Genomic DNA, 60,689 nt, shown 5'->3' on the forward strand with positions numbered 1-60,689 from the left:
GGACCAGCGCCCAGCCCCAGGGTCCACGATCCTCCACCGACAAAGGACAAGAAAACAAAATCGATGGAAAGCTAAGGGTAGTGGTACATGCCTGGAATCCCAGCAACTTGGGAGACAATTGTAGGAAGACCCAGCGTTCAAGACCAGCCTGGGCTACATACATGCATCTGGCTGGAAAGAGCGCCCGGCTGGGCCGTGGGCATTAGATTCACGTTCATGGTGGTAGAGACTTAGAGGCAAAGCAGCCGGAGTGTCTCTTGATACCCCAGCTCACACACACAGCTGAGCTGGCGAGCAGCTGTTAATATAAGAGCAGGGAGCCTCAAGAGAGTCTGGACACACCTGGCCTCAGAGTCCACCCCCAGCTGCCATGACAGAGACTGTGCGCGTGTGTGCGTGTGTGCACGTGTGTGTGCGTGCATGTGCGTGTGTGCATGTGCGTGTGTGCTGGCCCTGGAACTTGAATTCAGGACCAGAGCCCTGCCCTTGAGCTTCCTGTCTCCCTCACACTGTGCTCTACCACCTGAACCACAGCTCTATGACTGGCTTTCTGGTGGCTCACTGGAGCTAAGCGTCTCATGGACGTTTCTGCCTGGGCTGGCTTCCAACCGCGATCCTCACATCTCAGCCTCCTGAGTGGCTGGGATGACAGGTGTGAGCCACGAGTGGGGGGCCTAGACTTGGGCTTTTTGAGCCCGCCTCCTCCTCCTGCTCACCGTGGGTGTTTTGCGGCCCGGGTGCCGTGGAGGCAGCGTGGTGGGGCTCAGGTGGCGGGGGGGCGCTGGGGGGGACAGACCCACCTCCTCGGGGGCTGCCTGCGTGTCACACGGCTGGGGCAGCTGGGCGTGGCGGGGACGGCCCTGCTGGCCACCAGGGCAGGCGCTGTCCACCCTGGGGTGCTGACCCTGGGCTGCCGGGCCAGGCTGGACAACACGCTCTTCCTCTTCCGCAGCCTCACGCCACCCTCCACCTGCTGCCCGCAGCCCAAGGACAGAGGCGTGTGCGGCCAGAGCTCCAGGGCGTGATCGGCCGACATGATGCAGGAGGATCGCTGTTCCAGGCCGGCCGGGCACGGCTCCGGATTTCATCTCCGTGGAACGGGGGGGGGGGGGGGGGGGGGGGGGGGAGGGGAGGAGTGGAGGGGGGAGTGGGGGGGGAGTGGAGTGCTGTCAGCCAGCTGAGCCTAAAACCAGGCAGATCACAGCCCAGGCCAAGGCCCGGACAGAAGCGAAGCAAGACTTCACTACCCAATGGCTGAGATCTGAGGATCACAGTTCAAAGCCAGCCCGGGCAGGAAAGGCTGTGAGACTCCTATCTCCAATAAACCACCAGAAAACCGGAAGTGGCGCTGTAGCTCAAGTGGTAGAGTGCTCGCCTTGAGCTGAAGAGCTGAGGGACAGCGCCCAGGCCCAGAGTTCAAGACCCACGACCAACAGAAGAAGAAAAAAAGGAGGAGGAGGAGGAGGAGGGGGAAGAGGATGAGAGGGGGAGGGGGAGGAGGAGAGGGGGGAGGGGGAGGGGAGGGGAGGGGGAGGAGGAGGGAAGCGGCCGCTGCTGGCTGAAGCAGGGGGAACCGGGAGGGGAGGCCCAGGCCCAGGCACTGGTTCTACACCCCGCGTCTCCCTCTGGTGGCTGCACTTGCCACGCTGGCCTGCAGGTGGCGCCCGGGCCCCCACACACCGGGGCCCTGGGGTGGGGGGGGCTCTTGGCTCCCAGAGCCGCATCTTGTGTTGATTCATTTATGTTCAGGTGGTCCTGGGGCTTGAACTCAGGGCCTGGGCGCTGTCCCCGAGCTGGTGCGATCAGGGCTGCACACAGCCTCACTGTCCATCCGGCTGCTGGTGGCTCCCTGGGGATCAGTCCCACAGACGATCCTGGCCTCCAGCCTCCGTCCTCAGACCACAGCTTCCTGGGTAGCCGGCGTGACAGGAGGATGGGATCTGCTTTGCTTTTGTCAGGACTTCTCGCATCTTCTGGGAGATGATGGCGTAGGGCCATGTGCGAAAGATTGGAGGGGGGGAGGGGGCAGGCAGGCAGAGAGCACTGGGCGTGCAAAGGCCCTGGGCCAGTTCCGTGTGTGCGCACGTGCGTGTGTGTGTGCGCGTGTGTGTGTGCTTGTGTGTGTGTGTGCGCGCGCTCTTGTCTTTGGGTCTTGAATAACTGGAATCCCTTCCCAGCAGCACACACAGCATGTGTTTCCAAAGAACTTACCTGTCATGTGTAAAGAGTCCGTCCAGGCCCCAGGGCCACCAAACCAGTTGGGTGACAATTGGGGGGGAGGGAGCAGCCAGCCCTGGTGGACATTTGGGTGCGGCTGGGCACAGGCTCTGCCCAGGGTTTGAAGGTGGAGGCCGGGGCTCACGCCTGTAATCCCGGTTAGGGTTGGAAGCCAGTCTTGGGCAGGAAGGTCCTGGAGAGTCTCATCCCCAACGAGCCAGCACGAAGCTGGGAGTGGAACCTGGCCCAAGTGGTTGAGTGCCAGCCTAGAGTGAAAAGCTCAGGGCCGGCGCCCAGGGCCCCAGTCAGGCCCGGGACGGGTGGCGCCCGCAAGCCAGACTGGATCTGGAAGGCGGACTCTGGCCAACAGACCTGGCGCGGGAACGTCGCAGGGCAGGAGACTCGGCTCAGGGACAAAGGCTGCGTTAGTGGGGAGCCGGGGTCCACGTGGGCCTCTGCGTGCGTGCGTGCGCCCCTTGTCCTGCTGTGGGATCAAACCCTGGCTCTGTGTGTGCCAGGCAGGGCCTCTGCCGCCCTAGCTGAGCTTGCTCGCTTCCTTCCGTCCGTCTGTCTGTCCTTCCTTCCCTTTGCCCAGGCTAGCTCTGGAGTGGCTGGGATTACGGGCGTGCCCCACCGTGCCCGTCAGACATGCCAACATTTTAGTGACGTGTGCAAACCAACCGCGCCTTCCCCTCCTGCCCCTCCCGGGGAGCCAGCCTCCTCCTGCCCCCTCCCCCCCCAGCCAGCCTCCTCCTGCCCCCCTCCCCGGGAGCCAGCCTCCTCCTGCCCCCTCCCCCCCCAGCCAGCCTCCTCCTGCCCCCTCCCCCCCCCAGCCAGCCTCCTCCTGCCCCCTCCTCCCCCCAGGGAGCCAGCCTCCTCCTGCCCCCTCCCCCCCCAGCCAGCCTCCTCCTGCCCCCCTCCCCCCCCCTCCCGGGGAGCCAGCCTCCTCCTGCCCCCTCCTCCTGCCCCCCTCCCCCCCCCGGGGAGCCAGCCTCCTCCTGCCCCCCTCCCCCCCCTCCCCGGGAGCCAGCCTCCTCCTGCCCCCTCCCCCCCCAGCCAGCCTCCTCCTGCCCCCTCCCCCCCCCAGCCAGCCTCCTCCTGCCCCCCTCCCCCCCCAGCCAGCCCTCCTCCTGCCCCCTCCCCCCCCAGCCAGCCTCCTCCTGCCCCCCTCCTCCTGCCCCCCTCCCGGGGAGCCAGCCTCCTCCTGCCCCCTCCCCCCCCAGCCCAGCCTCCTCCTGCCCCCCTCCCGGGGAGCCAGCCTCCTCCTGCCCCCTCCTCCTGCCCCCCTCCTCCTGCCCCCTCCTCCCCCGGGGAGCCAGCCTCCTCCTGCCCCCTCCCCCCCCTCCCCGGGAGCCAGCCTCCTCCTGCCCCCTCCTCCTGCCCCCCTCCCGGGGAGCCAGCCTCCTCCTGCCCCGCGCGCCCGCCGCGGCCGCCCTGCTGGGGACGGGACTCCCGCACCTGGCATGGCTGAGCGAGTCCCGACACGGGCCCGGGGTTCAAATCCTAGCTCTGCTGGAGCACTCGGCTGTGCCTTCCCGTGCCTCAGTTCCGCCTGCAAAAAGATGGGAACAGCAGCAGCCCCTGTCTGGGGAGGAATCCAAGTGCGGCGAGGCCCAGGGGGCAGCGCTCCGCCGTCCAGGCTCCGTCCACGGCTGTCACCCCCTCGGGCACGGCAGTTCCAGAGTCCTGCGACTCACAGGGACCCGGGTTCAAATCCTGCCTCCGCCTCAGGCTGGCTCTGCGGCCTTCCGACAACAGCGGTGCCACGCCCACCCGCCGCCAGCCACGCCCACCCGCCGCCAGCCACGCCCACTCCGGATATTTGCATGTGCTCCATCTTTGCTCCTGATTCGTCCACACAGAAGTGCCGTCCAATCAGCATCCTCCGGCGGCAGCCCTCGACCAATCGGGAAGCGCGTGCGCTCTGCTGCCGCCACAGGTCGGCGGTGGGACTGCACCCAGGTGACCCTCTCCCTCGGGGTCTCACCGTTCGGGCCAGGCCCGGGGCTCGAACTCGGGGCCTGGGCGCCGCCCCGCGGGCGCTCTGCCGCTGGGCCGCAGCGCCGCCTCCAGCTTTTCGCTGGGCCACCGGCGCTCAGAGGCCGCGGACCTCCCTGCCCGGGCTGGGCGTGAGCCGCGATGCGCAGACCTCGGCCAGGCGCGCGGTGGGGCCGGGCCCGGAGGCGGGCGAGGCGCGGCGCTGCCCCCCTGGCCTTCCAGTCGCCCTGACTCAGCTGCTTCGGGGCTCAGTGTCCTCCGCGGTCCAAGGGGGGGGCCGAGCCCCGGCCGGGGGGAGCAGGAGGCTTCCTACCCTCTGATCTCTCCCAGAGATCTGCGGGCGGCCTCGAACCCAGGGCCCGTGTGGGGAGGTGGGAGGTGAAGGGGCAGTCTGCGGTGGGCTTTGAAGGATGCATAGGAGTTGTATAGGCGGAGAATTGTAGGAGGTGGGGAGGAGTACAGGGAAACTGAGGCCAGCCGCCCCCCCCACGCCCCCGGAGGCCGCGCGTGCGCACGGAGGCCGCACCGCAGGTTAAACCTGGACACGGCTTTGGCCTGGTGATGTTCTTCTTCTTCCTTCTGGAAACGCCTAGGCCCAAATAAGGCTGCGGCTGCGGGGCGCAGGCCCGGGCTCGCCGGCGGCCGGGGGGGGGGGGGGGCGGGCGCGGCCTATAAAGGCCCGCGCGGCCCGCGCCCCGCGCTCGCCCGCCCAGCCCCGCCGCCCGCGCCCCCATGGAGGCCATCAAGAAGAAGATGCAGATGCTGAAGCTGGACCGGGAGGGCGCCCTGGAGCGCGCGGAGCGGGCCGAGGCCGACAGCCAGGCGGCGGAGGACCGGCGCCGGCAGGTGAGGCCGTGCTGCGCTGCGCTGCGCTCCGCCGCGCCCTCTCTGTGCCCGGCGCGGGCCGCGGGGTCCGGCAGGCGCAGGTCCCGGGCTGCACCCCGGGGGCGGCGGGGACCAGGCGCCACCCGGGGCCCCCAGACACCACGGCCCCGACCCCGCTCAGAGACGGCTGCGGGCGCGGGAAGAGCGAGTGGCGGCCTCGCGCTCTGACTGGAGTGTGAGTGACTGCCCCCCGGGCGGTCGCGGGTCTCGTTAAGGCGGCCACACCGGCTCTGGCTGGACCCCGGGCCGGGCGGGTGCCAGGCCGTGCCAGGCCCCGTCGGCAAACGCCCTGGACAGCCGGGGAGGCCGGGGGGGGAGGCCGGGGGCGGAGGCCGGGCGCGGAGGACCGGGGGCGGAGGCCGGGCGCGGAGGACCGGGGGCGGAGGACCGGGGGCGGAGGCCGGGCGCGGAGGACCGGGCGCGGAGGCCGGGGGCGGAGGCCGGGCGCGGAGGACCGGGGGCGGAGGCCGGGGGCGGAGGCCGGGCGCGGAGGACCGGGGGCGGAGGCCGCGGCGGGGACCCGGGCAGTGCGGCTGCCCAGGGCGCCCCCTGACCCCGCTGACCCCGCTGACCCCAGGCGGAGGAGGAGCTGGCGCAGCTCCGGAGGAGGCTGCAGGGGACGGAGGACGAGCTGGACCGGCGCTCGGAGGAGCTGAAGGAGGCGCAGGAGAGGCGGGAGCTGGCGGAGAGGAGCGCGGCCGACGTGAGTGCGGGCCGAGGAGGCCGAGGTGGAGGCCGGGGACGGGGTGGAGGCCGGGGACGGGGTGGAGGCCAGGACCAGGCCCGGGCGGAGGCGGATGGAAGGTGGAGGCCCGCGCCAGGGTCCAGGGAGAGGCCGGGCGGGCCGGGGCCGGGCGGTGACCTCAGCGGGGCGGGGGCGGGGCCGGGGGCGGGGCCAGGCCAGCGATGGGGGGAGAACGGGGCGGGGTCTTGGCCGGGGGCGGGGCCAGGCCCGCGATGGGGGGAGAACGGGGCGGGGCCGGGGGCGGGGCCAGGCCCGCGATGGGGGGAGAACGGGGCGGGGTCTGGGCCGGGGCCAGGCCCGCGATGGGGGGGAGAACGGGGCGGGGCCAGGCCCGCGATGGGGAGAACGGGGCGGGGCCAGGCCCGCGATGGGGAGAACGGGGCGGGGCCAGGTCGGGAGTGGGCGGGGCCTGTCTGGGGGGGCGGGAGGCCGGGCGGTGACCTCAGCGGGGCGGGGCCAGGCCGGGCGCGGGGCCGGCGCCGAGCAGAGACCTCCGCGGACCGGGGTGCGGGGCGGGGCCAGGCCGGGGTGCGGGGCGGGGCCAGGCCGGGGTGGGACGGGGCCAGGCCGGGGGCGGGGCCAGGCCGGGGGCGGGGCGGGGCCAGGCCGGGGGCGGGGCGGGGCCCCGGGCGCGGGGCGGGGCGGGGCGGGCGCGGGGCCCAGCGGTCCCGGGCGCGGCCGCGCAGTCGTCCCCGCCGCGCCATGGCCGCGCTCAGCTCGCTGGACACCGTGAAGCGCAAGATCCAGGCGCTGCAGCAGACGGCGGACGGCGCGGAGGAGCGCGCGCAGGGCCTGCAACGCGAGCTGGACGCGGAGCGCGAGCGCCGCGAGAAAGTGAGCCGTGCGGGCGTGAGCCCCGACCCCGGCCCCCACCCCGGCCCCCATCCCGGATCCCCGGCCCCGGACCCCACCCCGGCCACCATCCCGGCCCCCATCCCGGATCCCCGGCCCCGGACCCCACACCGACCCACATCCCGGATCCCCGGCCCCGGACCCCACCCCGGCCCCCATCCCGGATCCCCGGCCCCGCACCCCACACCGACCCCCATCCCGGATCCCCGGCCCCGGCCCCCATCCCGGATCCCCGGCCCCGGACCCCACCCCGGCCCCCATCCCGGATCCCCGGCCCGGCCTTTATCCCGGCTCCTGACTCCGGACCCCCGGTCCCGGCCCCCATCCCCGGCCCCGGACTCCATCCCGGCCTCAGATCCCCTCCTCCGGACCCAGATCCCTTCAGATCCCCGACCCCGGCGCCCCAGAGGCCCTGTATTCCCGGTTCCGGTTCTCCGACCGCGGGACCCACGGGATCCGCGGGCCCCGCGCCGTCTCCGCTTCCCGCGCTCCGCCCGCCGCCGCCGCCTTTGTACCGCCCGGGGAGGGGACGCGGGAACCAGGGAGAGGGCGGGGGAACCGGGGAGGGGACGCGGGAACCGGGGAGAGGGCGCGGGAACCGGGGGGGGGGGCGCGGGAACCGGGGAGGGGACGCGGGAACCGGGGAGGGGGCGGGGGAACCGGGGAGGGGACGCGGGAACCGGGGGGGGACGCGGGAACCGGGGAGAGGGCGCGGGAACTGGGGAGGGGGCGCGGGAACCGGGGAGGGGGCGCGGGAACCGGGGAGGGGGCGCGGGAACTGGGGAGGGGGCGCGGGAACCGGGGAGGGGGCGCGGGAACTGGGGAGAGGGCGCGGGAACTGGGGAGGGGGCGCGGGAACTGGGGAGGGGGCGCGGGAACCGGGGAGGGGGCGCGGGAACCGGGGAGGGGGCGCGGGAACCGGGCTCCGTTGTCCGCGGGGACCCCGGCACCGGCCCCACTTTCTCGGGGTTCCCGGACTCGGGGCGCGCAGCGGGGCCCCTCCCGCCCTGGGGGGCCCTGGACCCCGGATTCTCCCCTCTCCGGGGGGACCGGGTCTCGGGGCGCGGGGGGAGGCGGAGACGCCCGCGGGAGGTCGGGGTTCGCCCCGCGCCCCGGCGGCCGCACAGCTGGTTCCGTTTAGATTGAGGGGCGCCGGCCCCCCACCTTCCGGCGCCGGCCTTTCCCTTATAAGGGAAAGCCTTTGTGGCCCTGATTGCGGAAGGGGCGAGAGGGGACCCCGGCCCGCGCCCCGCCCGCCCGCCTCCGCCCCGCGCGCCCCGCCCGCCACGTCGCGGCCCGGCCCGGGTCTTCCCGAGTTTGTTCCGGAGGCCGAGGCCGAGGCCGGGGCGCGGGGCGGAGCCGCCGGGCCCGGCGCCTCGGCGCGGGGAGTGCGCGTCCGCCCGCCCGCGCGCCGCCCCGCCGGGCCCCAGCCCCGGCCGGCCCGGCTTCGAACCGCCTCGCCGGACAGACCGAGCCGCCGGCCCGGGCTTTTCTGGTCATTTCTCGAAACTTCCCTGTCCGCCCGCAGCTCCTTTTTCCCGGTGGGGCCTGGAGTGCGGTGCCGGGCCTGCGGGCCTGCGGCCGCCCAGCCCTGGGCGATGGGGGAGTCGGGCCCCGGGCCCCGCGCCCCGCCGGTGTCCGCCCGCGCGCCGCAGCTCCACCCCACGTCTTGGAAGCCCGCGGGAGATGAGTCAGACCGGCTTCCCTGCCCGGCTGGCTTCGAACCGCGATCCTCAGATCTCGGCCTCTTGTGAAGCTGGAATGAGGGGCGGGCGCCTCGGGCTCGGTGCTCCGAGCGCCCTGCGGCCCAGCGGGCTCTGACCGCGGCCCAGCTCCGGCCTCCCCGGCCCTGGTATGTGGCCAAGCCGGTCCGGGCAGGACCGGGCTGGAGAATCCCAGATTCCACCGGGCAGCCATGTTCCTTCTCGTTTTTGTTGCGGGGCAGGGGGCTGGGGAGGAAGCAGAGGTCAGTACTGGGACTTGAACTCAGGACCCTGTGCTCGCTGCTTTGGCCTTTCGGTGGGTCACCGGAGATGAGAGTCTCAGGGACTTTCCTGCCCAGCCGGCTTCGCACCGGGATCCTCACTCCCCAGCCGGGGTGCCAGGCGTGAGCCGCACTGCCGGCCCTGCTTTGTGCCAGCTCTTAGCCTACTGTTGGGGGCTCGCGAGTTCAGGGGACCCCGGCCCCGTGCCTCAGTGGCGTGCACCCCCACCAACTGGTCCCCAGCTCGGGCTCCTTCTGCCTCAACTTCTCCAGTGCTGGGGCTCAGCCTGCCCCACGCTGGTTATGTTGTTTTCCGTGGCTCCGCACGCCAGGCCCGGAGTGCTGGAATGCTCCTTGGTGTTGATAATGAAGCAGTCCAGCTCACAGGCCAGCATGGCCGCGCTGGGGCGCAGGGGAGAGCCACATTGAGACTCCGGGGGAGGCTGAGATCCCCGGGCCGGGGCCTGTCGTCACGCGCCCGTCCGTCCGTCCGTCCGTCCCCGCAGGCAGAGGGCGATGTGGCGGCGCTGAACCGGCGCGTGCAGCTGGTGGAGGAGGAGCTGGACCGCGCGCAGGAGCGGCTGGCCTCGGCCCTGCAGAAGCTGGAGGAGGCCGAGAAGGCAGCCGACGAGAGCGAGAGGTGAGCGGCGGGCGGGGCGGTGAGGGGCCGGGCGGCTGCGGCCTGCGACCCGGTACCGGTACCGGGGCGCCCTGCGGGGAGGGAACCTCCGGGGAGGCGGAGGGAGCGGGAGCGGCCGCCTGTGGGGGAGGGGGTCTGCTGGCCCGGCCGGGGCTCGGGCCTGGGCGCCCACCCTCCGCTCCTCAGCTCCGGGCCGCTGCTCCGCCGCTCGAGCCGCTTCCGGTTTTCTGGTGGTGCCTTGGAGATCAGAGTCTCGGGGGCGACAGGTGTGAGCCGCGGCGCCCGGCTGGTTTTGTGTTTGCGATGGGGTCTTGCTGTGGTGCCCGGGTTGCCTGGGGCTTCTCCGTCCCCTCCCAGCCCTGGTGCTCTGCCCCGCCTGGCTCCTGAGCCCGTCCCTCCCCCTCCCTCCTGAGCCCATCCCCCCCTCCTGAGCCCGTCCCTCCCCCCCTCCTGAGCCCGTCCCTCCCCCCCTCCTGAGCCCTCCCCTCCTCCTCCCTCCAGAGCCCGACCCTCCCCTCCCTCCTTTCCTCTTGGTGGCTTCTCTTCTCCACCTGGGCCGGGCCGCGCCGTGTCCGTGGGGACGCCGTGGCCCCGTGGGCAGGCGCTGGCCCCCGGCCCTGCTGGTCACAGGCCGCACGCTGAGGGCGGGTGGTGGGGCGCACAGGCGCCGTGTCTGTGTGGCTGTCAATGGGCCCCTTGTCATGGGCCCGGCCTGCGACCTTCGGCTCTGCCGCGGGGCGGTGTCACCGGAGCCCAGCCCCACGGGGCACCGAGGGCACGGGGAGGGGAGACCCCGCGGGTGCAGGGCCGAGGCCCTGGGTCCCCTCCCACACAACACAGCCGAGGAGCCGGCGGCCATCCGCAGCAGACGGCCCTCAGCGGCTGCCAGGCAGGATGCCAGTGAGGGAGACCCCATCTCTAAAGCAGGCCGGGCGTGGCATGCACATGCATCATCCTGGGACCGCCTGGCGGCCGCATCCTGGGCTCTTGTCGCCCTTGGCCTGGAGATCAGAGTCTCACGGACGATCCTGCCGGGCTGGCTTTGAACCACGATCCTCAGATCTGAGGAGCTGGGAGGACAGGCGGCCACGGCGCCCGGCCCTGCGCCTGCGCTGACGCCCCCCGGCCCGGCTCGCCCCTCACGCGGCGGGGAGTCAGGGGCCAGGGCGCCCAGGCTGGGGTCGCGCCCCCCCCCGGGCACTGAGGGCACCGTCCGGCCTTGCAGAGGCATGAAGGTCATCGAGAACCGCGCCATGAAGGATGAGGAGAAGATGGAGATCCAGGAGATGCAGCTGAAGGAGGCCAAGCACATCGCCGAGGAGGCCGACCGCAAGTACGAGGAGGTGAGCGCGCCCCGGCCCTGCCCGCCCGGGCGGCCTCAGCCGCCAGCCTCCGGCCTCAGCCTCCAGCGCGGCTGGGACGCACGAGTGCGCCGGCCCGGCAGCCCTGGGGTCCCCGCAGCCCTGGGGTCCCCACAGCCCTGGGGTCCCCGCAGCCCTGGGCTCCCCACAGCCCTGGGGTCCCGGCAGCCCTGGGGTCCCCGCAGCCCTGGGGTCCCCACAGCCCTGGGGTCCCCGCAGCCCTGGGGTCCCGGCAGTTTGGTGAACGCCGGGACTCGCGCTGCCCCCACGTTTCCTGCGTCCCCTGGGGACGGGGTGGGGGGGGGCCGGCGGTGTGGCACGCCACGGGCGCGCGCGTCACAGGCCCTGCGCCCCGCAGGTGGCGCGCAAGCTGGTCATCCTGGAGGGCGAGCTGGAGCGAGCAGAGGAGCGCGCAGACGTGTCGGAGCTGTGAGTGGCGCTGGGGGGGGACGGGTGCGGCCCGCCCCCCAGCCGCGGCGCTCTGAACCGTGATCCCCAGATCTCAGCCTCCTGAGGGCGGGGTGGTGGGCGCGGGCACCAGCGCCCGGCCCTGCCCTCTGTTTTGAGACCCTGAGTGGCATCCCAGGAGTTCCAGCGACCGGGAGGAGGCATCCTCAGGCCCGGGGAGGGGGGGGTCCCCCAGCGCCGTGTGCCGTGATGGGGGCTGACCCCTGCCCCTCAGGCCCCCCCCCCCCCGTACCCGGGCGGCCTTAGTGAGGGGCCCCCTCCTCCCGTGTGCGCAGGAAATGCGGGGACCTGGAGGAGGAGCTCAAGAACGTCACCAACAACCTCAAGTCCCTGGAGGCCGCGTCCGAGAAGGTGGGTGCTGCACCCCCCTCCCCGAGGCGGGGTGCGGGAAAAGGGGCACGCTCACGCGCCCGCCGCCTCCTGCCTGTGGCGGAGCCCACCCCTGAGCCCTGCTTCCTCAGCCTGGGGGGGCCTGGCTGACTCTTCACGCAGGCTCACTGACCTCCACCTCGGGGGTAGCTGGGATTACAGGCAGGAGTCACGGCACCCTCTTTTTTTGTTTTTTTTGGTTGGTCCTGGGTCTTGAACTCAGGGCCTGGGCGCTGTCCCTCAGCTCTTCAGCTCAAGGCTAGCGCTCTACTACTTGAGCCACAGCACCACTTCCGGTTTTCTGGTGGTTCATTGGAGATCAGAGTCTCACGGTCTCTCCTGCCCGGGCTGGCTTTGAACCTCGATCCTCAGATCTCTGCCTCCTAGGTAGCTAGGATGACAGGCGGGAGCCACTGGCGCCCGGCTTCTCTTTTGATTTTTAAGTGTTTGTTTCTCTCTCAGTATTCTGAAAAGGAGGATAAATATGAGGAAGAAATCAAACTCCTGTCTGACAAACTGAAGGAGGTGAGCACCCCCCGCCCCCCCCCACAGCCCCCCCACGGGCACCCGGCCCGGGGTGCTGCACTGACTCTGCTCCCCTGCAGGCTGAGACCCGGGCAGAGTTTGCAGAACGAACGGTGGCCAAACTGGAGAAGACCATTGACGACCTGGAAGGTGAGTGCGTCTGGGGGGGCGAGGGGGACGGGGAGGGGGGGTCTGTCTAGGTCTTGGCCGCATCTGCTGTCTGTCTGCTGTCTTGGTTTGGTGTCTGTGCTGGTCCCAGGGCATGAACGGAGCACCTGGGTGCTGGCCCTGAGTTTTTTTCAAAGTCCAGGCTGGTGCTCAACCTTTTGAGCCACAGCTCCACCTCCAGTCTTTGGCTGATGCATTGGAGATGAGTCTCCCAGACATTGCTGCCTGGGCTGGTTTTGAACCGCCATCCTCAGATCTCAGCCTCCTGAGTCTCGAGAGCCGCCAGCGCCCGGCTTCCCTGGCTTGAGGTCTCCAGTGGGCCGGCCAATTCTCAAATTCTGCCCCTGGGTCTCTGGGTGTAGTGGAAAATTCCAGCAGCTTTGGTGGAGGCAAGGTTTCCTTATAAGGACATCTACACCGTGGCATTTGACCTGGTCTGTGGCCTTTGACCTGGTGACATCATCGGACATGACTGTGGGCCACCCCATGACCCTCGCCCTGCCTCTGTTGCTTCTGCCTTTTCTCTTTCCCTCACACACGTGGGCTGCCCGTCCTGACACTCTCTGTGCTGTTCCTGTCTCTCCCCCCCCCCCCCCCCCCGCCTGCCCAGCCCAGCCCCGCTCTGTGCCATCAGTGAGGAGCCAGAACACATGGTCATTGACATGACCTCTGTAGAGAGACCTTGGCATCCACACCAGCCCGAGCCTCACGCTCTCCGCAGGCTGCCAGAGCTCCAGCCCTCGCATCCCAGTTCACATTCAAGCCCTCTGATAACTGCATTCCTCTCTTCCCTTTCCCACTGCTCTCTTCCCTCCTCGCTGCCTTTGGAGTCATAGGTGGGGGCCTCCCTGCCTGGGGAGTCTGGGCTGCAGGTTGGGGCTACAGGACATACAAGCCGGCTGGTCTCAGAGGCTGGAATGGGCGTCCAAACAGCAGTAACAGTGTGGTTTCCTCAGGCCCCCTGTTCTTTCTTGTCTGTTTCTCGCAGGGCTGGGGTCAGGACCCCTGTCCTCACTGCCACAGCCAACCCCGATCCTGTTCACCCCCATCCCACTCTTACAACACAGCTAAGAAACGGGGGGCTGGGCCTGGTGCACACACCTGTCACCCCCGCAGGACAGCCGCACTCCAGCCATGACCAAGGCCCTGTCGTTTGATGTTGTCAGTCTGGGCCTCGCGCTGTCCCTCAGCTCTTCAGCTCAAGGCTAGCACTCTACCACTTGAGCCACAGCGCCACTTCTGGTTTTCTGGTGGTTCATTGGAGATAAGAGTCTCACAGGCTTTCCTGCCGGGGCTGGCTTTGAACCGCAATCCTCAGATCTCAGCCTCCTGCATCGCTGGGATGACAGGCAGGAGCTAATGAGCTCAGTCAAATTTCCTGGCTTTGTGCAATGAAGAGGTCCATAGTTCTAGGAGACGCAGCCACCCGGCCTCATTTTGTGTATTTGCCCCGCCTCGCCGCCCTGGCTTCAATTTCAGTTCGGTTTGAATCCGTTGCCATGGATACACAGACACCTAACTGAACCGGGCTGGGCCAGTGGGTGTGGCGGGGAAATGCATCTCCACGACAACTAAACACTGCGCTGGCACTCGGCCGGGGGCTGCCCCCCAGCTTTGTCTCTGAGGCTGCCGCTCCACCCCTTGAGCTCCAGCGCCACCCCCAGCTGTTGGGTGATAACTGGAGATGACAGACTCAGACTTTCCCTAGCTGGCTTTGAACCGCCACCCTCAGATCTCAGCCTCCTGAGTGAAGCCAGGATTACAGGCGTGCACTGTCTCTGGGCCTAGAAATCTTCATTATGACTCACTCCATAGCTTCTGCTGTGGTCGTTGTTATGGTGTCCGTCCTGTCCCTCGTCTGTGTCCGCTGATGCCCACCCCCCCCTACACGCAGATCAGCCAGGAATGTGACGCCACTCATGTCTGTTGCTCGCAGGCTGGGGGAGGGGGGGCAGCGGATTCAGTTTACATTTCAGACAGGCAAAGAGTCTTCACCCTAGTTTGTGACCCAGGCACCAGTGGCTCATCACGCCTGTCATCCCAGCTACTCAGGAGCCTGAGATCCAGGGTCGCAGTTCAAAGCCAGCCTGGGCAGGAAAGTCCATGAGTCTCTTATCTCCAATGAACCACCAGAAAATGAAGTGGAGCTGTGGCTCAAGTGCCACCAGCCTTGAAGGAAAAAGCTTAGGGACAGCACCCAGGTCCTGAGTTCAAGTCCCAGGACTGACACACACACACAGAGAAAAGCATTTTGACTTTTAGTCTGGACGTTGGAGGTTCCCTCGACATTGTTTTAAGGATGTCGATGCTCATTCATTCGTTCCTCTCTCTTCCCCCTCCCCCAGAGAAACTAGCCCAGGCCAAAGAAGAGAACGTGGGTTTGCACCAGACACTGGACCAGACGCTCAATGAACTCAACTGTATTTAAGGAGTCCTGGAGTCCACCGGCTTGGCTCAGCATGAGACTGGCCAGCGGATGCTGAGTTCATGACCACGTATTTTGTATCAGACAAGCTTTGCGCACACAGGTTCAGCGCCCCCCCCTCGCTTCCCAGAGCACCGCTTTTTTCTAGCTCTTTTTATATCCACTACCTTTCTTCCTTAGGCAGGGTTGATTGATTATTCTCTTCAGGCTGGATTGGGAAATGGTGGCATATTAACGCGCAGCCAGGAACACACAAGGCTCTGGACCATGCTAGAACCTTCCTCACCGCTGGCGGTGTGAACTCGCAGGGCCGGGGCAAATTAAAGAACACACCTGAGCCTGGGAAGTCCTAGGCCCCAGAGAGCAGTCGGGCCTTCCCGGGGTTCCCGGTCCCCGCGGGCCTCGAACCGCGATCCTCCCATCTCAGCCTCCCGAGGAGCGGGGTTCGTGGGAGCCTCCGCGCCCCGTGCAGGAAACCTAAGACCAAAGAGCGGACGGTCCAGCCCCCCACACCCCAACAAAGCCCAGGTCAAAGGCCAGGGGGGACCCCGAGGTCGAGCTGGACTTGGGGCTCCATCAAGGCATAGAAGCTTCTGGATGGCCGGGGAGACGCGCAGTCCGCCCTCGGTCTCTGTCACCTCTCTGCCGACATCACACCGTCCGGCCGTGGGGGGCTCAGCGCCGGTTCACAGCCTCGCCGCCGCTTCTAGAAGCTTCGCCGGCCCCGCCCCGCTCCTATTTATTATGGCCGGGCCAGGCTGAGCCGCCCCGCTGCCCCGTCCCGTGTCCTACTCACCACTTTTTCTACATTTTTGGGCAAAATAAACTTTTACACAAACCCCGCGGTCGCTGCGTCCGTCCTCGCCTCGCCTCGGCCGCCCGCGTGGCCCGCCCGTGCCCGCGCTCGCCTCGGTGCGCGCACTGCGGCTGCGCGCCGCGGGGGAGGACGGGGCTTCCGTGTCGCCACGCGCGTGCGCCGCCTGCTGGAGCTGACCGTTCGCCCGTGCGCATGCGCATCGCTCCCCCAAGCTCCGAGCCGAAGGCGCGCTGAGCTGTTGGCACCCCTCCCGACGAGGGGGCGGGGCGGAGCTCTCCGAAGAGCCGAGGCCCCGAAGGCGGGGACGCGAGCGCCACGCCCCCCACCTGGTTCTCATTTGAAGTCCCCCCGACTCTTCCCGCGGGCCAATCAGAACGCAGCTAGTCCCACATGCCGGCCAATGGGCGGCGCGGCCGAGCTGCTTCCGGCTCCGCGCGGCGCTCGCCCCTTCCTCAGTTCTCCCCGCGCAGGGCGGGGTCGGGGGCGGGCGCAGCCTCGGTGACGTCGGCGGGCCGGCAGCCAATAGGGGGCGGGTTCGCGTCTGACGGACGGGTCCGTCGGCCAGTGGCGAGGCGCCGGCCGCACTTCCCGTCCGGGAGAGAGTGTAATATGGCGAAGACCTACGATTACCTGTTCAAGCTGCTGCTGATCGGGGACTCGGGGGTGGGGAAGACCTGTGTCCTGTTCCGCTTCTCCGAGGACGCCTTCAACTCCACCTTCATCTCCACCATAGGTAGGCGCCCGGGGACGGCCGGGGCTCCGGGGGGCTGGGCGGGGCGCGCCCGAGGGGCCGGGGCTGCGGAGGGCGGGAGGCGGCGCCCGGACCAGGCCGGGGCTCGGGGGGCCGCGGGGGCCGGAGGGGGCGCGGGGGCCGGAGGGGGCGCGGGGGCCGGAGGGGGCGCGGGGGCCGGAGGGGGCGCGGGGGCCGGAGGGGCCGCGGGGGCCGGAGGGGGCGCGGGGGCCGGAGGGGGCGCGGGGGGCCGCGGGGGCGCGGGGGCCGGAGGGGGCGCGGGGGCCGGAGGGGGCGCGGGGGCCGGAGGGGGCGCGGGGGGCCGGAGGGGGCGCGGGGGGCCGGAGGAGGCGGGGGGCGCGGGGGCCGGAGGGGGCGCGGGGGGCCGGAGGGGGCGCGGGGGCCGGAGGGGGCGCGGGGGCCGGAGGGGGCGCGGGGGGCCGGGCCGGGCGCGGGGGCCGGAGAGGGCACGGGGGCCGGGCCGGGCGCGGGGGGCCGGAGGGGACGCGGGGGCCGGGCCGGGCGCGGGGGGCCGGAGAGGGCGCGGGGGGCCGCGGGGGCCGGGCCGGGCGCGGGGGGCCGGAGGGGGCGCGGGGGCCGGAGGGGGCGCGGGGGGCCGGAGGGGGCGCGGGGGCCGGGCCGGGCGCGGGGGGCCGGAGGGGGCGCGGGGGCCGGAGGGGGCGCGGGGGCCGGAGGGGGCGCGGGGGGCCGGAGGGGGCGCGGGGGCCGGGCCGGGCGCGGGGGCCGCAGGACGGCTGGGGGCTGCGCGGAGGAGCCGCCGGTCGCAGATCGGCCCGGAGCTGGTCTGCCCGGTCTAACTTCAGGGTTTCCAGCCTTAGCAGAAGTGGAAACTGAGGCCTGGAGGCTGGCACAGGGAAGGAGGGCCGGGCCTGAGGCCGGGCTGTGGGGGGCTCTTGCTGAAGGCCACGGCCTGCAGGTGGCAGGGTGGGATTTGACCCCGTGTGATCTGAGGCCCCTAAACCCGAGGCCCAGGTGACCCACCACCCCGAGGTGCCATCTCTCTCCCTCCTCCCGTCCCGGAGCCTCACCCCCCTCCCCTGCAATCCCCACGCCACGCCGGCGTGGAGCCCCTTCCTGGCCCTGCTCCCCGAAGTGATAGCCCTGCAAGTGAGTGACAGCCTGAGCGGGCACAGGCCGCCCGGCCCTGCTTCCCATCACAGGCCCCAGGTAACCACAGTCCCTTTGCACACAGGCATGCTCCAGGGTGGCTGGCCTTCACAGCCTACCTCTGCCAGCCCCAGGAGCGGCGCTGGCCGCTGACCTCTGGTCCGGCCACAAAAACAGCCAAAGAGGCTGGGCCGGGAGGGGCAGTGAGCGGTGTCCTGCTTTCCCACTGCAGACTTCTGCTGTCTTCTCGGCTGTTCAAGGGAGATGAGAATCCCACAGAAGCCCCACGGCTCACACCCGTCATCCCAGCTACTCAGGAGGCTGAGATCTGAGGATCGTGGTTCAAAGCCAGCCCAGGCAGGAAAGTCTTTGAGACTCATCTCCACAATTAATTACCAGAAAATGGGAAGTAGAACTGTGGCTCAACGAGATAGAGCACCAGCCTTGAGCACAGAAGCTCAGGCACAGCTCTCAGGCCCTGAGTACCAGCCCCATGACCGACAAAAAAAACAAAAGCATGGATTTTCCTGTCTGGGCTCAGCCTCGCTCCTCAGACCTCTGCCTCCCAAGTGGCTGGGATGACAGGCGTGAGCCACGGCGCCCCGCTGCTGTTTGCTCCTAAGCAGGCACTAACCCTTTCTGAGCCTCTCTTTTCTTCAAACAAGTGCACCCTGCCTTGGCCCGTGCCCTGGGCACAGAGCGGCAGCTGCCCAGGGCCCCGTGACCCGCACAGGGCCCGCAGCCCTCCCCTCCCCACTCCAAGGTCCAGCTTGGGAGTCAGTCCCTGAGTCCCACGAACCAGGAAGTGAGAACTCCCTGGGCTGCGGCTCCCTCTCAGCCAGGCTGTGCCTCTGTTTCCCAGCCTGAGACTCCTGCCCCACTCAGCACAGCCAACAGGAAGTCAGGAGGGCTTCCTGTCTTGCTTCTGAATTCTGAGCCAGAACTACCATCCCCCCCCCCACGGACATGCACGCACACACACGCACAACACACACACGCACGCAGGCAGTTGGCACTGCAGGGTCTCACGGAGGCCCTCCTCACTTGCAGGTGGCATGGGGCTTGCTCAGGGGGGCCTGGCAAGGTGGAGGCAGCATTTGAACCCAGGACCGCGCCGATCGCTCCTCTGTCTTTAGTCTGTGGGCTGCCCAGGACCGCTGTCTTCTATGAAAGCGTTCTTCACTTTGATTTTGAAGTTATGGCCTCATAAAGTTGATCCATTTTAATAAAGCGCCATGTGTTAATAAAGCCCAGTGGAAGACAGGCCCCAGTGTGGGGAGCATTCTAGAAAGAGCCCCTCCTGGCCCTGTGCGCCTGAGCACCGGCAGGCGAGTGCCATGTGCCGCTCCCGCCACTGCCTGCAGCCTGGCGTGGCCTCCGGCTCTGTGACCGCTTAGGGCTTCAAGGGGATGCACGGCTCAGAACCATCGCCCGTGGCTGTGGCCCGCCGGCTCACCAGGCCTCGCTGTGCTGTGCTGTGCGGGTGTGCGGGTGTGAGCATGCGTGGCTGGGAAGACACCATGGCATGACTTGGAGGCGGATGGGGCGCGGCCTGGGGTCTGGGGTCCCCGCTCCTGGCCAACTCCGAGGCAGCCCCTCCCTCCTGTGGCTGTCCCTGTCCCCAGAGATCCCCAAAAGCCATGGTGACCGAATCCCTGCCCACACTGGGGCCAGGCCAGGCTTTCTAGACAGAGCCTCAGTACGATGACAGGGACCCCCTGGCTGGGTATGCGCATGCGTGCGTGCATGTGTGTGTCTCTGGGCTTGAACTAGGGGCTTAGGCACAGTCCCTGAGCTTTTACTCAAGGCCAGTGTTCTACCACTTGGGCCACAGGTCCACTTCCAGCTTTTTGGTGGTTCGTTTGAGGTGAGAGTCTCATGCACTTAAATCTGGGCGTGGTGGGGCTCGCCTACCGGCTCAGCTCCAACGGGAAATGAAAACTAGGCTTGTGGTCCCTGCCCTGCCCTGGGCAGGAAGGAGGCCGCGTCTCAAGAGTAACCAGTGCCAAAAAGTGCCGAGGGTGTGCCGTGCCGCACCTGCCTGGCAGGGCTGCGACCCAGCTCCGTCCCCAGCAGCTCCCCAAGAACAGAATCCCGAAGCTGGGGGGGGGGGCCTGTGGCCAGGAGCCGTGAGTGTCAGGGAGGGGGGGCCAGGTGCACACGCACAGGTGTTCACAGGCCTTCCTGCATTCTGGGGGAACCTGCAGGGGACATGGGGGAAGGGGTTCGTTTTTTGTTTTTGAGATTTTTGAAGTAAGATCTCACCACACCGCCCCACACTGGCCTCCAATTCATGATTCTCTGGCCTCTGTCTCCTCCATCTAGGATTATGGGCCTGCGCTGCCCCATCCAGCTTGCTGTGTGTGTGTGTGTGTGTGTGTGTGTGTGTGTGTCGGTCATGGGGCTTGAACTCTGGGCCTGAGCGCTGGCCCTCAGCTCTTCAGCTCAAGGTGAGTGCTCTACCCTTTGAGCCACAGCACCACTTCGGTTTTCTGGTGATTTACTGGAGATCAGACTCTCACGGACTTTGCTGTCTGGGCTGGCTTTGAACCGTGATCCTCTGATCGCAGCCTCCTGAGTAGCTGTGATGACAGGCGGGAGCCACCAGCGCCCAGCTTAAGTTTTTTGAGATCTGCCTCGTAGACCATGTGACTTACCCCTGTGAGACCCAGGAACCTCTGGGCCAGTGTGAGCACAGCCATCACGTGGGAAAAACACATGGATGAGGGGGGCTACTGGGGGCCTGTGCACATCGCAGAGCACTGTGGGAGCTCAGGTCTGCAGGGCACTGTGGGTCTGTGGGGTCTGCAGGGCACTGTGGGTCTGTGGGGTCTGCAGGGCACTGTGGGTCTGTGGGGTCTGCAGGGCACTGTGGGTCTGTGGGGGCTGGGCCTGTGCAGGTGTGGAGGCTCTGGCTGCCCTGGCCCCGCCCCCACCCGTAGGCCCTCCTTCTGGGAGAGGAGGAAGCGCGTCCTGACACCGAGACCCTACAGGCAGGGACTGACGAGACCATTTTCTTCTTTCAGGAATCGACTTTAAAATTAGGACGATAGAGCTGGATGGCAAGAGAATCAAGCTTCAGATCTGGTGAGCCTCCCGCCACCTCTGGTGCGTGGCTTTTCCCGCCAGTCCTTGGACGAGAACTTGGGGCCTGGACGCTGCCCCTGAGCTTTTTCACTCCAGGCTGGCGCTTTACCTCCTGAGTCTCAGGGCCACTCCCAGCTTTTTGCTGGCTCATTAGAGATGAGTGTCATGGGCTTTCCTGCCTGGTCTGGCTTCAAACTGGGATCCTGGGATCTCAGCCTCCTGAGTGGCTGGGATGACAGGCTTGAGCTCCTGCTCCTGCAGGGTCTCGCAGCCCGGGGAGCTGCACCGCATGGCCTCTGGTCGGGCCTGGCCCAGCCCTGCGCAGGGCCCCAGCCAGGAGCCCCAGCATGGGGTGGGGGGGGTGCTGTCTGTGTGTCTGTGGAGATCGGGTCTCTGTAGTCCAGGCTGGCCTTGAACTCCAGATCCCCCTGCCTGGTGGTGGATGGCGGGAGAGTCCCCACGCACAGCCACTCACCCTAAACCACAAAGGTCCACTGTCACCTCCTCTTTCCCTGGGGAGCCCAGGCCAGCCCTTGCTCTGCACCCCCAGCCCCTCCCGACTCCACCCATGTTTCTTACTTTGATGATGGTGTCCTCTTTTTTTTTTTTTTTTTGCCTAAGCTGGCCGGGACCATGCTTTTCCTGTGTATGCATCTTGCATGCGTTATGGTCACACTCACCATGGCCCAGCCTTTCATCAGTTGAGATGGGGTCTCAGCAGTGCTCCCAGTCTCTGCCTCCGAGGTTGCTAGTATTACAGGTGTGAGCCGCCACACCCATAACACATCTCTTCACCGCCAGTAGTGTGACCAGAAAACGGGAGATAATATTCCAGAAGCCCGGCAGGGAGCAGGGTCGTGACTGGGTGTAACTGGGGTCTTCGTCTGTGGTCGGGCAGAGCATACTCTGCTGGCTGAGTGTGAGGGTGAACCCCAGGAAGAGCTGGGGGCCAGGTCTGGCGGCCGCACCGTGGGCTGAGCGGTCGGAGGCAGAGGACAGTGGTTCCCAGCCAGCCTGGGGCCGCAGCCAGACCCTGCCCGAGCCCCTGGCTCCGAGACCCCATCTCCCCCAGAAGCTGGCGCGGAGGCCTGTGCCGGCCGTCTGGGCACGCTCGGGAGGGAGGGGATGGAGGGGACCCGTACAATGAGGCCCTAAGGAAAGAGCTGGGGGGGGCGTGGCTCAAGGGGCAGAGCGGGGCCTGGCAACCTTGAGGCCCTGAGTTCAAATCCCGGTGCTGAGGAGCAGAGGAAAGCCCCGCTCGGGCCTCTGTCACCGACCTCCCGCTTTCCCCGGCCTCTAGGGACACAGCGGGCCAGGAGCGCTTCCGGACCATCACCACTGCCTACTACCGGGGCGCCATGGTAGGGCTTCCCAAAGGTCTCCCCACTGGCCCGGCCCCCGCCCAGCCCGCTCCACTCACTGCAGTTCCTGGCCCCGGCGGCCTCGGTGTGGGCGTCCCCAGGGGTGTCTTCCCGACATCGCCCGGGCCTCCCGCTACCTGGCCACCATTTCAGTTTAAATCGGTAAAATCGAAATTGAACTCTGCTGCTCTGGAGGCGGAGGCCGGGAGGATTGTGGTTCAAGGCCATCCCCGGCAGCAAGCTAGCCGGCTCCATCCCCACCAGTGCGAGCTGGGCGTGGTGGGGCACGACTCTCACCCTGAAAGAGAGCAAGTGAGGCACAAGGCCCGGGTCCCAGCTTCGCAGGACGGCGCCCGCCCGGCGAGAGCACGGCCCCCAGTTCAAACCCTGCACCCCGAAAAGAGCAAACCTGTTCCTGGTCCGGCCACCGGACCGCGCTGGGGACCGGGGCCTGGGGCAGGCGGGAAGGCCCCGTGGGCGGGGCGCGCACAACCCGACGCCGTGGCTTCCCCTGTCTCTCTTCTTCTTTGTGCTGGTCCTGGGGCTCCATCAGGGCCGGGCGCTCGCTGCTGCTGCTGAGCTCAGGCTGCTGCCCGGGGAGGGGAGAGGCCCGGGCGCCCCGGCTGGCTGGGAGCCCGGCCCTCAGACCCGGCCTCCAGGGTGGGGTGACAGGCGCCAGGCAGCGGTCCTTGAGCCTCACTTTCCCGAGGAATGGCAGGATCTGGGCGTTTGCGGTGCGGGTGGCCGAGGGCCCTGGTGCCCGGCCTCGCGTGGGCCCGTGGCCGGCGGGGGGGCTGGGGCTGGGGTGCCCTCCCGCCCTGAGCCCCGCGTCCCCCAGGGCATCATGCTGGTCTACGACATCACCAACGAGCGCTCCTTCGACAACATCCGCAACTGGATCCGCAACATCGAGGAGGTGGGGGCGCGGGGCTGGGGAGAGGCGGGGCCGGGGAGGGGCGGGGCGAGGAGGGCAGGGGCGGGGCCGGGGAGGGCAGGGGCCAGGGAGAGGCGGGGCGAGGAGGGCAGGGGCGGGGCCAGGCGGGGGAGGGGCGGGGCGAGGGCAGGGGCCAGGGAGAGGTGGGGCGAGGAGGGCAGGGGCGGGGCCGGGGAGGGCAGGGGCCAGGGAGAGGCGGGGGCGGGGCGAAGAGGGCAGGGGCGGGGCCAGGGAGAGGTGGGGCGAGGGGAGAGGCGGGGCCAGGCAGGGGCGGGGCGAGGAGGGCGGGGGCGGGGCGAAGAGGGGAGGGGAGGGGGCGGGGCGGGGCCGAGGAGGGCAGGGCCAGGGAGAGGCGGGGCGAGGAGGGCAGGGGCGGGGCCGGGGAGGGCAGGGGCCAAGGAGAGGCAGGGGTGGGGCCAGGGAGAGGCTGGAGGTGAGGCCGGGGGCGGAGGGGAAGGGGGCAGGACGCCAGGGAGGGAGGAGGCGGGGCCGAGGAAGGCAGGGGCCAGGGAGAGGAGGGGCGGGGCGAGGGCAGGGGCCAGGGAGAGGCGGGGGTGGGGCCGGGGAGAGGCAGGGAGGGGAGGGGCAAGGGGGCGGAGGAGAAGGGGGCAGGACGCCAGGGAGGGGGCGGGGGAGGGGAGGGGATGGGGGCGGGGCCGGGGCGCCCGGAGGGGATGAGCCGGGGGCGGGGCCGGGCGCCGGGGAGGAGCTGGGGGCGGGGGCGGGGGCGGGGCGCCCGGAGGGAATGAGCCGGGGGCGGGGCCGGGCGCCGGGGAGGAGCTGGGGGCGGGGGCGGGGCGCCCGGAGGGGATGGGGGCGGGGGCGGGGCGCCCGGAGGGGATGGGGCGGGGGCGGGGCCGGGCGCCGGGGAGGAGCTGGGGGCGGGGCTGGAGGGGCGCTGTGGCAGCCTTGCGTCCCGGTCTGCAGCACGCGTCCGCGGACGTGGAGAAGATGATCCTGGGGAACAAGTGCGACGTGAACGACAAGAGGCAGGTGTCCAAGGAGCGGGGCGAGAAGGTGGGTGCGCCGTCCGCGGGCCGCCGGGGTCTCGGTTGGAAGCGGGGGCGCGGGGGGGTTCCCGAGACGCGATCCCGGCGGAGCCCCGCGCCGCCCGGTAACCGGGATGCGGTTGCCCCGCAGCTGGCGCTGGACTACGGCATCAAGTTCATGGAGACAAGCGCCAAGGCCAACATCAACGTGGAGAACGTGAGCCACGGAGGGGGGGGTGTGACGGGGGTCCCGGCAGGGGTCGCGGGGTCAGGGGCGGGGCCGCGCCCCTCCCCGCGCTGACCCCCCCCCCCGCTTCCCCCGCAGGCGTTTTTCACGCTCGCCAGGGACATCAAAGCCAAAATGGACAAGAAGCTGGTGAGTGGGGGGGCAGGGCGGAGCCTGGCGGCGGCGCGTGCGCACTGCGCGGCCCTGACCCCGCCCCGTGACCGCAGGAGGGCAACAGCCCGCAGGGCAGCAGCCAGGGCGTGAAGATCTCGGCGGAGCAGAAGCGCAGCGGCTTCTTCCGCTGCTCGCTGCTGTGAGGCCCGGGGACCCGGACCCCGCACCCGGGGACCCCGCACCCGCCCGGCCGCCGGACGCAGCCGAGACGTCGTCACGCGCCACCGGGACCTGGAGCCAGGACGCGGCGCGGCCTCCCGCGGGCGAGGACTCGAGGCCGGCCGCGGACGTCGGCAGCGGGGCCGGCCGCGGCACGAACTGAGCCCGGGGCCGCGCGGCCGCCCGGCCCGGCCCGGACCCAGGTTTCTAGCGGAGATTTATTTTTCCAGACCCGCCGGGCCGCCGCCCGCCCGGCTCCTTTTTTTGAATTAAAAGCATCGACCGGCACCGCCTCCCGCGGCCTCCCGCGCGCTCTGCGCACACGGCGGCTCCGCGCCGCGGTCCCGGCCGGGGCCTCGTCCACGGGGCCTCGTCCACGCCGCGCCACCCGGGCCGGGCCGGGCAGCTCACCGGCGGCCCCGACCACGCCGGCCTGGGCGCCTTAGGAAGCCCAGGCCTCGAAGAAACAAAGGGCCCGACGGAGCCCCAGCCTGCGGCCCCCGGCACCGCCCCCGCCAGACACTCGGCTCGGGGACCCCGAGGCCCCTCCTAAAGCTGCAGAGCCCCCAGCCTCCGCCAGCACCCCTGCCCTGGCCAGCACCCCTGCCCTGGCCTGGCCACGGCGCCGGGCCTGGTGGGAGGCTGAGGCTGCCGGGCCTGACGGTGCAGTGAGCGCTGTGCCTGGGCTTGAACCCAGCGCCTCAGGTGTCACTCCTGAGCTGTGTGTGTGTGTCTGTGTCTGTGTACAAAGTTGTCACTCTACCACTTGAACAACAACACCACTTGGTAGCTTTTTGTTAGTTCACTGGAGAATCACATGACTCTCCTGCCCAGGCTGGCTTTGAACCACAACCCTCAGATCTTAGCCTCCTGAGTAGCTGGAATTACAGGCGTGAGCCACCGCCGCCGCATTTTCATTTCATCTCATTTGACGTGGGTCTAGGTACTGGACCCAGACTGACCTGGAGCTTTTAACTTTCCAGTCTCCCCTGTGCTGGGATTCCAGGAATGCACACCCTCCTTGGTCATGAGTTGTAGGCAGGAGGCCCAGCCTTGGGCCCAAACCCTCCCTGGCTGAGACCTTCTCCCTGTGCGGAATGACCTGAGGCTGAACAGCCAGTGAGGAGAGATCTCGGTCTGGAGCTCAGGCACCCAACAGGCTGTCTGTGTCCTTCAAACAGCTTCCTCTTTCACATGTTGTCTAAGAACAGCTTGGGGTGGGGGGGCGGGGCTCAGGGGCTGAGACTGATGGCCCAGGCAAGGCTCAGGGTTACAGCCCTGCAAAGAGTAAGTTACAGCTTGTGGCTTTCAGCCATCCTTAGATAGCCATGTCGTTGTGTCCTGATAAACCATCATAAACGCTAGAAATACCCTAAGTAAAAATAATTCACTGGCACCAGTGCCTCACACCCGTCATCCTAACTACTCAGGAAGCTGAGTTCCGAGGATCAGGTTTCAAGGCCAGACCAGACAGGATGAACCACCAGAAAACCAGAAGTGGTGCTGTGGCTCAAGTGGTAGAGCACTCGCCTTGAGCTGAAGAGCTGAGGGACAGAGCCCAGGCCCAGAGTTCAAACCTCACAACCGACAAAACAATGTATTGGGAGGCAGAGATTCGAAGATTGAGGCCAAACCGACCCCTCCCAGAAAAAAAGACCTCAGTGTTAGAAATAACTTGGCAGTGGCTGGGAAGGTGGCTTAGTGGTAGAGTGATCACCTAGCATGCATGAAGCCCTCGGTTCGATTCTTCAGTACACATACACAGAAAAGCCAGAAGTGGGGCTGTGGCTTGAGCAAAAGAAGCTCAGAGACAGTGCCCAGGCCCTGAGTTCAAGACCCAGGACTCACACAGAAATAGCTCAGGATGTTGGGGTGTCATGGGGGACGCTAACTCCACGAGGCCCTTTGCAGGAGGGGCGCCATCAGCCAAAACCCTGTTGTGCAGCACACAACAGGAAGACCGCTCCCTTTTTATCCCTAACCAGGCCTCGCCCACACCTCTTCCCCCATTGGCTGACCTCAGGCCCTTCTATCCCCATTGGCTGAGCTCAGGCCCCTCTACCCTCCATTGGCTGAGCTCAGATCCACAATCTGCAAAAGGATGTGGCTTAACTTAAGGAGCTTTCTTTACCTTTTGGTCGCTGCTGGAACTCGGCCTCGGTGCCATCTCTGAGCTTTTTCCCACAGGGCGAGCGCTCTGCTACTCAGCCACAGCTCCACTTCTTGTTTTCCCTTGGGTAATTGGAGATAAGAGTCACAGAATTTCCTACCTGGGCTTGCTTCCAACCTGGATCCCCAGGTCTCCGCTTCCTGAGTGGCTAGGATCACAGGCGTGAGCCACCACGCCTGGCTTGGGCTTCCAGAAGTGTCCAAGGGGATGCCTTCATGAAAAGCACTCAGGAAAAGTTGGTAACTAAAGTGTAATTCATGAGGGCCAAGTCACCTGGCCAAAGCCAGAACCTTCAGAAAAGCAGTTCCCTGAGGGTTAAAAAGGAAGCAAAGTGCTTGGGTGCACAGCACCCAGCAAGCCTGGGGGCCCGGCTGCACAGGAGGCAGAGGTTGTCGGGGGCAGGGCATGGAACACTGTCTACACAGTAACTAAAGCTGGAAGGGCCGGGGCCTGGCTGGGGGGTAGAGCGCCTCCCTTTGAAGGCTGAGTCCCTCAGTTCCAGTCCCAGCACCACCTAGAAGAATATTGAATTCACCGGGTGCCAGTGGCGCATCCCTGATCCCAGCTATTCAACAGGCTGAGGTTTGAGGATCACAGTTCAAAGCCAGCCCGGGCAGGAAAGTCCACGAGACGCTTATCTGCAACTAACCAGGAAAACAGGGAAATGGAACTGTGGCTCAAGTGGTAGAGGGCTAACCTTGAATAGAAAGCTCAGGAATAGCACCCAGGTCTACAGTTCAGGTCCCAAGACTGGCAAAAAGAAAACGCTGAATTCATGTTGTATATCGAGTGCCTCAAACGCTTGGGAGTTGAGCAAATTGGGAGACATAATGCCTTGCTTACACTAAAGAGAAGTGATTTTTTTCTTTTTCTTTTTTTTTAGTTGGTCGTGGGGTTTGAACTCTGGGCTAAGGCAGGCGCTGTCCCTTTACCACTTGAGCCCCAGCGCCACGTCCAGTTTTCTGGTGGTTTATTGGAGATCAGAGTCTCAGACTTTCCTGCCTGGGCTGGCTTTGAACCTCGATCCTCAGATCTCAGCTTCCTGAATAGCTAGGATGACAGGCGGGAGCCACCAGCGCCCGGCTTGATTTCTTGACTGCTGTACTAAGGGTGAAAAATGTGTGTGTGTGTGTGTGTGTGTGTGTGACGAGTTTGCATATCAACAGCCCCACACTTACATGTAATAGTTTCAGTTTATTAAGCACTTCAAATACCATCAGTACCAATCACTGACTCCTTCGCCTAGTCCTACTGAGCGAGCCCACGTCCGCCGTGGGCATCCTCGGGCTGCTCCGGGTCGCTGGCCGGCCGGGGCGGGTCAGCGGAGGGAGGGTCGGGCCAATGTGGAGACACCGCGCTCGCTCGGGGAGGCTGACTCACTGGCCCCCGCTGCCCGGGTGTCTGTATGTTCATTTCTGCCAGTCTGAGTACCGGGGTTGCCTTGGTGACGGCTTGGCTGCTGGTCAGGTCTGGTGATGGATGAGGGCTGGTTGGGCTCCCCCGGTGTGTTTTTACCACCCCTCCCATAGTTCTATCTTCTAACTCCTACTTTAACTTTTCATGTTCTTTCCAGCACACATGCACTCAATATATCTATTGAATAGCCTACCAGAGCACCACACATCATGTCAGTATTTAATAGCACACTATGTCATGTTCAGCAGCATGCTATGTCAGTATTCTCATATTCACTACCGGGACATTGTGTATTTTCAGACAGGGCCTTTGTACCCCAGGCTGGCTTTGAACTCACAACCCTGTTACAACCCAAGGTGACCAGCAGCTGAAACCGGACAATGAAACTGGGTTTGGGGCACAGAGGGAGGCCTGAGCCTCTCACCAGCAACAGACGCCCCAAGGTCCAGTTCACAGGGCCTTTATTGATTTAGGTTCGCAGAGTCTTTAGGGATTTAGGGATGGGAGCAATCTCTGAAGTTAGAGAAACCACCGTGAAGCAGTGACCTCCAGATCTTAAGAAGCCCTGGCCAGGCTGGAAAAACCGCAATTTGCATAACAAGCCTTTATCTAACGCCAAGATCTGGGAAGCTTTGGATTCTGATTAACTCCCTTTTAGGGGAGAGCGGAGGATGTCAAGAATGTCAGGATCAGTTGGTCTTTCTTGGGCCACTCCTGGCTTTCTGAGAGTCAAACAACTGGCATTCCAGGTCTTTGGAACCCACAGATCCCCTCACAACCCTCAGCCTCTGCGGGCCTGCTATTACAGGTGTGACCCCCAGGCCCGGCTTGTTTCCCTCCTCTGGCTTCTAACAGTGTCTTCTCCAGCGGGTTTGCCCTGCCCTGCAGGTGAATGAATCATTTGAGTCAGTGGATGAGAGTTGGTGAATGAACTCAGGAGATTGAATGAGTGACCGGATGATAGACTGGATGGATGAGTGAGCCAAGAGCGGATAAACGAGACACTGAGTTAGTGAATGAATGGATGAGTGGGATGCTCACAGAACAGCAGAGCAGATCCGGTTGCTGTGGCCACTGGCCCTTTGGGAGGTGAGTGTCCCCTCCCCTTCCAGCCCCTCCCCAGGCACCCAAGGCGAGCCCAAACCTACTGGGTGAGCCCACAGCCCAGAGGCTTCTGACAGAGCTGGGGATCTAAGCTCACAGCTGTCACCCCAGCTGCTCGGACGGCTGATGTGAGCACTGCAGTTCAAGGCCAGCCTTGGTAACCTTTACAGGACCCCCATCTGGACAAAGACACGGGCACGGTAGCGCAGGTCTGTCATCCTGGGACACAATTTAGAGACAAGGCTGGAAGGGGGAGCGGCCGCCGGAGGTGCGGCAAGGCCCTGAGTTCAAACCCCGCATGGAAGAGGAGCATGAAGAAAATGCCAGCCTGCTAGATTCAGGGGTGCCGAACCAGAGCCCCGAGAGGCTGAGACTCAACCTCATGCTCGCGGGGGGGGGGGGGGGGGGGGGGGGGGGGGCAGGGCTGAGTCCCCCGGGGTTACCCTGCCCCACTGGGCGGAGGAGGAAGTGGCTTGCTTGTGGGTGCCTGGGCCCCGCCCGCGGGCGCAAGATCCTGCAGTTGGGCTGGGGGGGTGGTTGCGATGCCCTGGGTGTTGGGGTCACCCGCGGGCTCCCGTCTGCTGGCATCCAGGACACGTGGGCACGCCATCAAGGTCTGGGCTCTGGCCCTGCCCCGGCCTCACCTGCACCCCAGGAAGTGGCTGTGCTGCTGACGTTCACCCCCAGAATCGAAACCCAGCGCCCAGCACCTCCAGGTACACAGGCTCGGCCTGGGGGGCCCGGGGAGCAGGGGTGGCTGGGGCGGAGAGGACATTACTATAATCGCAGGCCAGAGGCTGGAGAGTTGAGGCCAGCTTGGGGTCACAGTGCACCCCACCTCAAATAGTTCCCCAAAGGAAGCCCAGCGAGGAAGGCAGCAGGAGGGAGCTGTGCGGGCCTGGCCCCCCCTGTGGGTTTTTGTCCTGGGGCTTGAACTCAGGGCCGGGGCACTGTCCCTGAGCTGCTTTTGCTCAAGGCTCGCGCTCTACCACTTGAGCCACAGCGCCACTCACGTCCAGCTTTTTCTGCTTATGGGGGGCTGAGGAATGGACCCCAGGGCCTCATGCGTGCGAGGCGAGCGCTCTACCGCTGAGCCACCTTCCCAGCCCCGACCCTGGGTTTGTTTTCCTCCCTCTGGGGCTTTGTGGCCCCCGACCAGACCCAGGCCTCGTTGCCTCGCCACCGCCTCTCCCAGGGAGGAGGCGGCTGGAGGCCATGGATTCAATCAAACCGTGGCCTCCTTCGTGCCCGTGGCCTCCGCCACCTTCAGAAACCTTGTTCTTGTTTTTTCCTTTGAGACAAGGCCTCGCTGCAAAGCCCCTGGCGAGGCCTGGGACTCCGGGATTGCAGGCGGCCCAGCCCGGCTCGGCCGAGCCCCAGCCCTGGGGCACCGTGTGCGGCGTCCCGCCCGGGGCCGCGCGTGACTCCCGGCCCGCAGGAGGCGCCCGTGATGGAAGCCGGGAAGCCACCCCGGCCACCCCCGCCGCTGCCCCCACGGCTGGACTGGTTCGTGCGCACGCAGGTGGCCCAGCTGACCGCCGAGGGGATCCCCGAGTGGTTCCACGGGACCATCTCCCGAGAGTGAGCCCCCCCCCCACAGCGCCACTTCCGGTCTCCTGGTGGTCCCACGGACTGTCCTGCCCGGGCTGGCTTCGAACCCTGAGTCGCTGGGATGACGGGCGGGAGCAGCAGTGCCCAGCTCCAATCCACTGTCGCCCCTTGCCCCCAGCCCACCAGTGCGGGACTGGAGGCATTTAGGAGGTGAAAGGTCACCCTCGGGCGGGTGTCCCCTTCCATCTGGGCTTGTGACTTCCTTGGTGCGAAGGCCTGTGCTCCCCCGCCCCACAGCCTCCGAGGCCGGGCGGGGGGGGGCGACTGGACCCCGCATCTCCTCGCTGTGGGCGCCTTTCTAGGGCCGCGGAGAAGCTGCTGGAGCCCCTGCCCGCGGGGTCCTTCCTCATCCGGGTCAGCCACAGCCACGTGGGCTACACTCTCTCCTGCAGGTAAGGCTGGGCTGGGCGGGGCTAGGGTGAGTGGGGCGGGGCTAGGGTGAACTGGGCGGGGCGGGGCTAGGGTGAACTGGGTGGAGTGGGGCGGGGCTAGGGTGAACTGGGCGGAGTGGGGCGGGGCTAGGGTGAACTGGGCGGAGTGGGGCGGGGCTAGGGTGAACTGGGCGGGGCGGGGCTAGGGTGAACTGGGCGGGGCGGGGCGGGGCTAGGGTGAACTGGGATGGGCGGGGCTAGGGTGAACTGGGATGGGCGGGGCTAGGGTGAACTGGGATGGGCGGGGCTTGGGTGACCTGGGCGGGGCTAGGGTGAACTGGGGTGGGCGGGGCTAGGGTGAACTGGGATGGGCGGGGCTAGGGTGAACTGGGGTGGGCGGGGCTTGGGTGACCTGGGCGGGGCAGGGGCCGGGCGGGGCGGGGGGGCCCCAGGCCTCCTCCCCAGCCGCACAGTCTCCCCAGCACTGATGTGGAGAGACCCGGGCCGGGGAGCAGACCGAGCAGGCCGGCCTCTGGCTGCGATCCTCCTCATCTGTCACCTCTGGGCCAAGGCCAAACCCCGCATCTGGCAGTTAGGTAAACTGAGGACCATCGGGCCCGGAAAGCCGGCTCTGGGGACCGAGCCACGGGCAGCCACCGTCTCCCCGGGGAGCAGCTCGGGGTGGCAGTGTCACACGGGGAAACTGAGGCATGGCAGCCGGGACACGGGGGGCAGCGGGCAGCCCGGCGTGGACGCGACCCCCGCCCCGCGTGCCCCCGCAGAGCCCCGGGCTGCTGCCGCCACTTCATGGTGAAGATGCTGGACGACGGCCGCGTCTCCGGCCCCGACGGGGAGGCCCACGCCTCGCTGGACGCCCTGGTCACCCACCACCGGCGGACCCCGCTGCGGCCCCACGGGGACCTACTCACCGAGGCCTGCCCCTCCCTCCTGACCCCACTCGCCCCCGTCTCCCCCCTCCCCGCCCCGGACCACGGCTCCAGGGCTGAGGCTCAGAGGGCGTGGCCGGCCCGAGCGGCGGTGGGTAGGACTTACCTGGCGGCAGGGACGGGTGGGCGTGGCCTGCCTGAGGCCCGGCAGTGGGCGGGACCTCCCCTATACCACTAGGTGGGCTGGCGAGCGTGAGGCCCAAGCTTTGGGCGGGGCCTATATGCCCTACAAGGCCCGGTGGGTGTGGCCTGTTTGAGGCCCATCTGTGGGCGGAACTTACAGTCCCTATGAGACTCCATGGGCAGGCGGGCCTCAGATCCAGTGGGGGCGGGCTCGTCTCCCTAGGAGACCGGGAGTTGGGCGGGGCGTATCTCCCTATAAGGCTCGGTGGGCGTGGCCTAGGCCCCGGCCCTCCCGGGTGGGGAGTGCAATCCGACTCCCCCCGGCGGTGGGGTCCCCCCGCCTCCCCCTGCGGAGCTGACCCCCGCTCCCCTGCAGGAGGACGCCGCACACGCCGACTACGCCGACCTCCTCCTGCAGTGGCGCGCGCTGTCCGCGGGCATCCCTGCCCCGGGGCCCGAGGAGGTAGGCGCGGGGTGCCGGCACCCGCACGGGTCTACGGCGCAGCCCGGGAGTTCGCCAGCCTCGCCGGGGCGCCATGCCCGGCCCGGGGCCGGGGGACGCACGGCTGCGGGGTCAGGCTGGGAGCCCCGCCCCATCTCGAGGGTGACCGAGGCCCCCAGCCCCCTCTTCCGTTTCAGGGTCCCCGGACGCCAGCGGCGAGCCCTCCGCGGTTGGAGCCCTCGTCCCCCGGCCCCCCGCAAGGCGCCCTGGCGCGGAGCAGGCGGACGCTGTGGCGGAGCCTGCGGGTGCCGTCCGAGGCGGGCGGGAGCCGCCCCGCGCCCACCGCCCCGCCGCCGCCCCGGGGCTCGGGGGCCTGGCCGGACGGCGCGGGGCCCCCACGCCCGCGGGGGGCCGCGAACCCCGGCCGCGCCGCCGCCAGGACCCGCAGCTGGAGCGAGGTGGGCGCGGCGGTCAGCCGCTGGCAGCGCGCGCTGGCCCGGGCCTGGTCCAACCCCGCGCCCGGGCCGCGGCCCCCGGAGGCCCCGCTCCCCGAGGAGTACCGGCGCCCGCCGCCCTTCGCCCCCGGCTACGAGGCGGCCGCGCCCGTGCCGCACGCGGGGCGGTGACGTCGGCCGCCCCGGGTCAGCGCAGCGACCCCGCGCCCCGCGCCCGGAACTCCGCTGGCCCGACCCAGCCCTGGCGCATTCATTGTCCGCCCCGCAGATGAAAACAAGACCGCGACTCAGCCCTGGTGCCTGGAGTGCGTGTCCACGCGTGATTCCCACGCTGGGCGGTGCTCTGGTGGGTGCGGGGGCAGCGTGCGGGTCGCGGGGCCGGCGTGTGGGGTGCGCCGGGAGCGAGCTCCCGCACAGACGCCGCCCTGCTCCACGAACCGCGCGGATGTGGGGATCCCCGGGTGTGGGGGTCCTGGCGCCTCCCCGATGCGGGGGGCGGGGCGGCTGTTCCCTGACTTCCGTGAGCGCCTCCACCCCGCAGCCTGGAGGGGCGGCTGCAGCCGGGGCCCCTCACTCCCGCCAGCTTTGAGGGTCTCAGTCGCGCTCAGGCGGGGTGGGGTGCGGGGCTCCCCCAGTTCCCCGGATGCGGAGGCCCCGCCACGGTCCCGGCCACGCCGCGGGCTGCGATCGCATCTGTTTTAGATTTAAGATAAAAAAAAAAAGTTCCCAGGCTGGAAAGGTGGCTCAGTGGTAGAGCGCTTGCCTTGCATGCCTGAAGCCCTGGGTTCGAATCCTCAGCACCACATAAGCAAAAAAGCCGGAAGTGGCGCTGTGGCTCAAGTGGTAGAGCGCTGGCCTTGAGCTGAAGAGCTGAGGGACAGCGCCCAGGCCCAGAGTTCAGGCCCCACGACCGGACCCAAAAAAAAAAAAAAAAAAAAAGTTCCCAGCGCTGGGGAGGCCGAGAAGGGAGGATCAAAACTTCCCGGGGGGGGGGGGCAGGGGTGGGTGGAAGGAGGGATGGACGGACAGACAGAGCGCCCAGCCAGCCAGCAGGTGTGACTGTTTATTCTGAGTCTCCCCGGCCCGGCCTCTCCTCGTGGGCGTCAGATGCGGATGTGGAAGGTGCTGTGGACACAGGAGCGGAGTGGTCACCGCACACCGAGGCCGCCCCTCCGTCGTCCTGCTCAGACCCCTCCCAGGATGGGGTGGCAGGGGGCGGAGCCAGCCCCGCCAGGCCCTTTCCCGGAGGCCACACAGGGTGCAGCGGGATCTGGGGGCCTGGGGGCTGGCTGCGGGTGCGCGAGCGGATGTGGGGTGCAGCGGGATCTGGGGGCTGGCTCCGGGTGCGTGAGCGGATGTGGGGTGCAGCGGGATCTGGGGGCTGGCTCCGGGTGCGTGAGCGGATGTGGGGTGCAGCGGGATCTGGGGGGGCTGCCCCCAGCGCACTCAGCGTCACCTGAGGAAGTCGGGCGCCCGCAGGATCATGTTCTGGAAGTCCTCCAGCGACAGCCGCCCGTCGTGGTCCCCATCAGCCTCGTCCAGAACCTTCTCGCACACCAGCCGCACCTCCTCAGGGCTCAGCTCGCCCCGCGTCAGCCTCCGCACCGTCTGCTCCAGGTCCCCCGCGCAGATGTAGTCGTCGTCGTTGAAGTCTGTGGAGCACACGGGAGGCCGGGCTGGGGATCGAACCCGGACCCCCTTGCTAGCCTGCTGCTGTCCCACTTGAGCCACAGCGCCACTGCCGGCTTTTTCTGCTTATGTGGTGCTGAGGACTCGAACCCAGGGCCTCATGCATGCGAGGCAAGCGCTCTACCACTGAGCCACCTTCCCAGCCCTTCGGGCTTCCTAGGAGAAAGACTCGGGGCTGGGGTGCGGTCGTGTGCGGTGGCACCCGGCCCCGGGGGCGAGGCCCCGCCGGAAGGGCTGAGCGCGGGGCAGGATGCCCAGAGGGCGCGGGGGCGCGGGGCACCAGGGACTTGGGGGAGCCACGGACACCAGCCCCCCCCCTTGCCCACCGTAGATTCTGAAAGCGTAGTAGGCCTTCAGGTCCCGGGGCGCCATCTCGCTCATCACAGAGAACATGTCCAGGAAGTCGTCCAGGGTCATGTGACCGTCGCCCTCCTCGGAGAAGACCTGGGCGATCCTCTGGCGGAAGGGGTTGTCCTGGGGACCGGAAGGACCCGGCTGTGCGCCCGCCTGGGCCCCTCAGCCCCAGCGCTGAGCCCGGCCCGCCCCGAGGTCCCTGCCCGGTGTGGGGGCTCCGGTGAGCAGGTGACCCAATCACAGTGAGTCACTCACCTGCTCGCTGTGATTGGCTCCTGGCTGGCACGTGACCACTGATCGAGCACACATAAGCGCTCACCTGGCACATGTGATTGGCTCCTGGAAGGAACGAGCTTCTCCAAGGGGCTCATCACTGAGTCGGCTGCTTACTGCTGATTGGCTTTCAGATAGGCGCACGAGCCAAAGTGACCAATCAGAGCTTCTCATTCACCTGTCTACTGTGATTGGCTCTTGGATGGGCATGTGACTCAAACTGACCCATCAGCGATCCTCACCCGGTACTTGTGATTGGCTCTTAAAACGACATGTTTCTCAAAGGGACCAACCAGAGCGACTCATTCATTTTCTATCTGTGATTGGCTCGTGGATGGATACATGACTCAGACTGACCAATCAGAGGCTGCCTGAGCGGGAAGCCTTGTCCTGAGAGGAGCTGGGAGGTGCAGGAGAGTCCTGAGCCCACATGGAGGCCCTGGCTCCAGCCGCACGGACACTGGCTGTGGGCCTGGACTTTTACTTGGTTTCTGGCATCCCAATCCATTCAGCTCCCCGTCAGTGAGCTTTTCATCATTCACAATAAAGTGCAACCAGCCCAGGGGCCTGTCCTCATCCTCAGATCCGTAACCACGCGTCAGAAACACTAAGGGCATCAGCACCAAAAGTACAAGCTCTTTCCTGTGTGCATGGCAGTCCTGGGGCTCCATCGGGGCCTGGGCGCCATGTCTGAGCCTTAGCTCTACCACTTGAGTCACAGCTCCATTTCTGACTTTTCTTGGAAGTTAATTGGAGATACAAAGTTCAGGAGCTGGGCACCAGTGGCTCACCTGTCGTCCTAGCTACTCAGGAGGCTGAGAGCTGAGGATCACAGTTCAAAGCCAGCCCGGGCAGGAAAGTCCGTGAGACTCTTATCTCCAATAAACCACCAGAAAATCCGAAGTGAGGGGCTGGGAAGGTGGCTCTGTGGTAGAGTGCTTGCCTTGCATGCATGAGGCCCGGGGTTCCATTCCTCAGCACCATATACAAAGAAAACCCTGAAATGGTGCTGTGGCTCAAGTGGTAGAGCGCTAGCCTTGAGATGAAGAGCTGAGGGACAGCACCCAGGCCCAGAGTTCAGACCCCACAACTGACCAAAAAAAAAAAAAAAAAAAAAAGAATCTCATGGACTTTCTTGCTGGGGCTGGCTTCAAACTTCAATCCTCAGATCTCAGCCTCCTGAGTGGTTGGGATTACAAGCGTGAGCCCAGGTGCCCGGCCTCCCTCCTGCCTGTTCATTTCAGCCTTGTTCTCCGTGGCTGTGTGCTTGAACCATCTGTGAGGTGGAATGGCCGCAGGACCCTCACAGGGCTGCGATGGGACGTCATCTCTACTCTGTGGTTGCGCCCGGCCTGTGATGTGGACATACCTTCAGCTCTGGCATGCTCCCAATGAGCTCGTACGGCACCTTCACGCGGGGGCCGCTGGTGTAGTCCAGGGGCACGAGCTGTGGGGCCAGGTCCTGGTAGCGGTAGAAGAGCCTGCAGGGAGAGTGGGAAGGGGCAGAGCTGCCACCTTCTGGCGAGGGACCCACCCTCCCCTTTCCATCCCGACGCCGCCCTCCCCTCCCTAGGTTACATCAGGAGCCACAGGACTTGGTGATATTCTTGTTTGTCATCCCAGCTACTCAGGAGGCTGAGATCTGAGGATCATAGTTCAAAGCCAGCCTGGGCAGGAAAGTCTGTGAAACTATGATCTCTAATAAACCACCAGAAAACTAGAAGTGGTGCTGTGACTCAAGTGGTAGGGCACCAGCCTTAAGCAAGAAGAGCTCAGGGACAGCGCCCAGGCACCACGTTCAAGCCCCACCACTCACAAAAAAAAAAAAAAAAGTAAACATGGAAAGTGTTTTAAGAAGCACTGGAAGGCCGGGCGCTGGTGGCTCACGCCTGTAATCCTAGCTACTCAGGAGGCTGAGATCTGAGGATCGAGGTTCAAAGCCAGCCCGGGCAGGAGAGACCGTGAGACTCCTATCTCCAATAAAACCACCAGAAAACCGGAAGTGGCGCTGTAGCTCAAGTGGTAGAGCGCTCGCCTTGAGCTGAAGAGCTGAGGGACAGCGCCCAGGCCCAGAGTTCAAGCCCCACGACCAACAAAAAAAAAAAAAAAAAAAAAAAGAAGCACTGGAAGCACAGCTCCTATGTGACCGGTGGAGTCCCACTGGCAGCTGTCTTGGGCCGGGCTGAGCCATCTCAGAAGACTTTGAGATTCCCAATCTATCAGGGCAATGGGAGCTTCTGGAGGACATGGTATCTAAGCCCTTGAGAGAAGGATCTAGAACCTCAGTCAGTCCTGAATTCTGGTTCCCTCAAGCTCCCTAAATTTCAGCTTCTGAGTGGCTGATTAGGTGACTTGGTTTCCCTGTCTGACAACGGACCAAGGTCCAGCCTTGGATCTGGTGGGGGGAAGGCTCTGCCCGTGACGCCTGACCCGAGGTCAGCTTGTCTTGCCTCAGTTTCCCTGGCAGTAACCTGATCGTGATGGCCAGGGTGACCCGGTCAACTGTCCCCCACACACAATGGTGCTGCCCGGCCAAGCGTGTGCCCATCAATAATCAATGCTCTCTGCCCACCGGCCGCACCTGCCCGCCCTGCCTCCCCCAGCCTGCCAGCTTGGGTTTCACAGCTGTGAGTTCATGGGTCGAGGTCTCTAAACAAAGGCCCGCAGGCCGAGGGTGTCCACCTCGCAGGACCCACGCCAGGGACCCTCACAGGCTGCAAGCCCCCCTGTCGCGGCGCCACCCTGCCCAGGGCTGGGCTCAGGCCTCTCCTGGCTCTCTACCCACCATGGCTCCCGGCCATCCTGGGAGAAAGGCCCGGTGCCTTCCACAGCGTGAAGGCCGTGGCGCGGCCCTCCCTGCCCCCCCTTCCCGGCCCAGCGCTCCACCTCCGTGAGGCCTTGCCTTCTTGGGCCCTGTCAAATCACTACTCAGATCGGGCGCCTTGGCACACGCCTGCAATCCCAGCCTGCTGGAGGCCGAGGTGGGAGGAAGACATCCCCCTCTCCCGGCCCCCGAGACACAGACTCACCGCATGATCTCCTTCTTGGTGAAGAAGGTGCAGTCCTGTGGGGAGAAATGTCGGCCAAACCCGGACCTGGCTCTGGAGTTGGGGTTCACGGTCCCCGCCACCATCCCCCCCACGCCCTGGGTCCACTCAGCACTCGGTGGGGACCTCAGGCTGGCCGCACACACAGATCCGGGGGTGCTGTCCCCCTGCGGGGCCCCCGGCCAGGCCACCACACCTGGTACTCCTCCAGTTGCGCTGCGGTGAACACGCTCTGCGTGCCGCCCATGCCGGCCACCTTGGCCTCGTGCACAGCACTGCACTGGGCAGCCCTGCAGCCCGGCCGCACCCGCCTCACCCCCTGCTGCCCGGGCTCAGGTTACAGGCAAGCCCTCTGGGCAAAAGTGTGCAGGTATCTCCGGCTGGGGAGGGGAGGGCACCAAAGTGACCCCTAGATCCTGCGAGACTCCAGGCCCCAGCCCTTGGGGGACTGGCCTGGGCGGTGAGCCACTCGGCGCTGTGTGGCCCTGGGGAGGGGGCCGCACATCCGGCCTGGGCACTGTCCCTGAGCTTTTGTCAGTTCAAAGCTGGCACACTACCACTTGAACCACAGCACCCCTTCTGGCTTTTTGGTGGCTGGTGGGAGATAAGACTCTCCTAGACTTTGCTGCCCAGCTTGGCTTTGAACTGTGATCCTCAGATCTGGGCCTCCTGGGCAGCGGAGATGACCTCTGGAGCCCAAGCGCCCGCTGTGGGGCCCTGCAGCGGGGTTCCCCTCCCACCTACCCAAAGCCGGGCACCGGGCTTGTCCCCAGGCCCCAACCCTCAGTCTCAGTCCACCGGGCCTCAGGTCCCGGCAGGAGGCAGTCGCTTGGTGCCCCCTGCTGGCCAGGCCGGGAATGGCCGTCACTCTGCCCTCTCACTTCTGCTCCCTTCTGTTGGAGAGGTGTGGCTGTGCCGCTGGCCTGGAACTTGCCATCCTCCTGCTTCAGCCTCTCAAGCCCTGGGATTACGGGCCTGTGCCACCATCCCCAGCGAGCTTGGCAGTGTCTTCCTGACCCCTGGAGGATGGATGAACAGGACTCAGTGAAGCTCACCGCGGCTCCACTCCGAGCGGCTCCAAACTGGACAAGAGCCCGGAGTCTGTCAGCAGGTGGGTGGATACACAGGATGGCTTTCTCCACACAATGAATGCCCCATCGTCACACCCACCAGAAGCATCTCACACGTCCGGCTCAGACAGGAAAGTCCAGACCAATCAGAACAGGTCAGGAGCTGTCCAGGGACCTGGGGGTGGAAGGGGGGGGCAAAGCTGAGCCAGGAATGAAGAAGGGCGATGGAATGTTCTAGATCTTGACGGTGGAGGTGCCCGTAGGTATGTAAACATGTCAGTGAGAGTGTGTTTTAGATAATCGCCACTTTGTCTTGCATTACAGTGTTCTTTAGAGCGGTCCCCACAGTCCTAACGCCTCACCCCCAAAGCACTTCTGTTCTCTTCCCCTCATCTCAATCCCCAAAACTGCTTTCCACACATCCTTCAATGATTTCATCGATTTCTCACAGGGAAAGCAGCTGGTGGAGTCCTGGGGTCTGGGCTTCAGGCCTAGGAAACTTGATTGGAATCACTAAGGCCCAGGGTACATTCCAGCACCTTCCACCCACGTCTCCAGAATGAGGCCTCTGCCTGACCGGGTAATCTTTCTTCTCTCTCTTCACGGTGTTGCGCTCTGAACTCAAGGCCCCTGAATTTGCTGGACAGATGCTCTACTACTTAGCCACACACCACCCCCAGAGTTTCTTTTCTTCTTTTTGTCAGTCGTGGGGCCTGCCTGAACTCTGGGCCTGGGCGCTGTCCCTCAGCTCTTCAGCTCAAGAGCCACAGCGCCACTTCCAGTTTTTCCTGCTTATGTGGTGCTGAGGAATCGAACCCAGGGCCTCATGCATGCCAGGCGAGCGCTCCACCACGGAGCCACCTTCCCAGCCGTCTTTGTTCTACTTCTTTGTGCCAATGGTGCGCTGGGCCTTGAACTGAAGGCCCGCGTGCCGCCCTGAGCTTTTGCACCCAAGGCTGGTGCTCGACCACCTGAGCCAGCGGCTCAGTCTCCAACTTTCTGGTGGTTCAGTGGAGATAAGCGTCTCGCGGCCTTTCCTGCCCGAGCTGGCTTTGAACCGCGGTCCTCAGGTCTCAGCCTGCTCAGCAATTAAAAGAAAAAGAAACGGATAACCCCTGGCCTGAGCGGGGAGAAAGCGGAAGTGGGAGTCCGGACAGGAAGTGTGGCCGGAGCCACGGTGCGGCGTCGACCACGCCCCCAAAGGAAGTGTGGCAGCAGCCTGGCGGGACGTCTAGGCGGGCCAATCAGGAAGCAGCGGGGGCGGGCGCTCCGGCACAAATAGCGTCCGCAAACCGGAAGAAGCGCGGAGTCGTCGCGGGTCGGGCCTGGCAGCGCGGCGCCATGGCGGCGGCGTACGAGCAGGTGCAGAAGGGGCCGCTGAGGCTGAAGGGCGGCGCCGAGGTCGGCGTGACCAAGCGGTGAGGCCCGCGGCCCCCTCCGTCCCCTCGGCCCTCGGGGCCCGCGCCGCGGCCCCTGACCCGCTCGGCCCCGCCTCTCTCTCGCTCCCAGGAAGAAGAAGAAGAAGGACAAGGACACGGCGAAGCTTCTCGAAGCCATGGGCTCCAGCAAGAAGAGCGAGGAGGAGAAGCGGCGCGGCCCGGACCCGCGGACGCCGGCGCAGGCGGCCTTCGAGAAGATGCAGGAGAAGCGGGTGCGGGGCGGCGCGGGGCGGCGCGGGGCGGCGCGGGGCGGCGCGGGGCGGCGCGGGGCGGCGCGGGGCGGCGCGGGGCGGCGCGGGGCGGCGCGGGGCGGCGCGGGGCGGCGCGGGGCGGAGGGGTGGGCGGGGCGGCGCGGGGTGGAGGGGTGGGCGGGGCCGGCGCGGGGCGGCGGGGTGGGCGGGGCGGCGCGGGGCGGAGGGGTGGGCGGGGCGGGGCGGGGCGGAGGGGTGGGCGGGGCCGGCGCGGGGCGGCGGGGCCGGCGCGGGGCGGCGCGGGGTGGAGGGGTGGGCGGGGCCGGCGCGGGGCGGCGGGGGTGGGCGGGACGGCGGGGCCGGCGCGGGGCGGAGGGGTGGGCGGGGTGGCGGGGCCGGCGCGGGGCGGAGGGGTGGGCGGGGCGGCGGGGCCGGCGCGGGGCGGAGGGGTGGGCGGGGCGGCGGGGCCGGCGCGGGGCGGAGGGGTGGGCGGGGCGGGCGGGGACGGCGCGGGGCGGGCGGGGCCGGCGCGGGGCGGCGGGGGCGGGCGGGGACGGCGCGGGGCCCGGAAACCGGACGCCCCGAGGGGACCCCAAGACCCGGGACAGCCTGGGGGGGCCGGGGCTGCGGTCCGTTGGCGGGCATCGCCTGTCTGTGTTCGCCGGGCCTCAGTTTCCCTGTGTGACTTCGGGTGGTGGCTTCGGTTTGTGGGCGTGCGTGTCTGTCTGTCTGTCTCCTGGGGTTTGAGCTCAGGGCCTGGGTGTTTTTAGTCAAGGCTGGCGGGCGCCCTACCACTGGAACCACACAGCTCTACTTCCACCTTGTTCTTGGTGCTTCATTGGAGATAAGGGCCTTGCCGACTGTGTCTTCCTTGGGCTGACTTTCAACCGAGATCCTCAGATCTCAGCCTTGTCAGTAGATGGGATTACAGGCGTGAGCCAGTGGCGCCCTGCTTGGGATAATCTCATTCTGTTGAGTAGATAGAATTACAGATTTTTTTGGGGGGGGGGTTGGGGAGTCGGTCGTGGGGCTTGAACTCTGGGCCTGGGCACTGTCCCTCAGCTCTTCAGCTCAAGGCTAGCGCTCTACCACTTGAGCCACAGTGCCACTTCGTTTTCTGGTGGTTTATGGAGTTGAGTCTCATGGACTTACCTGCCTGGGCTGGCTTTGAATGGTGATCCTCACATCTCAGCCTCCTGAGTAGCTGGGATGACAGGCATGAGCCACCGGCACCAGGCTTCCCAGCCCCTTTAATATTTTTGTTAAATTCTACATTGAGATAATCTCTGTAAAGCTTTTTTTTTTTTCTTTATTTTTCTGGTGCTGGTATTGGGGATTGAACTCAGGCGCTCAAGCTTTTGCTTTGCTCTTTTTAACCCTGCTGTTTGAACCACACCTGCACCTCAGCTTTTTGCCGGCTAATGGGAGTTGAGTGTCTGTAGGGCCAGCTGGGATCTGAGGTTGGTTACTCTTAGCCTCCTCAGGAAGGAAGGTAGGCTGAGCCACAGCGCCAGGTCTTGCTAGGGTTCGTCTACACCCCTGGGGTCCAGTGGGGCCTTTGGCCACCGAGTCTCCCCTCTGTTCAGCCTTTGCAGCCTGCACGGGCTGTGTGGCGTTGCCGGACACGTCGGCCCCCGTGCCTCCTGAGGGCTTCTCTGTATTGCTTTCCATGCTGGTGCTCACCAGGCTCGCAGGGTGGCCGGGGCTGCCTGAAGGCAGGTGGCGTGCATGGGTGAAGCGGAGTTGGGCCTGGTGTGTGCGGCGCAGAGCCCTGTTGTCCCTGCTGGTGTTTCCCAGCAGGTTTGGACCCACAGTTGTCTGTGGCAGGTGATCGGTCGTGTGTGGCCGTCCTGAAATAACCCACAGTGTGCGCAGAGCCTGTGATGGCAACGAGAGGGCTGTTTGCCCCTCCCCCCCACAGGTCCCACGTGTGGGTGGGTTTAGTCCCTAGTGAAGCATTCACTGGCCCTCCCGGGCAGCACCACTGACAGACAGATGGCATCAGTGGCTGCAGCCCCGTCCCCCCCCCTGCTGTCTGCTGGGGCCGTGGGCTTGGGGTGTCCTGCCAGTCTTCGGGCAGGGCCATCAGCCTAAGGCCCTGTTGCTGCTCTTTCTGCTGCCCACAGCTGGGGGCAAAGGGCACCAAGCCGTCTGCTGGAGGGCAGGCCTGGTGGACAGCCAGCCCTCCACTGACCGGGCTTTCCATGGCTTCCAGCTCCCAGGCCCATCTGCTCATCTCCCCACCCCCATCTTCTGTCTTCTCTCTGCAGCAAATGGAGAGGATCCTGAAGAAAGCATCGAAAACCCACAAACAGAGAGTGGAGGTGAGGTGGGGGCAAAGCCAGGGCCCCTGGGCTATGGGGGCCCCTGGGGAGGGGGGTGGGCGCCCTCCTGATGCCAGCCCTGCTGCTTCCTGCTTCCCAGGACTTCAACAGACACCTGGACACTCTGACCGAGCACTACGACATCCCCAAAGTCAGCTGGACCAAGTAGAGCGGCCGTCCACTCCCAGCCGCCCAGCCTCCTTCAGACTCCTGCACCCCTCCCTCCCATTCCCCACTGCCCAGCCTCCTCCAGACTCCCGGCCTCCATCCCACACCCCTCCCTCCCATCCTCCTCCAGACTCCCAGCCTCCATCCTACACCGCTCCCTCTCAGACTCCTGGCCTCCATCCTGCACCCCTCCCTCCCAGATTCCCAGCCTCCATCCTACACACCCCTTTCCATCGAGGCTTCGGGATCTGAAAGAGCCCTTGGCAGTTCTCAGGGGAAAGCTGGCCTTACCCGCCTGAAGGGTCCTTTTGAGGTGGGATCCTGTGAAGAGGCCCAGTGAGCTGCCCGCCAGGTGAAAAGGAGACTCTCACAGGCCTCCTCCACGGGCGGCCTCCAAGACCACCCCCACCGACCACTTCCCACCAACGTGTGACTCCCCGCCCAGGCTCCCACAGGCAGCCCGCGGGCAGAGCTGCCACCCAAGACAAGGGCTGGCCCTTCCCTGCCCATCACCGCCATGACGGACCTCCCTGATGCAGGGATCAGGGGGGTGAGGACCGCGGCCGAGCCACCAGCCACCCGCGACCCAGGCCCAGTATGCACGCAGCTGCCCGCTGTGTGGGGTCGCGTGGCTTCCTGGCCTGAAGACAGTGACAGGACACCGAGAGGACAGAGAGAGTCAGAGCAGGTGATGCTCGGGGCCTGGGCCCAGCCCTGGACGACCGGGGTCTTTGAGGGCCTCCAGCTACCGTGTGGCGGGACTGCACCTGCTGCTGACAGACCCTGAACCAGTCAGCGGCCCCGGATAAAGCCTCAGGCTGTGTGTAACCTGCATAATAAAGCCTGCCAGAGCTTCCAGAAGGCCACCAAGTACTGTCCACCACGCGGTGTGGTGCTGAACCTGTGTGTGCAACTCCCTGGGCTATTTTGGGCAAGGCCAGTGCTCTACCACTTTGAGCCGTAGCTCCACTTTCAGTTTTCTGGTGGTTATTGCAAATAAGGGTCTCTCAGATTTTCCTGCCTGTGCTTGCTTTGAACCACGATCCTCAGATCTCAGGCTCCTGAGAGGCTGGCATTACAGACATGAGCCACTGCCTGCCTCCTGGTGGAGCTGTTCTGTGGTAGGCACCTAAGGGAGATGGCAGGTGCTTGGGACTGGTCTTCTGTACTGTACACCCTTTGAGTTTGGGATATTTGCATATTGAATATGTGCATATGTGTAATGAGATATATTTTTTAATTGTCATGAGGCTTTCATGGTGTGTAATTGTTTGCATCCTATTTTGGGTTTGGAACCGTTTGGGCTTAAGGGTGGCCGCTCCATACTCTGATTAGAAGAGTTCATTTTGAGGGGCTGGGAAGGTGGCTCAGTGGTAGAGCGCTTGCCTTGAGCTGAAGAGCTGAGGGACAGCGCCCAGGCCCAGAGTTCAGGCCCCACGACCAGACCCCCCCCCCCAAAAAAAGGGTTTATTTTGATGCTTTTATTATTGAGCTGATTGCTGTGTTGCTCTGGCTGGCCTGAATCCCCAGACGCTCGCGCCTCGGTTCCCGAGTGCTGGGATCACATGCAGGACTGCCCCCTGCCCCCCCCCCACTCCACACTGGCAACCCCCGGCCCGTGGCTGCGGGCGGCTCAGGCCTGTCACCCTGGCCACTCAGGAGGGGCTGAGGTCTGAGCAGGAAAGACGGCGGGTAGCGCGGGGTGAGCCGAGGTGCGGGGCTAGCCCTGAGCAGCCCGCGCGACGCCAGCAGAACGAGCGAAAGGGCGGCCACCGCGGCTGCGATGGGGGGCTCGCCGCCGCCTCCGGGCTCCCGGAGCCTGCGCACGGGAGGCGTTTCCGCCGCCCGCATTGGTGGCCGGCGCGGGTGGCTCGCGCCCGGCACCCGCTACTCAGGAGGTCGCGGTTCAAAGCCAGCCCGGGCAGGAAAGTCCCGAGACGCTGAGCCCGGGCCGGCCGCCGGCTGCGCGGGCCCGGCCCGGCCTCAGCTCGGCGGCCGCCTCCCACGCAGGGGAGCTGGGAGTCGGGGCGCCACGCCCCGGCCGCCGTTCGCGAGGCTGCGGCGGGGCCGCGCTCCTCACGTCCAGGGCCCACGCGCGGGGGCCAGGCCCCGCACCGGTGACTCGCGGCCTGGCGCCGGCGGCCCCGCCCCAGGCTCGCCGCGGTCCGCGCTGCCGCCGCGGCCGGGGCTCGGGCTGCGCAGGCCCCGTCGACTCCTCCCCGCCCCCCCGAATCCACTTCCGGGATGCCAGCGGAGCGGGCGCACTGCGCCTGCGTGCCGGCGGCCTCGCGCAGGCGCGTCGCCTGGGCCCCGCCCCAGCCGGACATAACGGTCCGCGCGCCGCTCTCCGAACCGGAAGTGCCGGCGAGGTGTCGCGGGGCGCGCCCGGCCTCGCTCAGCGCCCGGCAGGCAGTCCGCGCCGCCGCCGCCGCTCTCGGCCGCCGCCGGGGTCCCCCGCCGCCGCCATGTCCGCCAGCGCCGTCTACGTGCTGGACCTGAAGGGCAAGGTACGGCAGCCCCCGCCCCGCGCGTCGCCGGGCGGCGGCGCAGGCCCGGGGCTCGCGGGGACCGTCCCGGGGCCGCGGCCGCCCGGGGGCGCGCCCCGTTGCTAGGCAGCGCCGCCGCTGTCGCTAGGCGACCGCCCCGCCCCGCCCCTCCCCGCGTGCCTAGGTCGGGGCTGGGGGAGGGCCGGAAGCCCCGGGCGGGCGCCGGGGACCCCGCGACCTTTGACCCGCGGCGGGCCCGCGGCCCTCCCGTCGCACTGTAACCTCGGAGGGCCGGCCGGTCTCCGGGCGGGCGGGCGGGCGTGGCGGGGGCCCGGGCCGGGCCGCACCGCCGGGGCGTGTGCGGGGCTGGGCTCGAACCCGGGGCCTGCGCGCCGACCCGAGCCGCGGCGCCGCTCCCGGCTCCCGCGGGGCGCGGGCGTTCCCGCGCGGGCCGGCTGCGAACCGCCGGCCTCGCCTCGGCCTCCCGAAGCTGGGGTTGCGGGCGGGGCCGGCGGGGGACGCCGTGGAACCCGCCGGCGCCGCCCGCAGGTGCTGATCTGCCGGAACTACCGCGGGGACGTGGACATGGCGGAGGTGGAGCACTTCATGCCGTCGCTCATGGAGAAGGAGGAGGAGGGCGCGCTCTCGCCGATCCTGGCGCACGGCGCCGTGCGCTTCATGTGGATCAAGCACAACAACCTCTACCGCATCCGCGCGGGGCGGGGCGGGGCGGGGCGGGGCGGCCTGGGGGCCACGCGGGGCGGCCAGAAGGCTCCTTGACCTTGGCGCAGTGGTGGCCACGTCCAAGAAGAACGCGTGCGTGTCTCTGGTCTTCTCCTTCCTTTACAAGGTGGTGCAGGTGAGCGGCCGGCGGGGCGGGGCGGGGGGCCCTGCGCGCGTGGACGGGGCGGGGCGGGGGGCCCTGCGCGCGTGGACGGGGTGGGGCGGGGGGCCCTGCGCGCGTGGACGCGGCGGGGCGGGGCGGGGCGGGGGGCCCTGCGCGCGTGGACGCGGCGGGGCGGGGCGGGGCGGGCGGGGGGCCCTGCGCGCGTGGACGCGGCGGGGCGGGGGGCCCTGCGCGCGTGGACGCGGCGGGGCGGGGGGCCCTGCGCGCGTGGACGCGGCGGGGCGGGGCGGGGGGCCCTGCGCGCGTGGACGGGGCGGGGCGGGGGGCCCTGCGCGCGTGGACGGGGCGGGGCGGGGCGGGGGGCCCTGCGCGCGTGGACGCGGCGGGGCGGGGCGGGGCGGGGCGGGGGGCCCTGCGCGCGTGGACGCGGCGGGGCGGGCGGGGGGGCCCTGCGCGCGTGGACGCGGCGGGACCGTCCGGGCCGAGCTGAGGGCGCTGCGTGCGCAGGTGTTCTCCGAGTACTTCAAGGAGCTGGAGGAGGAGAGCATCCGCGACAACTTTGTCATCATCTACGAGCTGCTGGACGAGCTCATGGACTTCGGGTACCCGCAGACCACCGACAGCAAGATCCTGCAGGAGTGAGTGCCCCGGCCCCAGCCCGCTGCCCCGACCCCGGCCGCCCCGACCCCGGCCCCAGCCCGCCGCTCCTGACCCCGGCCGCCCCGACCCCGGCCCCAGCCCGCCGCTCCTGACCCTGGCCCCAGCCCGCTGCCCCGACCCCGGCCGCCCCGACCCCGGCCCCAGCCCGCCGCTCCTGACCCCGGCCGCCCCGACCCCGGCCCCAGCCCGCCGCCCCGACCCCGGCCCCAGCCCGCTGCCCCGACCCCGGCCGCCCCGACCCCGGCCCCAGCCCGCCGCTCCTGACCCTGGCCGCCCACCCGCAGGTACATCACCCAGGAGGGCCACAAGCTGGAGACTGGGGCGCCGCGGCCGCCCGCCACCGTCACCAACGCCGTGTCCTGGCGCTCCGAGGGCATCAAGTACCGCAAGAACGAGGTGTTCCTCGACGTCATCGAGTCTGTCAACCTCCTGGTAGGCCTCTGCGCGCGCGCGGGCTCGGCCGGCCTGGTGTAAGCTCGCGTGGGCTCGGTCCCGAGGCGCTGGTGTGCTGCTCCCGCGTGACCCTTTGTGGTGTTTGTTTATTGGCTCGGTTTGTTTACGTGTTTGCCGGTCCTGGGGCCTGAACTCAGGTCCTGGTGCTCCACCACCGCAGCCAGGCGCCCGCGCAGCGCTTTGCGGCTCATGGGTTAACCGTCTTCCCTGCCCGGGCTGGCTGTGAGCCGCGGTCCTCGGTAGCTGGGGCTGCAGGCGCGCGCCCCGGGGCCACTCGTTCCCAGCTGCGCCGCTCGGGCCCGGCCCGTGGGCTGTCCACTCGCGGGGTCCGGGCCCAGGCCGACCCCTCGCTCCGCGGCGCCCTTGAGCCCCACTCCGCGGCAGACACGGCCGGCTTCCCGTGCCTGCGCCCCAGGTCAGTGCCAACGGCAACGTGCTGCGCAGCGAGATCGTGGGCTCCATCAAGATGCGGGTGTTCCTGTCGGGCATGCCCGAGCTGCGGCTGGGCCTCAACGACAAGGTCCTGTTCGACAACACGGGCCGTGAGTCCCGGGCGGCGGGGCCGGCGGGGCGGGGCCTGGGGCGGGGCTCTGCGCCGGGGCGGGGCCGGCCCTGACCCCGCCCTCCCGTCCCCAGGCGGCAAGAGCAAGTCGGTGGAGCTGGAGGACGTGAAGTTCCATCAGTGCGTGAGGCTCTCGCGCTTCGAGAACGACCGCACCATCTCCTTCATCCCGCCGGACGGCGAGTTCGAGCTCATGTCCTACCGCCTCAACACGCACGTGAGTGCCCCGCGCCCCCGCCCGCGCCTCGGTTTCTCCTCCGCAGCAACGCAAAGCCCCATCCCGGCCTCCGCAGGTGAAGCCGCTGATCTGGATCGAGTCGGTGATCGAGAAGCACTCGCACAGCCGCATCGAGTACATGATCAAGGTGGGGGGGCCGCACCCGGGCAGGGGAGGGGCGGGGGGGGCGGGCCTCACCCCACCCCTCCCCTCAGGCCAAGAGCCAGTTCAAGCGGCGCTCGACGGCCAACAACGTGGAGATCCACATCCCCGTGCCCAACGACGCCGACTCGCCCAAGTTCAAGACCACCGTGGGCAGTGTCAAGTGGGTCCCGGAGAACAGCGACATCGTGTGGTCCATCAAGTCCTTCCCGGTGAGGCTCCGCAGCCCGCCCTCCCCCCACACACACACCCCCGCCCTCCCCACACACATACACACACACACCCTCCCCCCCACACACACACCCCTGCCCTCCCCACACACACACCCGCCCTCCCCCCCCACACACACCCGCCCTCCCCACACACACACCCTGCCCTCCACACACACCCCTGCCCTCCCCACACACACCCCCGCCCTCCCCCCCACACACACCCGCCCTCCCCACACACACCCATGCCCTCCCCACACACACACCCTGCCCTCCACACACACACACACACACCCCGCCCTCCCCACACACACACCCTGCCCTCCCCCCACACACACACCCGCCCTCCCACACACACACCCTGCCCTCCACACACACCCCTGCCCTCCCCACACACACACCCTGCCCTCCACACACACATACACACACACACCCTCCCCCCCCACACACACCCCCGCCCTCCCCACACACACACCCTGCCCTCCACTCACACACACCGCCCTCCCCCCCCACACCCGCCCTCCCCACACACACCCCCGCCCTCCCCCACACACACCCCCGCCCTCCCCCCCACACACACCCGCCCTCCCCACACACCCATGCCCTCCCCACACACACCCCCGCCCTCCCCCACACACACACCCGCCCTCCCCACACACCCATGCCCTCCACACACACACACCCTGCCCTCCACACACACACACACACACCCCGCCCTCCCCACACACACACCCTGCCCTCCACACACACACACACACACCCCGCCCTCCCCACACACACCCCCGCCCTCCCCCCCACACCCGCCCTCCCCACACACACCCCTGCCCTCCCCCCCACACACCCGCCCTCCCCACACACATACACACACCCGCTCTCCCCCCACACACACACCCACCCTCCACACACACACCCGCCCTCCCCACACACACACCCCGCCCTCCCCACACACACACCCTGCCCTCCACACACACACCCTGCCCTCCCCCCACACACACCCTCCCCACACACACCCTGCCCTCCACACACCCGCCCCACACACACCCTCCCCACACACACACCCGCCCTCCCCCCACACACACCCTGCCCTCCACACACACACCCCGCCCTCCCCCCACACACACCCTCCCCACACACACCCTGCCCTCCACACACCCGCCCCACACACACCCTCCCCACACACACACCCGCCCTCCCCCCACACACACACACACCTGCCCCCCGCTCTGACTCCCCGACCGCAGGGTGGCAAGGAGTACCTGATGCGCGCCCACTTCGGGCTGCCCAGCGTGGAGGCGGAGGACAAGGAGGGGAAGCCGCCCATCAGCGTCAAGTTCGAGATCCCCTACTTCACCACGTCGGGCATCCAGGTGCGCTACCTGAAGATCATCGAGAAGAGCGGCTACCAGGCGCTGCCCTGGGTGCGCTACATCACCCAGAACGGAGGTGAGCGGCGGGGCCGGGGTGCGCGGGGAGGGTCCCCCCCCCCCGCCCTTGGGCCCCTGTGACCCCGTGACCTCGCCCCCCAGATTACCAGCTCCGCACGCAGTGAGCTGCCCGACGCCTGCCTCCACCGCGCTGCGGACGCCGCGGCCCCGCGCTCCTGGGGCCGCCTCGGACCTCGCGGGCTCGGGGTCCCCTTGGGGTCCCCGCCTTGCCTCTGTGCGTTTGTTGCCATGTCGCCCTCCCACCCAGCGTCCCGCACCCCAGCCCGCCGCCAACCAGCGCTTGGTGGGCTTGGTGGCTCGGGGCCCGGCCCCGCGAGGGGAGCATGGCGCCGGCCGTGGCTGCCCGTGCCCCGGCCCCGGCCCCGGCCCCGGCCCCGGCCCCGGCCCCGGCCCCGGCCGCAGCAGTGTGCCCCGGCCCCGGCCCCGGCCCCGGCCCCAGCCCCGGCCGCAGCAGTGTGCCCCGGCCCCGGCCCCGGCCCCGGCCCCAGCCCCGGCCGCAGCAGTGTGCCCCGGCCCCGGCCCCGGCCCCGGCCCCAGCCCCGGCCGCAGCAGTGTGCCCCGGCCCCGGCCCCGGCCGCAGCAGTGTGCCCCGGCCCCGGCCCGAGGGGCGCGTCCGCCGGGCAGCGCCCGCATTAAACACGTTCACCGCCTCCGCCTGCGCCTCCATCGCCTGCGCCCGCCCCGCGCGCCCCACCGCGGCCCCGCGGCTCAGGCCGCCACCCCGGCCGCCCGGGAGGCCGGAGCCGGAGCCAGCCCGGCGGCGCCGAGGAGCCAGCGAGAGCCCGAGGGGGCCGCGGCCCGGCGGTAGAGCACCGGCCTTACCGAGGCCGCCGGGCCGAGCTCGACCCCGCCCCGACTCCGGTCAAGTGGCGTCGCCCTGGCCCCGGGAGCCGCCGAGCCCGCCGTGGCCGCCAGAGGGCGCGCGCGGCCGCGGACGCGTTCTCACCTCGAGGGCTGCAGCCCGCAGCGGCCATCGCCGCCAGAACCCGCCCGCCCGCCCGCCCGCCCGCCCCCTCGGGCGGCGACCCCGCCGCGCCGTCCCTGCCCTCGCGTTCCCTCAGTGCGGGGCCGGCGCCGTCCCTGAGCCGCGGCGCTACCGAGGGCTTTCTGCGGGGCACTGAGGTCGGGTCGCCAGCCCGGACTCCGCCGCGGGCCGCGGGCCCCGGGCCCCAACCCACGCGAGCGAGAGGGCGGCGGCGCGGGCCTCGCTGAACATAAGGCGGGCGCGGGGTGCGGGGGTGCGGGGGTCGGGATCCAGCGGGGGCGTCGCGGGGAGGCGGACCCGCGCCGCTCTGTCAGCAGAGCCTTCTGCTGCGGGCCTCGGCCCGCCCCTCCCCGCCCCCAGACCCGCCTCCGCCTCTCCGGCCCCGCCCCCAGACCCGACTCCGCCTCTCCGGCCCTGCCCCAGACCCGCCTCCGGCCCCGCCCTCAGACCCGCCTCCGCCTCTCCGGCCCCGCCCCCAGACCCGACTCCGCCTCTCCGGCCCCGCCCCCAGACCCGCCTCCGCCTCTCCAGCCCCAGACCCGCCTCCGCCTCCCCACCCCCAGACCCGCCTCCGCCTCTCCAGCCCCAGACCCGCCTCCGCCTCTCCAGCCCCAGACCCGCCTCCGCCTCTCCGGCCCCGCCCCCAGACCCGACTCCGCCTCTCCGGCCCCGCCCCAGACCCGCCTCCGCAGACTCCGGCCCCGCCCCCAGACCCGCCTCCGCAGACTCCGGCCCCGCCCCCAGACCCGCCTCCCCGGCCCCGCTTCCGCAGACTCCGGCCCCGCTTCCGCAGACCCCAGACCCGCCTCCGCAGGCCCCGGCCCCGCCCCCAGACCCGACTCCGCCTCTCCGGCCCCGCCCCCAGACCCGCCTCCCCGGCCCCGCCTCCGCAGACCCCGGCCCCGCCTCCCCGGCCCGCCGCTATCGCAGGAAACACCTTGGGCCCGGGCGCCCCGCCGCGGCGGACATTCCGGGAGCCGCTATGTAAACCGCTGCGTCCCGGCCCGGCCTCGCCGTGCGGGGCCTCAGTTTCCCCTCAGCCCCGCTTGGGTCTGGTCTCAAGTCCCGCGGGCTCCGCACATGGGGCTTCCCACGTCCGAAGCCCGCGTGGCCTCGGGCCCGGCGGCGCGCGGAGGCTCGGGCCGGGGACTCCAGTGGAACAGCAAAACGCTGGAGGCGGCGCGGTGGCCCGCGGGCCACCGCGCAGCCTCGGGGGCAAAGCGGAGACCGGGCCCGGGTTCGAGCCCGGGACTGGCACGGAAAAACTGCCACAACCGGCCGGGCCCCCGCGACCCCGGGCCCCCGCACCCCTCCTCCGCGGGCCTTGGCGGCCGCCGAGCCCGACGCTCCGAGCCCGGCGCGGCGCGGAGACAGCGGCTGCCTGAGGCCGCACGCCCGGGGCCCAGACTCGAACCCAGGTCCACCGCACCCCCACTTTTGCCACGGCGCCAGGCCCGGCCCGCAGGTGCGCGTGTGCGGGGACTGGGGTTAGACCGGACGGGTGGGGGCGGGGCCTGACGGCGGAGGGCGGGGTCTGGCGGCAAAGGGGCGGGGTCAGGGGTGGTGGCGGAGGGCGGGGTCGGCGGTGGAGGGGCCGGGCCGTGGCGGAGGGCGGGGCCGGGTGCTGGAGGAGCTGGGCCGTGGAGGGGCCGGGCCGTGGAGGGGCGGGGCCGTGGCGGAGGGCGGGGCCGGGCGGTGGAGGGGGGCGGGGGCCGGGCGGTGGAGGGGGGCGGGGCCGGGCGGTGGAGGGGCGGGGCGGGCCGGGCGGTGGAGGGGCGGGGCGGGCCGGGCGGTGGAGGGGCGGGGCCGGGCGGTGGAGGGGTGGGGCGAGCCGGGCGGTGGAGGGGCGGGGCCGGGCCGGGCGGTGGAGGGGCTGGGCCGTGGAGGGGCCGGGCGGTGGAGGGGCGGGGCGGGCCGGGAGGTGGAGGGGCTGGGCCGTGGAGGGGCCGGGCGGTGGAGGGGCGGGGCGGGCCGGGCGGTGGAGGGGCCGGGCGGTGGAGGGGCCGGGCGGTGGAGGGGCGGGGCCGGGCCGGGCGGTGGAGGGGCTGGGCCGTGGAGGGGCCGGGCGGTGGAGGGGCGGGGCGGGCCGGGCGGTGGAGGGGCCGGGCGGTGGAGGGGCCGGGCGGTGGAGGGGCTGGGCGGTGGAGGGGCGGGGCCGGGCCGTGGAGGGGCGGGGCGGTGGAGGGGCGGGGCCGGGCGGTGTAGGGCGGGGCCGTGGAGGGGCCGGGCGGTGGAGGGGCGGGGCCGTGGAGGGGCCGGGCGGTGGAGGGGCGGGGCCGGGCGGTGGGGGCGGGGCCGTGGAGGGGCCGGGCGGTGGGGGGCGGGGCCGTGGAGGGGCCGGGCGGTGGAGGGGCCGGGCGGTGGAGGGGCGGGGCCGGGCGGTGGGGGCGGGGCCGTGGAGGGGCCGGGCGGTGGAGGGGCGGGGCCGGGCGGTGGAGGGGCGGGGCCGGGCGGTGGGGGCGGGGCCGTGGAGGGGCGGGGCCGCAGGCCCGGGCCGCGGTGCTGAGCGCGCACCTGTGGGCAGGTGCGAGCGGGTGCGGGGCGTGGTCGCGGCGCCGCTGGGCTCGGCGGCCTGAGCTCCCCTCGGGCCCGGCCTCCCGGCCTTCCCGCGGCGGGGCCCCGCTGCGCGGCCGCCCTTCCCCGTCCTTCGTTTTGCTCCCCGCGAAGCCCGGTCTGTGATTTCGCTGAGCACCAGACCCTGTGGGTCTCGAACTCGGGGCCGGCGCCGCCCCTGACCTTTGCCCGCTCCCCGGGCTTTCCCAGCGATCAGCCGGAGATCAGCGTCTGGCTGCCCGGGCCGGCCGCGGGCCGCCCTCCCCGGGCTCGGCCGCCCGGTATTTTGGGGAGCTTTAAAAATAAAGGTGCTGGCAATGCAAATCGAGGCCCGAAGAGGAAAGTGAGCCGCAGCCCGGGGTCCCCCTCCCCAAACCCACCGCAGCCCCCGGCCGGCCTCTCCCTGCCGGCCTGAGCCTGGACCCCGCCGGACCCCCAACACCCGGCTCCCGCGGGGTCCCCAGAGATGGCGGGGTGGGGGCCTCAAGACCATCCCATCCCAGCCCCCTGGGGCCAGGGGCAAAGCTGGGGTGCCGCCCACCCCGTGCACCTTGGGTTCTTTCTAAGAAGCCATTTGCAGCCATGCACCCCAAAACAGGAAGCAGGGCTGGCCGGACCCCTGCCGGGCGCAGCCTGGAAAGATTTTTATGTAAAGGTACTCGATGCAAATTCCGGGGGCCCGGGACCCCAAAAGCTCACTTCCTCCTCAGCTCTGGCGGCAGCCACCTGAACACCCCAGGCCGCAGGGACAGGGACCCCCAGGGGACCCCAGCTCCCTCCATAGCCCGCTGTGCTCCTACTTTAAACACACACCAAAATCAAGATATGTTACTGCAGTTTCTACTGTCCCAGGACTCGAACTGGGGCCTCGGGCAGGTCAGGAGAGCATGGTGCCTCTCTGCCCAGAAGGACCCTGACCCCTTGTTGCTCCTCTTGGGCCCGGCCTCCGCCCCCAGCCCCCACGGAGCTGCCTGCTAGCCCTGTGGATCTGCCTGTTCCAGAACTTTCCCATCAGCGGCCCTCAGGCCACACACCACCCTATGTGTTGGGTCCGGCCCTCAGCATCGCCTTTCAGGGTCTGCAGCCTAGAGACCCTTGTCCAGACTTTGTTCCTTTTCATGGCTGGGTAATACTCCATTGCTGCAGGGGCCGGGATGACAGGAGGCTCTGCCAGCTCCCGAGTGCACGCATTTCCTCTATCTCCATGCCTGGCGGGGAGCTCACCACCGACCCCCCCCCCCAGCTTCCTGGGTGGCTTTGAGATGCATCTGACCATGGACACCCAGGAAGCCGAGCTGAAGCCAGGAAGGGGGGCACGCGGGGCCCCTGTGTTTCTCTAGCTGTGCAGAGGATTGAAGCAGCTCACCATGAAATCTGAAGCCACAGCTGTGTGTCCCAGACGCGCCTGCGCTTTGTGACTTCGGTGCAAAAAACCACAGGAGCACGGCCGGCACCCTGCCCTGCCCGGCACGCCCCACCGCGGCCGGATACGGTTTTGTGCTTTGCCTCCCCCCCCCCCCCCCCACCGGGGCCTCCACAGCTGGCTTCGGGCTGCGGTTCCCAGGCACACACACAACACCCCAAAACCCCAAAAACAAAACACACAGCCAAGCCCTCATGGCCCTGGTGAGATCTCAGGCGGCCGGGTGACCCGTGGCAGGACTCGAGGGTGCTCCATCTGAGCTGGAGGCTGAGAGGAGGAGGATAGAGGTTCAAGGCCAGTTGAGGCCGGAGAAAGACTGGAGAGACTCCTCCTCAACAGAAAAGGATGGCCGACCAGGCAAAAAGAAACCCAAGGGGCTGGGAAGGCAGCTCAGTGGTAGAGTGCTCGCCTCACGTGCATGAGGCCCTGGGTTCGAGTCTTCAGCATCACAAGCAGAAAAAGCTGGAAGTAGCGCTGTGGCTCAAGTGGTAGAGCGCTCACCTTCAGCTGAAGAGCTGAGGGACAGAGCCCAGGCCCAGAGTTCAGGCCCCACGACTCTCTCTCTCTCTCTCTCTCACACACACACACACACACACACATACACATGCACGCACGCACACACACAGCTCCCCCTCTCCAGTCTCCCTCTGGGCTGGCTCATTGGAGTCTCATGGAGTTTCCTGCCCGGGCTGGCTTTGAACCGTGATCCTCAGGTCTCAGCCCCCTGAGCAGCTGGGATGCCAGGCGTGAGCCTCGGAGCTCAGACTGAAGTCCACCGTGGCCCCGTAGGCGGGACCCGCAGCCGACCCCTCCCTGCAGCTTCTACTGGCTGAGTCATAGCAGGCCAACGAACCCCAAACCCCACAACCTCACAACCCCCTGTCCCGGAACCTTCCCCCGCCCCCCACCCCACAAAGTGCTTCCCTGACTCTTTGTTCTCAAGAGTTGGCTCCGACCCCTGAGCTTCGCCTCGGAAAGTGTGCAGTCCCGCCTTTGTTCTGGTTTGGTGGTTTGGTATGGTTTACTTGGCAGTATTGGGCTTTGAACTCAGGGCCTGGTGCTTGCTAGGCAGGTGCTCTACTGTTGAGTCACGCTTCCAGCCTCTGGGGGAATAAAAAGCAAAGCAAATTAAAAATAGAGCCTGGCGCTGGCGGCTCCCGCCTGGCATCCCAGCTACTCAGGAGGCTGAGATCTGAGGATTGTAGTTCAAAGCCAGCCTGGGCAGGAAAGTCTGTGAGACTCTGATCTCCAATAAACCACTAGAAAACGAAGCGGCGCTGTGGCTCAAGTGGTAGAGCGCTAGCCTTGAGCTGAAGAGCTGAGGGACAGCGCCCAGGCCCAGAGTTCAAGACCTAGGACTGACAAAGAGGGGGAGGAGGAGGAGGAGGGGGGGGGGAGGAAGAAGAAGAAGAAGAAGAAGAAGAAGAAGAAGAAGAAGAAGAAGAAGAAGAAGAAGAAGAAGAAGAAGAAGAAGAAGAAGAAGAAGAAGAAGAAGAAGAAACAGGCATCAAGGGCCAAGTCGTGGAGGACCCAAGTTCAAGCCTGGCTTGGCCGCAGGACCGCAGGGCCTGTCTGCCTGGTTGGGGCTTGCGGTCTCCCCTGCGAGCCGGGCCGGGCCGGGAGCCCGGGCAGCGCCCGCGGCCGCCGCAGCTGTTTGTGGAGGGCAGAAAATCAAAATCAAAGGAACCAGCTCGCGCGCTGTTCGCCAACTACAGCGGGCTCAGCGCCGCGGCCGCCGGCTGTGTGCGGCCCAGGCCCGGGGCGGAGCTGTGGCCCAAGCGGCAGAGCACAGCGCCGGCCGAGGGCACCCAAGCTAGACCCTGAGTTCGAGCCCCTGGAGGGGCACACGCTCAACGAAAGGCAGTGTTTCTGGAAGCTTCCACCCTGCACGAATGCGCTCTCCCTTTTCTATTCACCCTGGCTGGGGCCCCTGGGGGCTCCGAGGGGGGCCCAGGCCGGGCTCAGCCCTGGTCCAGCCGTGGCCGGCAGGAGATGGAGCAGAGGCCGGGGCTCCAGGAAGCGCCTCCAAGCCCAGCTTCCTGCGTGGAGCGGGGAGAGGAAGCCCCGGCCGGGCGGGGTAAAAATAACCGGGTATATAAGGAGGTGTGCGCTGCCCGGCCAGTCCGCTCCGCTGGCCAGGCCCAGCCGCAGGAGCCCCGTCCCCCCAGCCCAGGCCCAGCCACCTCCTCACACCCCCTGCACCACGCAGCTGAGCTGAGCTCACTGCGGGACAAAGCCCAGCCTCCAACCTTGATCCTCAGAGCTGAGCCTCCCACGGAGCTGGGGCCACCCCTGCCTGGCTTGCTTTTGTTTTTGTTTGTAAGACAGAGTCTCACTCAGGCAGCCGGGACTACAGGCAAACCCTGTGGTGCCCAGCTGACCTTCCAATGTTTTTACTTCAGGGTAGAGAGCTGTGGACTTCCACGAATGCTCTTGTTGTCTCCTGGGGTGATGTGTGATGAATTCACAGGACGTGGCTGCGTGGCGTGAGCTGTGCTTTGTGCCCGCTGCCTCTGCCCCGTGGGCCAGGAGCCCGGCTCCGTCTTGCTTTTTTATTTTTTCTTTTCCGTTTTTCTTTAGACTGAGTTGGGCACATTCAATGCATCTCAGCTTCAGGTTGGAGCTCAGGCCCCACCCGGGTTGTTCGGGCTGATCCTGAACTCTGAGGCTCCCTGTTCCACCTCCGCTTCCAGCCAGCTGTGGCTACAGCCATGCACGACCAGGCCCCTCTGAGGGTATTCTGAGCTTGCAGTCAGTCAGTCCAGCGGGACACAAGGGCAGAAACGCCTCCAGCCGCCCGCCCCAGTGCTGGGGGTTTCTGAACAAGGCTTTCAACTTCCTACGGGAGCGGAACCGGCCCGCCCAAGAGCAACAGACAAAAACCTTGATGTTTTTGTTTTTGTTTCTGCTTCAAGGTGTGAGGAGGGAGGGGGCGGAGGGAGGGGCGGGCTTAATGGGGGGGAGGGGGTTCATCTTCTGTGCTGGCAGAAGCTGAGGTCCACAGCTACATCGCCCACAATCCATGTCAAAAATTTTAATAAAGGGCTGGGAAGGTGGCTCAGTGGTAGAGGGCTTGCCTCATACGCATGAGGCCCTGGGTTCGATTCCTCAGCACCACATAAACAGAAGAAGCCGGAAGTGGCGCTGTGGCTCAAGTGGTAGAGCGCTAGCCTTGAGCTGAAGAGCTGAGGGGACAGCGCCCAGGCCCAGAGTTCAAGCCCCGGGCCAGCCTGTGACTCTCTCTCTCTCTCTCTCTCTCTCTCTCTCTCACACACACACACACACACACACACACACACACACACAAGGCAAGGGGACAAGCCGAACTGAGCCCTGGCTGCTCGGGTGGATGATTTGGAGGGGGAAGGGTTTGGAGGGGGGATTTGGAGGGGGGGATTTGGAGGGGGGAGGTTTGAGAGAAGGGAGGTTTGGGAGGGGGGAGGTTTGGAGGGGGGAGGTTTGGAGGGGGAGAAGTTTGGAGGGGGAGAAGTTTGGAGGGGGGAGGGTTTGGAGGGGGAAGGATTTGGAGGGGGAAGGATTGGAGGGGGGGGGTTGGAGGGGGGGAGGTTTGGAGGGGGGAAGGATTGGAGGGGGGAGGTTTGGAGGGGGAGGATTTGGACGGGGGAGGTTTCCGGTGGGCGGTGTTTTCTCTTTCCTGGGCTCAGGAACGCTCCGCTCTTCACTGGGGCCACCGCGAAGCCCTGCTATTTTCCAGGGCCAGGGTCGCCCGCGCCCCAGCCCGGCCAGGCAGGGCCTGGGGTGCTGTGCTGGCTGGGGGGTGGGGGGAGACTGGGCTGCCAGCCAGCCAGGAGTACCCGAAACAAAATATTCCAGAACATTCTTTCGCCAGGCTGTCACAGGCTGGGTGAGGAGGGGACAGGGGAGGGGAGGGAGTCTTTGGGAATGGCAGAGTGGAAAGAATTAGCCCCAGGAGACAGACAGCTCCCGTGCACCTCACACAGCTCATGTGGCACGCACACGCGAGGGGACAGCAGAGCAAGGCCCAGGCCGGGGCTGGGGAAGGCCACGGTGCCTGGCCCGGCCAGCGAAGGCCCGGGCAGCCCACGGCTGAGCAGGAGCTGAGCGTGGAACCCGGACCTCAGCAGGCCCAGGCTGGAGCATGGAGAGTGCCAAGTCAGCCCCGGCTTCACAGCTGCGATCCTGTCTCAAAAATAGCAAAAAAATGGGGCTGGGAAGGTGGCTCAGTGGTAGAGGGCTTGCCTCGTACGCATGAGGCCCTGGGTTCGATTCCTCAGCACCACATACAGAGAAAAAAGCCGGAAGTGGCGCTGGGGCTCCAGTGGTGGAGCGCTCGCCTTGAGCTGAAGAGCTGAGGGACAGCGCCCAGGCCCAGAGTTCAAGCCCCACAACCAACACATACACACAAATAAGCATTAGACATGCATGGGATTGCAGGCCTGGGCCGACAGCCCAGCGCCCAAATAAGACAGAAGCTGCCGCGGGGCACCGCCAGCACGGGCGCGTCCCTTTCCCCCTGCGGGACGCGTGTCGGCCCGGAGCTGCACACACGCTCACCCGTCTCCTAAATGTGGGGTTTGTCCCACCAACTCTCCCCACAGCAAGGGATGGGGGGCATTATCAGAGGAGAAGGAAAGCATGTTCTAGGAGGTGGAGGTGAGGCTCAGATGGGAAGGCACCCACCAGCCACCACAGAGCCTCAGGCCTCGTGTTCAGTCTGAGTCTGGAGCAAAAAGTCATCATGATGGTACAGAGCTGCACCAGAAGCCCAGAGCACAGCCTTGGGAGGGAAGGGAAAGAAGGGAGGGAGGGAAAGGGGGAGGGGAGTCCCAAGGCAGAGGGACAGAGACATGAGTCCCCCACTCTGGGTGCTGGGTCTTGAGCGCTGGGCCAGGGCACTGTCCCTCAGCTCTTCAGCCCAAGGTGAGCGCTCCATCGCTTCAGCCACAGCGCCGCTTCCGCTTTTCTGGTGGTTCATTGGAGATCAGAGTCTCACGGCCTTTCCTGCCCACGCTGGCTTTGAACCGCCATCCTCAGATCTCAGCCTCCTGCGTGGTGATCCAGGCGTGAGCCACCGCTCACGGAATCGTCCCAATGGCCCAGGAGCCTGAGAGCAGAGGACAGCGGTTCAAAGCCAGCCAGGGTGGGAAAGTCTGTGCGGCTCACTTCTCCAACCACCAAAAGACGTGGAGCAGTGGCCCAGGTGGTAGAGCACCAGCCTCCAGGGAGAAAGCTGGTCTCTCCGGCAGGCCGCCCGGGCCGGGCCGACTCA

The 60,689-nt window shown here is 67.7% G+C and overlaps 6 protein-coding genes across 7 annotated transcripts; 5 read left to right on the forward strand and 1 right to left on the reverse strand.

Annotated features, from left to right (window-relative positions):
• Positions 1–4,937: 4,937 nt before the first annotated feature.
• LOC138810976 (tropomyosin alpha-4 chain) lies at positions 4,938–15,475 on the forward strand. 2 transcript variants are annotated; one of them, XM_069998413.1, is made up of 9 exons: positions 4,938–5,061; positions 5,678–5,803; positions 9,188–9,321; positions 10,547–10,664; positions 11,041–11,111; positions 11,426–11,501; positions 11,982–12,044; positions 12,125–12,194; positions 14,558–15,475. In XM_069998413.1, the coding sequence occupies exons 1-9, from the start codon at positions 4,948–4,950 to the stop codon at positions 14,638–14,640; spliced, it is 855 nt and encodes a 284-aa protein (XP_069854514.1). In that variant the 5' UTR covers positions 4,938–4,947; the 3' UTR covers positions 14,641–15,475. The 2 variants fall into 2 exon arrangements, with proteins under 2 accessions (XP_069854514.1, XP_069854515.1); XM_069998414.1 differs by lacking the exons at positions 4,938–5,061; positions 5,678–5,803 and adding an exon at positions 6,515–6,679.
• A 553-nt stretch (positions 15,476–16,028) lies between these two features.
• LOC138810977 (ras-related protein Rab-8A) lies at positions 16,029–24,315 on the forward strand. Its single transcript, XM_069998416.1, has 8 exons — positions 16,029–16,187; positions 20,339–20,399; positions 21,700–21,760; positions 22,599–22,676; positions 23,622–23,711; positions 23,835–23,900; positions 24,009–24,059; positions 24,137–24,315. The coding sequence occupies exons 1-8, from the start codon at positions 16,064–16,066 to the stop codon at positions 24,224–24,226; spliced, it is 621 nt and encodes a 206-aa protein (XP_069854517.1). The 5' UTR covers positions 16,029–16,063; the 3' UTR covers positions 24,227–24,315.
• A 5,198-nt stretch (positions 24,316–29,513) lies between these two features.
• Positions 29,514–32,039, forward strand: LOC138811015 (hematopoietic SH2 domain-containing protein-like). The gene is made up of 4 exons (XM_069998494.1): positions 29,514–29,648; positions 30,231–30,513; positions 30,846–30,935; positions 31,697–32,039. The coding sequence occupies exons 2-4, from the start codon at positions 30,383–30,385 to the stop codon at positions 32,037–32,039; spliced, it is 564 nt and encodes a 187-aa protein (XP_069854595.1). The 5' UTR covers positions 29,514–29,648; positions 30,231–30,382.
• Positions 32,040–33,909: 1,870 nt separating this feature from the next.
• Positions 33,910–35,763, reverse strand: LOC138811013 (calcium and integrin-binding family member 3). The gene is made up of 3 exons (XM_069998491.1): positions 34,897–35,763; positions 34,338–34,533; positions 33,910–34,006 (listed from the first exon to the last, which is right to left on the reverse strand). The coding sequence occupies exons 1-3, from the start codon at positions 34,985–34,987 to the stop codon at positions 33,985–33,987; spliced, it is 309 nt and encodes a 102-aa protein (XP_069854592.1). The 5' UTR covers positions 34,988–35,763; the 3' UTR covers positions 33,910–33,984.
• A 4,835-nt stretch (positions 35,764–40,598) lies between these two features.
• Positions 40,599–44,682, forward strand: LOC138810978 (protein FAM32A). The gene is made up of 4 exons (XM_069998417.1): positions 40,599–40,732; positions 40,824–40,965; positions 43,215–43,268; positions 43,369–44,682. The coding sequence occupies exons 1-4, from the start codon at positions 40,656–40,658 to the stop codon at positions 43,435–43,437; spliced, it is 342 nt and encodes a 113-aa protein (XP_069854518.1). The 5' UTR covers positions 40,599–40,655; the 3' UTR covers positions 43,438–44,682.
• A 1,120-nt stretch (positions 44,683–45,802) lies between these two features.
• LOC138810979 (AP-1 complex subunit mu-1) lies at positions 45,803–50,676 on the forward strand. Its single transcript, XM_069998418.1, has 11 exons — positions 45,803–45,943; positions 46,472–46,628; positions 46,714–46,781; positions 47,277–47,407; positions 47,714–47,861; positions 48,298–48,424; positions 48,519–48,661; positions 48,738–48,809; positions 48,877–49,035; positions 50,274–50,475; positions 50,559–50,676. Exons 1-11 carry the CDS (start codon positions 45,902–45,904, stop codon positions 50,579–50,581), a joined length of 1,272 nt encoding a protein of 423 aa, XP_069854519.1. The 5' UTR covers positions 45,803–45,901; the 3' UTR covers positions 50,582–50,676.
• Positions 50,677–60,689: the final 10,013 nt, after the last annotated feature.

This window comes from Dipodomys merriami, unplaced genomic scaffold, assembly GCF_024711535.1.
Source record: "Dipodomys merriami isolate MVZ:Mamm:240054 unplaced genomic scaffold, mDipMer1.0.p SCAF_519, whole genome shotgun sequence".
NCBI classification, from domain to species: Eukaryota; Metazoa; Chordata; class Mammalia; order Rodentia; family Heteromyidae; genus Dipodomys; species Dipodomys merriami.

Coding starts and splice junctions, on each gene's coding strand:
- LOC138810978 (XM_069998417.1), top strand. CDS start 40,656: ATGGCGGCGGCGTACGAGCAGGTGCAGAAGGGGCCGCTGAGGCTGAAG. Junction 40,966..43,214: donor AGAAGATGCAGGAGAAGCGG/GTGCGGGGCGGC, acceptor TTCTCTCTGCAG/CAAATGGAGAGGATCCTGAA. Junction 43,269..43,368: donor CCCACAAACAGAGAGTGGAG/GTGAGGTGGGGG, acceptor CCTGCTTCCCAG/GACTTCAACAGACACCTGGA.
- LOC138810976 (XM_069998413.1), top strand. CDS start 4,948: ATGGAGGCCATCAAGAAGAAGATGCAGATGCTGAAGCTGGACCGGGAG. Junction 11,112..11,425: donor CGCGCAGACGTGTCGGAGCT/GTGAGTGGCGCT, acceptor CCGTGTGCGCAG/GAAATGCGGGGACCTGGAGG. Junction 12,195..14,557: donor GACCATTGACGACCTGGAAG/GTGAGTGCGTCT, acceptor CCCCTCCCCCAG/AGAAACTAGCCCAGGCCAAA.
- LOC138811013 (XM_069998491.1), bottom strand. CDS start 34,987: ATGACCCTGGACGACTTCCTGGACATGTTCTCTGTGATGAGCGAGATG. Junction 34,534..34,896: donor CTACGCTTTCAGAATCTACG/GTGGGCAAGGGG, acceptor TGTGCTCCACAG/ACTTCAACGACGACGACTAC. Junction 34,007..34,337: donor CGGGCGCCCGACTTCCTCAG/GTGACGCTGAGT, acceptor CTGTGTCCACAG/CACCTTCCACATCCGCATCT.
- LOC138810977 (XM_069998416.1), top strand. CDS start 16,064: ATGGCGAAGACCTACGATTACCTGTTCAAGCTGCTGCTGATCGGGGAC. Junction 20,400..21,699: donor AGAATCAAGCTTCAGATCTG/GTGAGCCTCCCG, acceptor CCCGGCCTCTAG/GGACACAGCGGGCCAGGAGC. Junction 21,761..22,598: donor CCTACTACCGGGGCGCCATG/GTAGGGCTTCCC, acceptor CGCGTCCCCCAG/GGCATCATGCTGGTCTACGA.
- LOC138811015 (XM_069998494.1), top strand. CDS start 30,383: ATGGAAGCCGGGAAGCCACCCCGGCCACCCCCGCCGCTGCCCCCACGG. Junction 30,514..30,845: donor CACGGGACCATCTCCCGAGA/GTGAGCCCCCCC, acceptor GCGCCTTTCTAG/GGCCGCGGAGAAGCTGCTGG. Junction 30,936..31,696: donor GGCTACACTCTCTCCTGCAG/GTAAGGCTGGGC, acceptor GTGCCCCCGCAG/AGCCCCGGGCTGCTGCCGCC.
- LOC138810979 (XM_069998418.1), top strand. CDS start 45,902: ATGTCCGCCAGCGCCGTCTACGTGCTGGACCTGAAGGGCAAG. Junction 47,862..48,297: donor TCGAGTCTGTCAACCTCCTG/GTAGGCCTCTGC, acceptor CCTGCGCCCCAG/GTCAGTGCCAACGGCAACGT. Junction 48,810..48,876: donor GCATCGAGTACATGATCAAG/GTGGGGGGGCCG, acceptor CCCTCCCCTCAG/GCCAAGAGCCAGTTCAAGCG.